A 66,508-nucleotide genomic window follows, 5' to 3' on the forward strand; every position below is an offset into this window, starting at 1 on the left:
GGTAAACCAGGAAAGGGGATAACATTTGAAATGTAAATAAAGAAAATATCTAATAAAAATAAAATTCTATCCTAATTCAAACAAAACAAAACAAAACAAAAGACAATCCCTAAAGAATTGGAATTTTCAGAGTCTGTTTTTGGAAAAAGGGAAAGACTTCCCAGTCTTGGTTCTTGCTAGAGGAAGGACTTGTCTCTTGGAACCCAGGTTTGACAGCTCATAGAGCACTTTGCATGACTGACAATCCTGGATCACTGATGGACAGGGCCACATCTTGACCCAGACTCCACCTCCTATTTAAATGAAACCCCACATTAGTGCTTTGAATATGGAAATGGGGAGGACGATCCCTAGACTTCTTTTGCTTCCCAGTGTGCCGGACACTGAATAAGTCTCTTTTATCTGCTTTTCGCTGTTACTTGTGACTTTGCTTGCCCTAAAAGTCTGTTTTCTTATAAGGAAGGTCTGAAAGTAAAGAAATACCTCCTGGATGTCTGTAGAAATAATGGCTTATTTTATTAGCAGTTGGGCATCATCCATGGGTTTACCTGAGTATCGTTAATTAAGCTCATATTTGTAAGCTGTTGTGGTGGTTTGAATACAAGTGGCTCCCATAGGCTCCCATATTTAAGCGCTTGGTCCTTTGCTGGTAGAACTGTTTTGGGAAGATTAGGCAAGGCCTTTGGAAAAGGTATTTCACTAGGGGTGAGAGATGAGGTTTCAAAAGCCCACACCAGGCTCATTCTCTTCCTCTTGCTAATAGAATATTTGTAAAAAAAGATTATGAAATATATTATAATTTCTTTATCACTCGCCCTGAATCTACCTACCTCTTCTCATTTCTTTCCACTGTGGCTTTAAGCATCACTGACTATGTGCATTCAGGCACATAGTATGCATTTCTAAACCCAATGGGACCTCCAATGTGTAATTTCTCCCTTCCATACCTGTCTCATCCTCATTCCGATGAATGAGAATGAGAAGAAAAGAAGACACATTCTTGCTGATGTTAGTCCAAGGTCCTAAATAAGAAACCAGAACTCTTGTATTTAAATAGTTTGGTAGGCATTTCTGATAGTTTACTAGTTAGTAGATTAACTGCAATTGAGTCTTATTTTTAGCTGACTGAGTTCCTTAGGACAAATTCAAATCTACTCCCATCTTCTGATACAAGCAACACTTGCAAGCATTCAAATTACCATCCAAAGACCGAGCAGTGATAAAACTTTTGTATTTGAACAGATAATTTTTAATGCACCCAGACCCAGTTTTACAGCTTCGAGTGTTACTATACCGCCCCCTACAGGAAGTCTAAAGTACATTTTTAGAAAATTCTCCAGTGAAAGGAATGACTGGTTGATTTCTTGCCTGAAAATTCAGTGCAAACCTAGTGTCACCTGCATTTCCCCTAGCCACTTCCACATTATCTTCAGCACGTGGATGCCAGGAATGGTGCTGTTGATGCTGATGTCAGGACAAGGGGGAGTTGAGTCTTCGGGAATGGGCGGCTCCTGAGCGGGGATGAACACAGACACCCGTGCAATGTTGGAGATTTCTGATTTCAGATTGGACTTATCCACAGCCTGGATAGCAATGAAGATATCTGTGCCATTTCCAAAAGTGTTGCCTCCCAGTTCAAACTCAAAGATTTCCTCAGAGCTGGCCTCTTTGGGGATAAGACCGGTAGTGTTCACTTGGAGTGAGGTGTTGAAGTGGTCCCTGAGATCAACGATACTGGTGCTCATTCGGATGATGTAGTTGGAAGCTTAAATAAAAAATAAAAATTAAAGTAGTGAGAGAGGATGTAATGATCAAGTCTTAACCTTTAAAAACTATTAGGAATTACATCATCTCAATGACGTTACAACAGATGAATGGAACTGAGTAACCGTATTTACAAGGGCTGTCACCTACTGTGCACACATGTTACTCTTAGCAAAGTTGGTTCAATGATGGCTCAAAGCCTCTGTCAAAGTATCTGAGCCTGGTGCTTGGCTGGGAAAGGAGGGTGCTCATTGCTTAGTACTCCTTTACTTGGAAGGGAGGTTGGTGCTAGTGTTTCTTGAACACTAACATGCTCAGAGGACCTTAAAACACAGCTTCTAATTTATAAGGTTCTTAAAACACAGATCCTAGTTCTTCAGGTCAGACAGCTGCCCATACATTTCATAAATGCGTTCTAGAAACAGAGGAGCGTAGGCTCTACCCCAGACCTAACTTTTATGTTTGAGAGTCAATGTCTAGCAAGTGGGGAAATTTCCTTCAAAGATATTTACTCTCTATTCTAGAGTCTTTTTCTAGGAACTCTAAAAAAACGTATTCGTCAGAAACAAACAAACAAACAGACAGACAAAAATGAAACACAAAATCCTGAAGTTTTCTTTTCCTACATAAAAACATCTTGTTACTTAAGAAGGTCGGCTTCTTAGATTTAAAAAACCGTGTGCCTTTAATTTCAGAAGCCATTTGAGATTCCCGCCTTCTGTCTTCTCCTCCTCCCAGCACAACCTCTGCTTGGTGGGTGAGCGCCTCTCTAGGGTCTGCGCATCAGTCTCACCTCTCCCGTGGTCGTAGTCATCCCCAGGAGCCGTCCACGTCAGATTCACCAGGTTCTGCCCTTGGATGCTGGCCTTCAGGTCAGTGATTTGACAGGGTGGAAAGAGGTCAGGAATGGGAGCTGCTGCGGGGACATTGGTGGCCACAAACGATCCCCCTGAAGATGTCCTGCTGAAGCACAGCTGCTTGTCTTGAACATAACTAGTTTCAGGACGTGGTGGGTTCATTCTTACTTCACCTGTGTTAAAATTTATTCAAAATATGAAAAACACCAGTAGTTTTCCCATTTTCTAGCCTTCCCATTTTCTCCTGGGCCTTCCTTCCAATTCTTCCTGCCTTCTGCCAACAAAACCCACTTTAAAGTCTGGTAACAAGACCCCAAATCGGGTTGTATCAGAAGACAATGGGCAAAGGGAGACCCTCCTGTCTTTACCTGACAGGCGTTTCCTGGTAATAGGGAAGCAAAACAAAACAAAACAAAACAAAACTTAGAAATTGTATTTCTTCTCTCATTGGTTGTCTTTAATTTAAAAGCTTATTTATTTAATTATTTATGCAGACGGGAAGCATATGGAGGTCAGAGGACAAATTACAGGAGTGGAGTCTCTCCTGCCACCATGTGGAGCCCAGGAATGGAACTCCAATAGTTAGGCTTAGCAGCAAGCACCTTTACCTACTGAGCCATCTCACTGGCCCGTTGCTTTCCTGTCTTCTACAATGCCCGTTTAGACTCTGTTTAAACATGATATCACTCAAAGAAGCCCCATGTCACTGTGATAATATTTTGAGTGGCATATTCTCCCATTTATTCAGTACTTGATCTCCTTGGCTTTTGAAGATTTCCTTGATTGTTTAATTTATGCAATTTTCACATTTTTCATATTTGTGCTTTGTCTTTCTTCCTTGATGGCAATTTAACATGAAATAGTTTACATTAAGAATTCCAATCCCAATGTCCTCTCTCTTATTTGGGGACAGTGTCTCAGTATGTAGCTCAGGTTGGTCTCAAACCTGTGATCTTCTTGCCTCCATCTCTGGATGCTGAGATTGAAGAGATGCACCACCCAATTGTCTCAGTCACTACCTGGGAATTTATTCAAGTAGCAATTGCAGACTTTGCTTCACACTTGTACAAAGCTAATTCTGTGCTTCAAACACTACTGTGGCTTGCTCAGCCAATTGCACTCTCAGAACCCATCTTCAATAAAGCCATTTTGATCACATTGCAGCGTTATTCAGAATTTACCTTCTCATAAATTCTACTTTAAAAACAATTTTTTTGCTAGTTATAATATCAAAGGCAAGTCGTAGAGTCATTAGACTCTGTTGCTCTCAATCCTGCTCTGATCCTGGGCAAATGTTTTAAATCCAGAGTGGCGTGGAACGTCTTGTTTCTTAAAGACATATTTCTCCCACTTGGTAACATGTGCATGGTGGGGAGGGGGCCTCACTCACCTCCAAGACAGTTCATTTCACAGTGGGACAAAAAGTGAATCACATGGAGATGTGATATTTTATCTTGTAGATGATGTGATTTGGAGCCCAAAGTGGTTAAAAGTTATGACCTGCCTAACTGGTTTTCACATGGAGTATTTTGCTGTCTCACGGGACAGCAGAGGATGGCCAGACAGGTTTCTGAATGTAGTAACTTGGGGGTGGGGCTGTCACTGGTACCTAGTGGTGGACTCCAATAATACAGCAGAATTCTCCAAGACCCAAGAGTGTGTACTCAGCACACAGGATCACTCGGTCACAAATGCCAAGAAGGAAGAGGAGAGACCCAGACATCAAGAGCTGTCTTGCATTCTTCTGCCTCACAGGCTTAACAGTTCTTCTAGACCCAAGCCGTTCAGTCTTCCCTTTAGATCACTTACCATCCTCAATCCAGCCATCTATGTACATGGCTCTGTTCTTCGGAGGTGCTGCTCTCTGTCTGTCTGAAGTGACTCCTCCCAGAGCCCATATTTTAACGCTGTATCTACCATTTGCATCAAAAGCTGTAAAAAACCTTGAGTAGACACCATCATTCTTGGTGGCATCGGCACCTTGATAAAGAGATGAAAGTACCCATGAACACCCTGGATATCTGTATTTCCAATCCATATGTGAGTTAGCATTTTATGGAGAAAATGAGCACTAGCTACAAGAGACCATGAGGCTTGATTATGTGTAGAATAAAGCCTGATGCTTATTTACACTGTATGTGCACATATATACATACTTATATGTAAATCGTCTCACCCTGAACTGTCCTTTTCTTTTGAAATCAGAGGTCCTTTCACACATCTCTGTCATGACTGATATCCTGAGCTATCGACTCACTGATTACCTGCCAAGCCAAATCAGATTGTTCTATGTACATGACTGGGGAAGAAGAATTCAAACTTTCTCCCCAGGGAATATTTAGGCATGAAATTCATGTATACGTTTCATTCCAATAAAGAGAGTTCTGTCACAGTAAACAGACACCTTCTACAGAAGAAATACAGAATTCATTACTTCCTTATAGCTTTCTTAAGTGCAAGAAAAGTGGGCAGAATTTTTCACTTGGGGAGCAAGCCTAGCCTACAGCCCACATGGATAGAGTAATCATCTTGACATGTGCTGGAATTCATCTCTGCTATTTGAAGATATGACAGTATCTCTTTGCCAGTAATGGAGAGATAGTAGTACCTAAAAAGTGTGGTGAACATAAAAATGAAGATGTCTGCCTGTGCATACTTTTTGAGGAGGTTGTGGACTTGACTGTTATATTTCTTCCTTTAGTTTGGAACGGATAACGTTCTGTGTAGTATCTAATCCTGTTGAGTTCAAAGCACTAATGCACTTTAGCTCTGTGGAGGCTAAGGTTGGGCCCTTCCTCACGTTTCTCAGCATTTTGAGATATGACATACATGAGCATGCAGAGAGCACTTTGGTCCCCAGTGCTAGGTTCCTTGCTGCCAACTGCCTGCACTACAGTTCCTGTTAGCCATCCCACAGTGGTGGTATCTTAGAAGAAGATCTAAGTTCAAGTTTCTTGAATGGTTACCTGCTCCGTTATCCAGTAATTCCAGGGTTACTGTTTTTCCATTCACAGATTCAATCAAGGCTGTGACGCTGGCCCTGAGAATAGGCGAGGCTCCTTGGCGAATGCTTGCATACACTGTTACAGGGCTGGGGAATTTCCCTGTGTTCTTATTCACTACCGGGGTCACTGTAATAGGAGGCAGTGTAGCACTTGCTGCACGGGAGGTGACAGTCAAGGTGAGAGTCTGTGAGCTCGCTTGAATGCTGTATTTCCAAAAGCCAACCTGTCCAGAAAAAATGCAGATATTTTCAGTGTGTGTCAAAGACCTAACTTCACTGCCACTTACAACAATGCCTCTGTGACTAAAGTGTGTGGCAAGCATGTCTGAGATGTGCATGTCCTTGATTCTCGGCCACCAAGGTAAACATGAGTGTGTTTGGACTGACTATGTGACTCCCATAGTCAAGACAAACTTAGTTAGGCATAATGAGGCTTGAGGCTGCATCCTCACTGATCACTGCCCAGAGTTTCCAAGGCATGGGATTTCAAGGGACAGGAGTTTTCGTCATCTCACAGCATCAAGGATCACTTGCTATCCCAACTGCTGTGCACTTCAATTGTTCCCTTTTATTTAGGGACATAAAATGACCTTTCTCTTTCTCTTGTCTTAACTGCCAGGCTGACTTCAATGAATGAAGAATTTTCATTGTTTTCTCCTGAAGTCAATAATCACTCCTTTTTTTTTAATGTACAATTATTTATAAAACAATTTTGTCTGGTGTGCAAGGAAGCTGACTCCATACCTTAGCCGTGCCTGGGACTTGGAGGTAGGCCACCTTAGTGGTTGTGTCTAGTATAAAACCATTTTGTTCCACTCCGCTGGGATCCCAGATAAATATTGTAGGAGGATGCGTTGTCCAGGTGATAAGAAACAAGGTGTCCTTGCCCACCGAGCTGTCCACGATCACTGAGCCATTCATCCATTGGTTATTCTGGAGATTAACTCCCCTGCTCTCCAGCTGTTGAGAAGATCAATGCTTTACTTCCTGGACAGTATAGAGTGCATCTCATAGTCTCACACCCTGTCCTGATTGCCAGGAGTCAATTCAAAGGCCAGAAGATATTCTTGGGTACTTTGGTGTTTAGGGTCACTTAGGATATAGTTCTAAATCCCTATTCCAGCTTCAGGTTGCCACGATATTGCTTTCTCCACTTAAAAGACCATCTCCCTATAAGGGTTTGTGACTTCCTGGCTTCATGCTCTTTGCTTCTTCCAGACATCATTCCTTCTCCCTGCTGGTCCAAGTCTACCAGTCCTCCAGAATTCAGTGCAAATGTTACTTTCTTCATAAAGCCTTCACTGATACCTATCTCTCAGGACATGTGAACCACCTTCCTGTGATCTTTGATGTCATTTTCTCCCTAGCTGTCCTTTGATGGCCAGCCCATTGTACTTGACTAGCATGTCTCTAACTGCACTAAATCCCAAGGACTGACTGTACTCATTTCTAACCCATGGAGAGATGATATAAATGACAAAGAATTACAAGTTCCTAAGTGAAGCATCATGGGAGTTCTTGGCATGGTGAATTAAATAAACTACCAGGCAGGAGATTGCCTGTTGGGATGGAATGGGATTGCTACAGAGGAGGCATAGAAATAGGAATGAGCTTCCATAGAAAACATGATTTTTGAGGTTGTCTCTTTCATAGTAATTCAGTCTCTCTAAGTTGATACCTATTAGAAGAGATAATGGACATGGAGCCAGGCTTTCTGGTCCCACTGGTAGATAATGAATGAGTCTAGATGTAAATGTCTCTTGTTCTCATGGTAGGTTAGGAAATGAGAACATCTCTCTCCCTGTTAGTTTTCTTAAATTAAAAAAAAAAAATCGTGGAATGCCTGGGAGATTTCAGCAGTGAACTGCTTTTCTGGGACACATTTGTTTCTTTGCAAAACAAGGCCCTTGAATTTTAAAATTTCCTGCATGAGAACCAACATAGAAGCTACTGCTGTCTCCGCAGATTGGAAGTACAGGGCATCAGCTGGCCCCAAATCCAGCTGATATTGTGTTGAACCCCGTCATCCAGGTTTGATGGCACTATTCCTCCAGGGCCACTCAGACTCTGACTGGGAAAGTCTGAGATTCACACTCTGCTAGTTGTTTCTTCTTTCCTCCTACTGAGTTGCCTTGTCTAGCCTTGGTGTAATGGTATGCACCGCACTGGTTCTTACTGGAGCCTGGTGTGCCAGTTCTTACTGTCCCTGGGAGGCATGCTCTTCCTAAGGGAAGGTAGGTGGTGGGTGGATCTGGTAGGAGAAGGGAGGTGAGCAAGATAAGAGAGCTTCTTGGCATTTTAGAACCAGACAAGCCCACAGCTTTCTGCTCCATACTTAGAGAGGCAAGGTTCTTTACTCAAGGTCAGTTAATGGTAGACTCAGGATCAAGATTTGAAAGTCTGAATGGACGACATGGGGTTTCCACAGTACAAAGTGCTGTCTCTCCGCTACAGGGAAGTCATAGCAAATCTTAGGAACAAAGGCAATGAAAAAACAGGGCACATGGTATCTGCACACTTGTCCTAGAAAATGTGTAGATTATCTAAGACAATGTGAACCAATCATATTACAAAGAGAGCTTGTCCGCAAACACTTATGAGAACTTATTAGAAATATTTACAAAATAATTAAATGCTGACTGCCTCAGTTAAACAAGGGAACTTACACTTGGAGAATAATGTTGGACATCAAGCTGAAGACTGGGATTTTCAATTAATACCCAAAGGAATGTAGAACTCAAAGCATCTGTCAGTCTAGACTGTGATTGTAAGTAAACATGAGAACCCTGACCTGGATGGAGTGCTGAGCGATCGCCGCATTTCCTGAGGAGAGTGCTGCGAAAGCATCAACAAGACCATTGTTCTGAACCTGATCCGAAGAGTATGTCTGCAGGCCTCCTAAAATGCAACCACATCATCAGAAGTTATATTTCCCGGAAGTGAGTATTTGCAACATTTTAGCTATAGCTAAGATAGCAGGATACACAATTCAGATCAATAGCAAATATATGTGCATATTAACTCCAAGTTGATACTAATAAATAAATATATATATATATGTATGTGTGTCTGTGTATAAATATATATGTGTGTATAAATATATAAATATATATATAGCAATGAATAGCTTCAGAAGTATCCATCACGAAGCTACGTAAACTGTCTGCACAAATTCCCAACCGCATCTACATTTAAAGGTCATGTGCTTCCATATGGGAGAATCTACTAAAGCATAGATCACAGTGCTTGGTTAACTCTTATTTAAATGTACTTCTAACAGACTGGGTTTTAAAGTTGTATCTCAAATCATGAAATCAAGAAAGATACATGTGTGACAACATCAAGAAATAACAGTGGACAAAGAGACTGTTACAGAAAATTGAGATGTATAGGACAAGAAAGACTAATATTCTAGGTATGGAAACTTGGGTATTGTGGTGCTTTGAATATGCTTGGCCTAGGGAGTGGCACTAGTAGGAGGTGTGGCCTTGTTAGAGGAGGTGTGTTGCTGTGGAGGTAGGCTTTGAGACCCTCATCCTAGCTGCCTGGAAGTTAGTCTTCTCCTGTTTGCCTTTGGAACAAGATGTTGAACTTTAGCTGCCTTTGCCCCATGCCTGCCTGGATGCTGCCATGCTCCCTCCTTGATGACAATGGACTGAACCTCTGAACCTATAAGAGAACCCCAATTAAATGTTGTCCTTATAAGAGCTCCCTCGGTCATGGTTCACAACAGTAAAACCCTAAATAAGACAGGTATTGAGAATAAGTGCAACTGAAGAAATAGATAGGAAGCCACTTCTAAGTACCTTTTATATTCATCAATGTGTGTGTGCATGTGTCATGGTGTGTGTGTATGAAGGGCAGAGGATGTTGGTTGGTAATTGCTCTCTCTTTATGGAGCATAGGTTCCAGGGATAGAACTCAGGTTGTGAGCTTGGCAGCAAGCACCTGTGACCACTGAGTCATCTTGGGTAGTCACTTTTAGACTGTTAGGGACAGTGTTTCTGTGGTTTTGCTGGTGTCCCGTGTGTCTCCAGGTGAGTGAAAGTCTGCTTCGCGCTAAGTGTTGGCCACTAATGACTAATGGCTGCCTCATTCTCCAGAGGATTGCCTTACCCAAAAGGGCCATCCTAAAGGGAAAAATGATTCTTATCTCTGCTATGCTCCACCAATAAGTGCCCATTGATTGTCGGATGCAGCAATACAAAAGGAAAGACCTTGTGTCTAAAGGGAGGACCAAGTTTGCATTGTATTTCTAGTCTAGAGGCCCCTCAACTAGAGGGAGGGTACAGTGTGTATTTGCTTCCACCCTGTGCTCTGTTTTCTGCTGTCTGTCCCCCATTTCTTTTCTTTTGAGAGCTCTTCTTCTACACTCACAGGTACCAAGTCCTTCATCTCAGGCCCTGCTTCTAAAGAACACGGGAAGATATATTAGCTCCAATAGAAAATGTTCACCGATTCTGCAAAAGAAGCCTGGGTCAGAGGAACCCGTCTGCACCATCTGTTAGTGTGTAAGAGTTAGACACAGCACACTGGTCTTTTGTGGAGAAACTTCCCATGCACTGCTTGATTGAAGTAGCCCCTGGTTGTTCACCAGTCTCTTTCCCTCTTCCCCTCTTCTCCTTCCTGTCTTTCTCAGGTAAAGCTAAATACTCATAAGGTGTCCAGGAAGGGTTCTCTGAGTTGTCACTAGGGTGTAGCACTGTTACTTCCTGCAAGCTGGCCTGGTCCTGGAACCAAGACCTTAAAGAGAATGGGTGGAGTCAGTTCTAATGGTCACATGGGAGAAGCATAGCTACTTGGCTGAGATGACTCCATCTCTCCGTAGCCCACTTTTCCTGGCTCCTCAGGTCACTAGAGCCTAGGTCCGTGGGTATGTTCCCAGCAGATCTTCTCTCACCTGTCATTTTGGACAGCTGCTCAAGCTCTTTAGCGGCAGCCGGTCCCAGGGCCACTGTATGGATGATGGCCCCGCTCTGCTTCACCAGGTCAAAGCAGCTGCTAATGGTGTTGTCCTCCCCATCGGTCAGCAGCACAATTTCAGATCCATCAGTTGGATACTTCTTCTTTATCACCTAAGAATGAGATTAAGAGCAGGGATTACCTGTGTGAGGTGGCCAGGGTGTTTATGGATACTGCCTTTACATGGGACAAGAAGGAACAATTGTAGAGGGACCAAGTAGATGTCTGGGAACGTTGGAGGAGCATCTGTCTAGTAGTGACACTGCATCATGGAATTCAACAGTGATCTCTTTGTGTTGTTAGCCTGCCCCAGAAGGGAGGGTGTGCAATGCATGGTACTCCAAGAGATAGGCGGTTCTGGGAGAGGACACAAGGGTTTTGAGTTTCCTTCTGGTCTCTCCCTGAGATGCTTTGAGAGGTTTCATGATACCTTCACAAATAGCAGGAACCAGGTGAGGGATAGTGCATCTACAGGAGATTTTTAACTTCAGTCTTTTGCTATCTGACAATATCGACTGTATAGACTCTTTCTGGACAGTGTTAACCAGATCACCGATGGTTAACCTTTTAATGTCCTTCTGATGAAAGCAAACATTTTGTTTCTTACACACACACACACACATACACACACACACACATTCACACACACACACTCACACTCTCAGACAAGCATGCACACAGGCATGCACACACAACTTTTGATGTTTGTTTTTTGAAACAGGATCCCTGTAGCCTACAAAGGCATCAAACTCCCTATGTAGACAAAGACCATGGTCTTCTGATTCTCCCACGCCTTTATCCAAAGTGCTTTTTACAAAATAGCTGTGTACATAGATACACTTAATAGAGTACAGAGGACAGTCCATCTGCCAATGCTAAATAAGATTATAATGGAAAGAAAATTACATAACAGGATACGCGATCTATTGAGGAAAATTGGACTCTACATGTCACTGCAAAGATAGAAAGAGACCAACATGCAGGGCAAGCAGTCCAGATTAAATCCCTCAGCCCACACTCTCTGGACAAAGAATGTATGGCCAGAAGACTGGAGAGGAAGGTGGAGGCACAGGGCATGTCTCTTGATGACTGCATTCTCTATTTGTGTGCCGACAGGAGATCACACGTCGGCCATGGTGCTATTAGAAGGGAGTGGACTAGAGGAAGAGACTATGGGCGTGGGAGAGAGTCCGTGCCCAGGAATCTGAGAGCTGTGGTCATGGCTCTGGTCTGACCAAGTGCTTCAGGGACTAGGAAGTAAGAGCTGTGGCCTGGTTTGGCTTCCTTTGCTTAATTTCTCATAATTGCTGTGTGTCATGAAATACCGGCTGCAGATTCCATGTGTCCCATAGGGACACAAAGTTGAGTCACCAGGTAAGCCTCAGAGACCCTGCCGTAGAAGGCACATCAGACATACTTGGAGTGCAGAGATGCACGCAGAATCCCTGAATGCCTAGGTGCAGAGGAGGAGAGAAGCATTAAGCAGGGGACTGGTGGGGGGGGGGGGAGGCTGTGAGGATGGGGGGGGGGAGATGTCCATAACTAGCTCTGAGGGCATAACTCTCTGTATCTCTATACCCTTCCATCACCTCGTTGTCCTGAGTCATATAATTCAATCTGACACCAGCCATGCGTGGAAACTCTGGAAATGAAAATTTCATAGGAGTAAAAGATCACAAACAGTTGCAAACCACAACAATGGAGCACGCCTTACTGTAAATGCTGTCCGAAGGCCAGAGCATATAGATGTCCCTCCTGCAGATACTGTGGGTAAGTGCTTGATCAGCAGATCTCTGTCAGCACCACTGTTTAACTGTTTGAGTTCGCTTTGTACATAGGCAGCACTGTCAAAGGTCACCATCCCGACCCAGGATCCCTGCTCCACAGTCTGCAGCAGGAAAAGCCGGCTTGCCTGATTCATTCGGTTAAGACGATCATCGTTCTGAAAGGGTAAGCAGATAAAGGCAGTCAAGTTGGCCCTTAAATAAACAGACTAACACCACCAGGTTAAGGAGTATTTAGAAGTGGCTGCCTCATAGTAAGTGTGGACTTAAGCCGTATCCTTTTATGGTAGATATTTTCCATTTATGCCTGGCATTTACTTTTGGGTAAAATTTTAGAGTTGTTACCTAAAGAGCAAAAGGCAAAAAGCTATCTTACATAATCCCTGCAATACAGTGCATTGGTAAGAGGTCTAAATAAGGCTTATATGGAAATCTAGGCCTAGTTATGGTAGCAAAACATGAACAACATTAAGTTTACATAATTAACCAGAACTTTGCTCATGAGTTGATGTTATTTTAATTTGACAAAGGGGACAGTTGATACTGAGTCTGTGGAATGACGTGATGTGAGCATCGTGTGTGTGTGTGTGTGTGTGTGTGTGTGTGTGTGTGTGTGTGTGTGTGTGTGTGTATGTGTGTGTGTGTGTGTTTCTCATCACTCAGAGCTGGCTGGTCAAAGAGCCACAGGGATTTGCCTGTCTCTACTTGCCCAGCACTGCTAGAATCACAGGTGAGTTTGGGGCCTTGAACTCATGTCCTTAGGCTTGCAAGGCAAGCACCTTACCTGCTGAGCTATCTCTCCAGCCCAAGATGGGCATTTCCAATGACAAAGCTATTGCTGGGTTTGACCCTCCTGTTGTGTTTGTTCTCTATCAAGTCCAAATTGTGGTCCTGGTCCAGATTGTATCATTCACACATCTATGATCCCCGTTTCAAAGATGAAGGCTCAGTGAACCTACCAGCATGCTCCCGGACTTATCAAGAACTAAGCACACAATTCTTTGTCCAATTTGCAGCAGTGAGAAGGTGGGTGCAGGTGGCTGGGCTGTCATGGGAGTGGTTTGCTTGAAGTCCTCAGATTCCTGGATGACTTCCCACGTGCTTCGGAGATTGCATCGTTGGTTTTGGTCATTTGGGGCTTCTTGATTGTGATTTTTTTCTGTACAGAATTCAACCACCTGAAATTGCCAATATAATGATACATATAACAGCAATCAATGTACTCATTAACACATCTATCAAACCAATCCCCCAGTCTCTGCACTCCCAGGCTTGTCTGCTGGCTTATAACCGTGGCGCAGCCTCGCAATGGTGCCTAGGGAGGCTGGGAAAATCTTAGTCTGCAGCCTGGCTCAAGCCTTGTCTTCAGCCTTATTGGACCTTTTGTGCTGTTCCACAGCGAAGGTCTGCCTGCTGTAAGGTTCTCTACCTGAGATGTCACCTTTCTTCACCCCGCACTCTTCAGTACGATCTTCTCTCTGCACCCTCACACCCACAAGCTCCGTTCCTGGACTTTCTGAACCCCATTAACCGACATGCTGCCTTCAACCTTAGACAGGCGTCATCCCAGGTCTCCCTAGAATTCATCGGTGGACCTGTTTTCTCACACCCCATGTCTCCATAACGATGCCATCATTTCCCCCTGCACGCTTCTTCATGTCCTTGCACATTTCCTATTTGATGCCAGCACTACACCCTTGGTCAAGAAACCAGGATGCTTCTGCTCTACTCCTCTACAAAACAACCAAGATCTAGACCTTTCTTCCTGCTTAGTTTGTAATCTCCTCCATCCCCCAATTTCAACAAGTCTCCATCATCCAAGAGCTTTCCTTCACGATGTAGTCATGACTTATCTGACCTTGCTGCTTGTCCAATTTGTTCTCCCTGCAGCTGTTTGGGAGCCCTTCCCTTTTACTTTACCATACAAGACTTTTTATATTTAGACCATATGTGGTGTTCTATGTGTGCTGTGTAGGCAGACGTGTGTGGATGTTCATGCAAGTGTGGTCGTGTGGAGCCTGAGGGGAAGGGTAGGTGTCTTTTCCAATCACTCGCCACCTCCAGTTTCTTGAGACAGGATTTCCCAGTGGATCTGAAATCCTTCTCTTTGGTGAAACTGGCTGGTATTGACCTTCAGTGATCCACCTATCTATTTCTCAGTGCTGGCACCCTTGGCTTGTGACATGAGTTCTGGGGATCTGAAGTCAGGTCCTCAGAGCTCAATCAGCAGGCACTTTATAGTGAGTCATATCCCCTTATTCCCTACAAGACCCTTTGTGTGTGTCCTGATTAACCAAACCCTGGAAGCCTTGCAGCTTTGCATAACAAAGGCAGTGACAAACTGCAGCTTTTCCTTCACGCCCCCCCACCTTACTCTGACTGTTAGTCTAAGTCTTTCATTTCTCTTTATCTTATTGGCTCTGAGACTTGTTCTCCCTTGGCTCAGGATTCCTTACGGGGAGTCCCTTCCCCTTCACCTGCTTTGTAAACCCGCCTTCATTCACTTCCCAAATGTTTTCTTCATTGTCTAGCCCTTTCCCAGAGAACGTCCCTTCAGTCCTCTTGGTCTTAGAGTACCTGGTACAATGTCAACAGACTCCTTTGTCATCCAACTGTACATTTGGGCTATAAACCTGACAGACACATTAAATTTTGCTTCCTCAAGATTTCACCCAGCGTGACTCAGAGCAAGAGATGGACATGTTTGCTCTCTGCAACCTAGCTTGCCACCCCGTCCCCCGCCATTTCCCCCTAAAGCTGTAGTATGTCTAAAACTCGTTCTTCCCTTAGAACACCTGGGCAAAACAAAAACCGAACCATCCTCACTGAATTTATGCAAGCGTGGGGGAAAGAAGAAGGCACTTACAGAATTGATATTTTGGTTAAACATGATGGAAGCCTTCTCGTTTTGGTGTGGATCTGGTACAAATACACAATTGTCTTTATACAGTCCCGTTACTCTGTCGATTACACACTTTCCGTTAGTGATACAACTGCCTCCCTGGCACCGACGAACTTGATTTTTACCGGTAATGGCTGCTGAACACCTGAAAAATACATGAAGGTTAAATGTGTGGGCAACGTAAAGGGTCTGCTACTCACCCGAACTTTCTGACTTCTGTTGGCCTTCTCTACGATTCTTTTTCATTAAACCAAGGAGAATATATATCTCCTCATATACCAACAGCACTACGTTTACATCAAAGTCATTTCTGTTGCCAGAAAGAACCAGAGGAGGTCCAACCATAGTACGAGAAGAGCGTGACTTAGTGTCGAAGTCCATAGGTGCTCCAATCCAAGCCCCTCCCCCATTCTAGGAAGCCAAGCCCCTCCCCCATTCTAGGAAGCCAGGAGTCCGCTTAGTTTCCCCACAAGACTTGCTGACATCACCGGTGTTTGTCCTAATTGTTTTTATTCCAAAGTCTTTTTGAACAGTGATTGTATGTTCATTGACATTTAAGTTTTTATGTTAGATGCTTATGGGTTTTTATCATGAGTGGAATCCTCTTCCCCATGTTTCCCTTTTAATCCACAGAACTGAGTCTATAAATAATAAAAACATCAAAGAATACTTGAAAACTCATGAAACGAAGAAAAAAAAGAAAAAAAAATGGTTCACCATCAGAAATAAACAATGTCTGGCTTGTTTTCTGTGTCAACATAACAGTGCTTTGTTTTCTGACTTAAAATAATGTATAAAAGTAGCATATTTAAAGTATTAACATATACACATGCAGCAATTCTTGCATAATGTGGTTTTAATGATTTTTATTTTTTGGTGTTATATAAGTCCATCCTAACTTACTAAATTTTCTTTTTCTTTTAATTTTTTTTGACACCTAACATAAACACGTGGCAAACACATCAAATACCACGTGGAAATTTGCCCGTGTTTTAAAAATCTGTTGCTAGGACTTGTCTATCATTTGCTTAAAATGGAGCTTTAAACATGAAATCGGTTGCTCGAGAAACAGGAGAAAATGGGAGAGCAGACTCACGTCGTTGTCTGTCTACAGAGTCCACTTTGATGGATGACTGTAAACTCCATCTCTGGCCCTGTCAGCTGCATGAAATAACCTTCAAAGGAGAGATGACCTGAACTTCTGAATTTCTAGTAAAAAAAGACCATTTCCTAGGCTTACTAGTTATTTTTTATTTTTTCCTTTGTGAATTATATCATCTTCTCTTTCCATACTTTTCTATGAGGATTTCACTTATTTTCAACTTTTTCTCTTTTCTTTCTGTTTCTTTCCCTTTTTTCTTGTATCCTACGCTTGCCCCACACTTGGTCTGTAGCTGACAATGGCTTTGAACCCTTACCCCTCCCCCAACTCCCCTAACCAACCCCCCTCCACTTCCACCTCCAGCAGGCTGTGATTACAAGTATCTGCCATCACAACTGACTTCAAATGTTCTTAGGGTGCCCAGTGAGTACTACCATCCTAAAAGCATGAATTGCTTTGTTTTTGTGAGCACATTTTCTTTTCTGACTCTTTTTCACCCTATTTAGTTCATGTAAAACAAAACAAAAATCCTTAATTTATGAACACTCACATTTTCCTCTTTCTCTTTCAGTTATGCCTTTCCTCTAGGGTTTTGTTTTGTTTTGTCTTGTTGTTTTGTTTTTTGAGACAGGGTCTTGCTATATAGCTCAGGCTAGCTTTGAATTCAAATCCTCTTGCCTCAGCTTCCTGAGTGTTGAAATTAGAGCCATGTGTCACTGCAATCTAGTTAATAAGTACATGGAAGAAACTTTCACTACACAGAGATCTGAACACACAGAAAGATTTTTTTCACTACATGTACAGTTGAGCTTAATATTTATTAATGTGATATGTATTAATGTTAATAATTCCAGTGCATAGACTTTAGTACACAGATATGTATAATTTGCATTGTGTGTGTGTGTGTCTGTGTGTACTGGCTGGTTTTGTGTATCAACTTGACAAAAGCTGGAGTTATCACAAAGAAAGGAGCCTCCTTTGAGGAAATGCTTCCATGAGACTCAGCTGTAATGCATTTTTGTAATTACTGATCAAGGGTGGGAGAGCCCATTGTGGGTGGTGCCGTCCCTGGGCTGGTGCCTGGGCTGATGGCCCTGGGTTCTATAAGAAAGGAAGCTGAGCAAGCCAGGGGAGCAAGCCAGTAAGCAGCATCCCTCCATGGCCTCTGCATCAGCTCCTGCCTCCAAGTTCCTGTCCTACATGAGTTCCTGTCCTGACTTCCTTTGGTGATAAACAGCAATGTGGAAGTGTAAGCTGAATAAACCCTTTCCTCCCCAACTTGCTTCTTGAGCATGATGTTTTGTGCAGGAGTACAAACCCTGACTCAGACAAACTGCTACCAGCATAGTGGGGTATTCCTGTGACATCCTGACCATGTTTTGGGGAGGACTGGGGAAAGACTTTGGAACTTTGAGTTAGAAGAGCCATTGGGAAGGCAAGAGCTCTGTGGGATGTTCTGTAGGAGCTTGGAAGATAATGTGGAGAACGATACAAACGATGGAGGCCTGGCTTGTGAAACTTCAGAGAGAAGTTTAAAGACTTATCAGGACCATTCCTGTTTTGATTGTGAAGATTCTGTGGTTTTGGTTAGCTGGGGCTGAAGAATCAGCTGTGATGAACAAGATATCAGAACTACTAAGGAGAAAACTTTGTATTACTGGGATAATTGAAGTTGGTTAGCTGGAGCTAAGAAATTAGTGGTGTTTAAGAAGAAAAGAAACCAGCATCACTAAGGTGAAATCTTCTGGGAAGTGTTTCCTGAGAGCACAGAGAAACTGTGTTCCTGATGTGGCCATGGCTATACCTCGTGTTGGCAGCCAGACTTGGTTATGTATCAGTCACCCAGGTGGTACTACTTGAAACATGAAGACATAGCAGCTGATACTTGGCATTGAGAGAGGCCAGGAGAGGCCATTGGTGAAGGTGCAGCCTCAGTGGCAGATGAAGGCCTAGGATTGAAGGGGTCATGCAGAGGAATTGAGGCTCAGCATCATGAAAATAGCCTATGAGAGGCTAATTGTGAAAGTGCAGTCCAGTTGCAGCAGAAGACAGCAAGTTTTGGAGATGCTATAAGATGACCAACAAGAACAGCAGCAGTAATGGAGTAGAGACAGCTGGAGCCTAGGTGTGTGCTTCAAAGGGCAGATCTGGAGAAGTGACCTAAGTCCTTGGAAGGGCACAGAGGATCATGAGTGGATCTCACACATTGGATGATTAGAGTTTGATTTTGCTTTTGATTGTGACTGTGCCCTGATATTTTTTCCTCTTGAAGTAAGAAAGTATTTTAGTGGAATGCATGGTTCAGAGACTTTGAATTATAAAAAGACTTTGAATTTCAAAAGATTCAGTATTTTAAAGGGATTAAAATTTTAATATGTAAGAATTTGTAAAGACTGTGGGATTTTTAAAGTTATTTAGATCTTGGGTATGAATAAGAAAGTAAGAGTTGGGGCTTAATAGTTATGTATTTGTGTGTCAAGCTGACAAGGGGTCAGTTGTACTGGCTGGTTTTGTGTGTCAACTTGACACAAGCTGAAGATATCACAGAGAAAGGAGCCTCCCATGAGGAAATGCCTCCATGAGCTCAAGCTGTAAGGCATTTTCTTCAGAGAAAGTCACTGCTGGTTTATCAGACTCAGAGGGATTAATTTCCTCATGTGAAAAAGAGGCATTATTTCAAGGGGTGGGGCAGAGGGCACTACTTCCTCAGGTGGGGCAAACCCTTGAGAATCTGAAGATTCAAAATTCTCAGCTTCAACAGGGTCTTCCCACACATCCTCATCCCAGGTTATAGGATCCCGTTCTTTGCCAATCAGTATCCCTACTTTAACTGTTGACACCCTCTGAGGCTGAGACTTGAATTTTTGCTGTAGTTCAGCCAACCTTACAATGAGGGCTTCAGTTTGACTTTCTGCAACTTGAGCTCAGTGGCTGCTGGAGAGAAGATGCTTTTCAAGGGCACATTTAGAAACCTTTAGATTGTTTATTTGCATCTGGAGCCAGTAAATTTTATCATACAACTCATTCTTTTCCTTCATCAATTTGTCCAGAGATACTAAGAGTAACAAGCCAGCAACATCATTTTCTGTTTATCCCCCAAAATTGTAGAAAATTTTGTACACTAGGTCACCTGATTCATTGCCAGTTACAATTGATAGATCATGATAACCAAAGGCATTAGCATCTTTAAGTTTGAAATCTGTTGGAATCTACTTCTACAGAAGACCAGCTGAAACAACCAACCTCATGGGACTGAGCAACTAGAGTCTCGGACTTCCCGCTCACAGCTATCCATTGTTAGGTTCGTTGGACTACAGACTGTGAGTCATCACAATAAATTCCCTCAATATAGAGAGACATTCCATAAGTTCTGTTACTCTAGAGCACCCTGACTAATACATTGTGTGTGTTTTTTTAATTTGACAAGTTTATCCAATTGGGAGATATTCTATTATTTTTCCATAGTGAAAATTTTTCTTTATATTTTAGGAAAACTTATCTCTCTTCATAGATTTATTATCCAAACTCTGTGAAATTATTTTGTATATAAATTACTGTTAATATATGTTATTTTTTAATTCAGTCTTGAAATATATTTTAAAAATGACAAGTAAAGTCCATTTTATTATGCTCCCTTCTCAGAAATAATCTTACTCAATGTGAAGATCTTTGAATGAGATACAAATGTATAATTTTACTAGAATTTCATAAAATTTGTAAATCAACTTGATTTTATACATTCCATGTATAGAAATCCCCCCTGCCTTGGTTTTCTTTTAAACCATCCTGAATTATTTTCTAATTTTCTTTAAATTTACCTTCTATATTTCTTACTGTGTTTTCCATTGAATTGTTGCCTTGAGTTTTCCACTAAATGTTTGAATGATTTATTGCTAATATATGGAAAGCACCTGTAATATCCCCTTGTGTCATGTCCCTTTGTCCCTTTCCCTTGACAGTTTGGCCTTCCCTTTATGATCTTTGGTTTTCTGGATGGAGCTCTCGTCTGTGTAAGCGTCACTTTCTCTCTTCCCCTCTGGTGTCATGTTTTGCCCTGCCTCAGTTTAATGTGTGACTGAATTGGATATGACTTCCTCAAATAAACAGAGACAGCTGTGACTACACTCTTGTCTTCTTGCTACCACTGTCCCTATTAAACTGTCCCTAGCATTTCTCTATTAAATATGACACAGACTGTTGGCTCACATAGATATTATGTAACATATGACAAGAGTAACTTCTGGGCTTACAAATACTTAAAAGGTTTGTTTGTAAGACAAGGGACTATGGATATTGTTAATATGTTTTGATGAGTTTTCCCTTTAAGGGGGCATTGCAGTCATGTTGTCTAACATGCTCCCCAGATGTGGAAGGGGGAACAAACTGATAGATGTTTCTAGATCTTGAAAGCCCTGAGTACAAAACAACTTCGCTCTTAAGCAAGGATCTGGTATCTAATGGAAGGGAAGCTCAGAAAAGACAAGCAGGAAATATAGACAATGCGGGGTTGGAATGATGCCGCTGGCTGAGATTTGAAAAAATCAAAGCAACATGTGCTCATGTCAGCAAAGTGACTCTGGGATGTGATCTGTGTGACCTAGAGATACAGGCAGAAATGCCTGGCAGGCTGTGCCTGGCAGTGACTTACCAAGTAGGAAACTCAGTTAACAGAACCACTTGTAAGAAAAATTGGTCATTTTGTAGAAACATAAAGAGTGTCTTGGAGATCAAAAAATGAGACAGAAAACTAGTATTTTAAAAGCAATTCCAGGAAAGTTTGGTTGCATTTTGGAATCGTTTTGGTGATACAAAGTCAGAAGATGCATACCTCACTGCTTGGGGTTTTCCTTTGGATAAGTAGAACTTCTCGTCGTTGTTGTATTCATTAAACACTCCCCATCGGAAGTGAGCCCACTCATGGACAAAGGTCCTGTCTGGGAGACAAAAGTCAAAGAGCTGAAGATAATAAACGGGAAATAGCCCCACACAAGAAAGAACCTTCCTCTAAATGCTTATTTTGCTTTGCTACATTATAGTTTCTAAATAATAAAATTGGAAGCTTGATTTCCTGAGGGTGACCTAACATGACAAGTACACAGTTCTGTACAATACACATATCTGTTTTGACTTATCATGTGTCCCTGGCATGATCTGTGAGAGCGAGGGAATTATTCATACCCTGGTCAGGCAGCTGACCTACAACACACTGCTTGGTCTTGTTGAGGACATGCAGGATCAAAGAACTGCCTTGCAGCACAAGGGTTAATTACAACTCCTTAGAACAGCTTGTGGGTGCCTGAGCACTTCACCTTGGCCTGCTCCCTGCTCTTCACCTTGGGCTCTATCATCACAGCAAATTTCTCAGGATTTTGCTGTAGGCCAGTCAGACTCTCTACGCCTCTGGCTCTTCTTTTCACAGGCTTTTTCTTGCTGGCGTCTCTCACTGTCTCTACAGTGGTAATTACTGTTCTTCTCTCAAAACCAAGCTTCTATCTAGGACTGGTGGCCAGGGTCTGTAATCCCAGCTATACAAGAGGCTAAAGTAGAAGGATCATTATTAGTTTAAGGCTAGACTTAGCAACTCTTTGAGATTCCGTCTCCAAAGCATTAGGGGAAAAAATTCAGCCTTGATTCATTCAACTGACATCCTAACATGCTCAGATCAGACTAGGCACTCCTTCTTTGCAGTTCCATTATACCCCATTATTTGATGCTTTGCATCTTATGCTGTCATCGAAGCTTATCTCTGTGAAGAGAGGCAATACAATTTATCTCCTGTCATATCTGGGCACATCATATCTAGAGATTATTAGGCACACATTATGTATGTTATATTTGAGTGACTCTTAGTGACTTACATGTATCTTTTTTTTCTTTTTTTTATTACATAATTTCCTCAATTACATTTCCAATGCTATCCCAAAAGTCCCCCATACCCTCCCCCCCTACTTCCCTACCCACCCATTCCCATATTTTTGGCCCTGGTGGTGTTCCCCTGTACTGGGGTATATAAAGTTTGCGTGTCCAATGGGCCTCTCTTTCCAGTGATGGCTGACTAGGCCATCTTTTGATACATATGCAGCTAGAGTCAAGAGCTCCGGGGTACTGGTTAGTTCATAATGTGACTTACATGTATCTTACTGTTTGAATTATAACTCAAGGTGGGCTGAGTTTAGATATCTAGGTGAGAGGACGACTCGGAGGCTCAACTCCGATCTCCTGCTATGCTCCTAGGTTTTGCACTGAAATTTCCTTCAAGTTCTGAAAAGGGAACGACTGTCTGATAAAGGTAATGGAAGTCTTTGAGGGCAAAGGACTGGGGTTATGGTATATAAAGGAATCATTTAAGGGAATGGTATGATACCCAGCTGTGGTGGCTAGAGTGAGGTCAGGACGGAAAAGCACAGTTAGATCAATTAACTCAACACATACTTATTGAATCATAGGTCAGGAATCTTCTGTTCTAGTTATAAAAATGAAATGGAATATTATAGAACAAAGAGACATGGTTCAGACCATTCTAATCAGTGATAATAATTTTGGGGTTGGGCACACAGAACCAGGACCTGCCTTTTCCTCATTCTGGAGCAGTCTAATCTTTTTTAGCCATTATTCTTTCAACACTAGTAATTCAGTGACTAACCACATTTGTGTGTATATATAAAGCACATATGTGGATTTTGAATACTTCTTTTGAAAATTGCTCTATATAGCTCATATTGACATGATAGTTTATTTTTGTAAGAATTGAACTTAAGGGTCTCCCTGTGCAGTTCAGGTTGATCTCATTCTCAGGATCCTTCTGCCTCAGCTGTATTAGGATGACTGGTGTGTACCACCACCACCACCACCACCACCACCACCACCACCACCCATCCTGCACACACACAGAGGGAGAGAGGGAGAGAGGGAGAGAGGGAGAGAGGGAGAGAGGGAGAGAGGGAGAGAGAGGGAAGAGAGGGAAGAGAGGGAAGAGAAGGAGAGAGGGAGGGAGAGAGAGGGAGAGATGGAAGAGAGGGAGGGAGGGAGGGAGGGAGGGAGGGAGAGAGAGAGAGAGAGAGAGAGAGAGAGAGAGAGGCACACACACACACAGAGGGAGAAACAAAGACAAGCTTTGGGATCTAACCACAAGGTGACTCTGCCTGCTCTGCAGAGACTGGCGTACAGTGCAGCACAATCTGGAAACTTGTTAAGAAGTGAAGAACCTGAGCCTCTCCTGAATTTTATGAAAGCAGGAATCAAATCCTGCTGAATCAGGAACTCAGATCCGGTGAGCCCAAGCACACTGTCGCCATCTGGTGGCTATCATATGAACTGCAGGAAGTCAATCTAATTTAGTCAGGTGAGGCCCATAGATCAATCCATAGAAGTCTAATGCTTCAGGCCAAACAGTTTTACTGCAATTGCCTGGCACTATAGTATTTCATAAATCCAAAATTCAGGCACACAAACAAATGTTAAATTATAGTTCAGAAATACATGTCTCTGATTCTTTGCTTTAAATGAAAAGCTATGTTTAATTTCTAGTTTGTCATCTTCAGGCTTGCTTAGAAAGAGAATACAGTATTTAAATACAGTTGATGTGCTGACTCCATACCTTGTGGCCCATACTGAGTCAGCTTCTTTCCTGCTAAGAAGTCAGGAGTCAGGTGAATCCTGATCCCCTTTTCTCCACATGCTCCTATATGTTCGGTGTAGGGCTCATCATTGCCTAGAGGGCTGGTTGTTGATACAAGGACATCAGCCTGAAATACAATAAAATATGATCATACCATTTCAGCAAACAAATTGGCCTTACTCACAATTGGCAGATTTTGCCACAATTTCATTTCGTTCTTCACTATTTCCCCTAAAACAACCAACCAACCAACCAACCAACCAACCAACCAACTGAACAACCAAGCAACTGAGCAATTGACCAAACAAACAAACACACACACAACTGATCAACTAACGAAATGACCAACCAACCAAACCACCAATCAACCAAATCACCAACCAACCAAACAACCAACCAAACAACCAACTGAACAACCAACAGAACAACCAAACAACCAAATGACCAACCAAACAAGCCAGCAACCAACAAACCAAACAACAGACCAAACAAACAACCAGTAGATCACAGAAGATGTAATAGATGTAAAAAAAAAAAAAAACAACTTGTTCTCACGTTTTTGAAGGTTTCAAGTTTTGGCCTCGTATATTCAGGCTTTGCCTTCCAGCTCTCGGGAATCAAAATGGCAACATTTTTGAAGTAAAATCTTTTTCCTGTAGCTTCAAACAGGTATGGAGAGGCCTGAGTCACCATGTCCTGAGAGGAAAGAACACGCTTAACAACATCACTGAGGACAGATTGAGTTACGATGAATCATTTCAAGATGCATCTGTATTTTCCTTTCAAAAGCCTAGCTAGGCAGGGGACATGGCTTCCTTAATAACAGCAAGCAATCTTTCTGAGTGTTGATCACACCACAGAGCAATGGTGAGCAACACAGACTCTGAAGGCAGATGCTAATCCTGGCTTAAGCTCTTGAGAGCATTAGACACTTTCCAGTTATAAGCTCGGATTTCACCACTTATAGCCTGGGAAATGTCATGACTACTTCACAAACGACATCACACAAGTGACCCTAGGAAGAATGCTTTCTTAGCACTAGTTCTTACTGTCATCTGGTGCCTTCATTGCATTTGATCCTTTGGCCATAAATAAAACTTAGAGAAACTGAGAACTGGGGATATAATTCTCCAAGCCTTAGCACACAATCAATGGTGGAGAGAATATGAGACCTTTACCTGCTGAATCTCATAACAGTTAAGGCAAATCGAATGTTACATGTTAAAGTAACATTCATTTTAGTATAGTATTAAGAGTTAGACTTAAGGAAACAGCATCATTACGTATTTGCAAATTGTGCATAGCTATATTTCTCAGAAATGAAGGAACACCAGTAGCAGGTGCCCCTGCAGGCTCATTGTGACCAGTGTACAGATGATGCTGTAGAAAGAAGGCATTGTGCCAGCCAGGATTGAGACTTAGCATTGACAAGAAAAGAAAAGAACCCTGGTGCTCTGAGATGGCCAGGGGATGAGCCTCAATGCAAAGAAAGGAGAACAGAAGTGACAGGATTAAGGCCAGGAAGTGTCTCTTGCCATGTGCGAGACTGGGTGAGGCAAGTCTGCAGAATGGAGACAGCAGTGTTGTGGGGAGTGGAGTCAGGATAGCAAGAGGCGAGAAACTGGAGTCCGTGACCACAGATGCCAGGTTAAGAAATGCTCATTTAAGTTAAAATGGAATGGGGACATAGGCATGAGGTCTGTCTGTTCGAACAGGAACTATTCCATTATGTAGCTGCTACTGGGAAAAAAATAACAGAAAAACGGGGTCCCTGCAGGAGCAGAGTCCTGGCTGCCGCAAACCTCATGTGGATACTGTGTTCAGTGGAAGAAGGCATGGAGGAGGACTGCCTATCTTGGTTTGGGGAGGTAATACTCAACTACCGATGCAAATCTGAGTCTTGCTCCTGCCCTTCTCCGTGGCTAAATTTGGGGAATTTATTCATGTTCTCCATGCCTACCCTCCCCCTCCATTTCAAATAATGGCAATAAGGAATCCCTTTCTAACTTAGCATACTTAGTGCTTTGCATGTCTGTCCCCCAAAGTCCAGATTTGAACAGTCACTGGGAGAATTTAACATGCTATCTTTCTTCCAAAAATTATTATTTTTTAATTAAAATCAGCAAATGCTTGATGGTTGGGTATAAACCTGACTGTGTTTGAATACCTGAGTAAAATTCCACCCACGAAGCATGACTATTTGATGCTTGCCAAGATGAAGTGCAAGCATGAAGTAAATACTCTTGTCTACATAGTTTAATAGAGGCATGTGCCATCTGCTCTGAGTTCTGAGAGTGTGACATCATATCCACACAGGCGTTTAAACTCTGGCTGAGAGAAGGGCATGTGTGTGGTGTTGTTGATTACCGGATGGGCCCAGTTTTTCCTAGGGACAAGCATAGAATATTGCTGACTCCTGGATCCCTGCACCTGATATAATGTAGTTGCTTGGCAAATATTTGCTATGTAAATCAATGAAAGGCTCATTGACTGACTGAGCAAATTATTGATGAGTCAAAGTGAGACACTAGCACCAAGCCAGCTAGGACCTAGACTCTGTGCATTGAAGAGACACCACTGAAGATTCCCATTGTTATGTGTGTTCTGGACATGCAGGAGGGTGTGGGGTGAGGAGGGAAGGAGAAGTGAGGCAGAGAGAGACAGACAGTGAAAGGAACAGAGACAGAGAGATAGAGGGACAGAGAGAGACAGAGACAGACAGTGAAATGGATACACACACACACAGACAGAGACAGAGAGAAACAGAGAAAGGCAGTGAAACAGAGACAGAGACAGAAACAGAGAGGTTGAGAGACAGAGAGAGAAATAAAGAGAGAGAGAAATTCATCTGTGGGATGTCCTCCCAAGGTTTCTGCATGGAACAGTAGCAGTGTTGATGAGGGCCCGGAGTGGTGGACAGAGCCACTATAGCACCTACCCCTGCACCACATCCGCAGGTGGGAGACCCCAGAACTCTGTCCTGCTGATTCAGGAGCTCTGTCCTAACAAGGGCTCAAGGCAGAGAATCTCTCCTCAAAAGGAAGGTTATTGAAGCAGAGACTGAAGAGGAGAGCAGCAGCTGCAGTCGTGGTGGAAGTCTCTAAAGTCTTCAGATCTGGACATCAAACAGGAGGAGCTGCCTCTTACTAAGCAGGGGCCCTCAGGATACCGTTATAGTAAACTGTGTTCTTGTTGCTCAGAAGGAAGTAGGAAAATCCAACTTAGCTCACACAATTGAGTCATTGCTCATTTTAGAACGTTAATTTAATAACTGTGTTAAGAAATAATTTTTTTCAGGAGGAAACCCACCAAGTAGTGAGGGCAAGTGCTCTGAAGCTCACCAAACTCCCAAGTTGCTGTTATTAAAGATAATGTGCCATGCTCTCCTGGCGCATCCCTGAAACACATCAGCTGGAGACAGAAACAAACCAGCCACATTTCTCCTCCTTCTACACCTTCTTTCTTTCTCCGGGTATCTATTTTATTCTTGCTGTGGCAATCAAAAACTCACTCTAGGTTTCAGATAAATGATCAATTTCAGGCATGAATGAACTTCCCTGGACTGAAGATGGTCTCGTGGCCTTTTGGCAAGGTATGAGGGTTTCCTAGGAAACAGCATCATCCTCGCAACCTCCACACCCTACCCCTGCTTGAGTAATAGTCTAGATAGGAACCCCTGACAGACAAGACGGCTTTTTACCCAAACTCCACTTTCTGGACTTTGCTTCATGAGGCATCGTTGGGAGAATCTTCTGGACTTTTGTTCTAGGAACTTGCTTTCAGAAGGGATAAGAAGATGACCAATGGAGGAGAGGTTCAGGGGGCCCTAACCCTCAGTGCCCAAGTGTTTGCTAGATAGATTCTGAAAGAGAGAGAGAGACGGAGAGAGACAGAAAGAGACAGAGCAAACAGTCATTGCCTTTATTCTTGTGTCCACTGGTAACCTCACCGAGGTCCCATGAATAATTCCCATCCATTTGTCACATAGATTGCCACTAAACAGGACTAAAAGTCATGAACCCAGGAAAGAGGCTATGAGATGTGAGAGGATGCTGATGGAAATGGGAGAGAAGGCAGTGTGTGTGTGTGTGTGTGTGTGTGTGTGTGTGTGTGTGTGTGTGCACGCACGTGCGCACTACTAATCAGAATGCATTATATACATTATGAAATTGTCAAAGAAGGAAACTAATTTTTAAAATGATAACGAAGCTAGTGATAACGTTGCCTAATAATGAAATGTATAAACTAATACATGAAAAAATAACAAATAAAACCCTAAGAAATTGAAAATACAATAAATTAAAACCATTGCTCAAGTGCACCAGGAACACAAACAGAAGGTCATGGACGCAGGGACAGCAGCTACAGTCCATTCGACTTGGACTGTGTCCTAGGTGCTGCCGTGCGTTTTTCATATGCTGCTCACAAAGCTCTGTAGAAGAGTAGTTATCAACCCTTTTTATAGAGCAGGACACTCTCTCCTTACACATTGCTGACCCTGGATGTGCTATGGACAGACTGGGGACTCTGAGTGGTCTGTTAGAAGGTGCTTCCATCTCGTTTTTAGCTCTTGGTTTTCGTTCTGAAAGACCTCCTCTCACCCTCTACCTGATGACCTTTTGAATGACTCTTCCAGCTCTCCCCAGAAAAGGAGACAAGGTGAACCACTCCTCCACCTCTCACTCCCACCTCCCACCCTCACCTGCACTAGCCCCGAGCTGACTCTCTGCTTCCAGGTTAGAAAGATGAAGAGTCTCTGCCCACTGGACCGGTCTTTTTAAAGCTAGAACCTTAAGTTAGGAACCCCAGGGTCCTATTTAACATCACACGTTAGTTATAAGTAGAATAAAAACAGGGTCTAATGTGTGTTGGTGGTAACATCCTGCAAAGAATTACATGCTGTGCAGTTACCCATATCTGCTGAATCCAGCTGAATTTGCTTTTCTATGGAGCAAAGTAGATTTCAGTGACAACCTTCAGTCAGTCAGTACACCTGTCATTTGTTAAGTGCCAACAACACATCTAAGTAACTCAGAGTTACGTGCATTATACTCGCCTTTTTATTTCTCATAAAAATTCTAAAGAGTTCTCATGTTCTTTTTCTTGATAAGGAATCTGAGAGTCAGACATAAAAATATCTTGCCAGCCAAGCAACTGAAGCAAGACGAATCATGTTCTCTTTATCACAATATTATGCCTATTGAGGATTGAATTAGTATTAGCAAATTAGGACTTGCCAAAGCATAGGTAATTGCCACTGGCATGTACCTTTATGTGTTGAATGAGGGCTTCATCTTCCGGCACGTCGTGGTCTATGGCGATGACGATGCCCTCATAGCCGTTGTTGTTCAGTTGGATGAGGGACTCACTCAGAACTCCTTCCAGAAGGTGGAGGATCAAGAGGAAGACAGGACTCTTCAAAGATTCCATCCTGCAGCTTTCCCTCTGGAAAGGGCTGGGTGTAGAAGTGTCTTTACTCCAATATATATACACATACACACACACACACACACACACACACACACACACACACACACACACAAGGTAGATGTGGTTTTCTCAACTTACTGGAGGTGATTTATTATAGGCCTTTAACCTCTTGACCCTAAATGGTTCTTTACCACATTTGCCTACAATATAAGAGGAAGTGTTGTTTAAAAACCAAACTGTACTTTTAAGTGTTTCTAATTAAAAGGAATGTTGGGTTTGCCCCTGGCTGCACCAGGTGTTTGAGCAAGGGTGGGAGATCCTAATCTGGTTCCTCAGAAACACTCATCCAGGGAAAGCAGGTTGTCCATTGGAGTATCTGTTTACTTACAAATATTTGTCTAGTCAGGGACACTGACCCACCCATCTCCACCCCTGAACCCCACCTTTCCAGCTTGACATTGATGCATTTAAGGAAGCTTTAGTTTCCTGTAAGGAATCTTGCCCAGTTTCTCTCTTGGTGAACTCCACATTTCTCCTCAGCATCTCTGGGATGCTCTTTCCATTCCATACACACTCAAAGCATCAGCGAGTAATTCAGATGTCACTAAGTAGTCCCCAGTGGAGAGGAGCGGTAAAACTTTCATTGTATTTTGCAAAGCAAACTTCCCCCAGTTCCCTCAACCCCACTTTGCTTCTCTACCCCACAGCTTCTATCAGTCAGTAAAGTTTAAACCAACAACATGAAATCTTTTGCTGAAATTATGCCACTCTGAAACATAAATTAAGGTGGCTCTGCTACCCCATAAATTCTTTCAAGCTTACAAAACTTTAGAAGAAAGCCCAAAGTGGTCTGCCATTGCTGCTGATTTCAAATTGCTTGGAAGTCATTTTCATCCTTTTGGTCTTCAGATAGACAAAGGCATTCATCTTACCTTGTCTGTCCATTCTCTTTGACATTCAGCTCATAACAACTGAATTAGTATTTTCCAAATGAAACAATTGCAGATGAAGTATTTAAAAAGAGGTTTAAATCCTTATCTAGCTGATTCAAAGTACACGTTCATATAAAAAATGGATACATTTATCATACATACAAATACAAAGTTGAGATTTTGGGTCGGAGAGATGACTGTGTGTATAAAGAAAGGCATTTGATGTCAAGGCTACAGTCTGCCTTTGTTCCTTGGAACACTCATGGCGATAGAACAAAAAAGACTCCTAGAAGTTGTCTTCTGAATTTTAAATGCATGTTTTGGCACATGTACACTCACGTATATTCTCTCTCTCTCTCTCTCTCTCTCTCTCTCTCTCTCTCTCTCTCTCTCTCTCTCTCTTTCACACACACACACACAGTTGATTATATATACTACCCCACACACAGAGATTCTAAAATATGTCTCCAAACTATAGGTTTGCCTATATCACCAAGAAAACAGGCCCACAGTTAAGTTGAGGGTCTATCTGAGACTTTATCACATATAAGTAGAGGAAGGGCAACAGTCATGGAGGAATGGAAGCAATGGAAGAAGCTACAGAATTGGCCACTGCCATCCAGTGGGAGACCAGGCAAGCCAGGTTGCAGCAGTCCCTGCCCCTTGGTGACATGTCCTATAAGGAGCTAGACTAAGAAGCCTTCCCTGTAATGAACCACTCATTGGAGTCAGGGTAAGTGTTTGGTTCCTTCTCATCTCTAACATCTTGCCCCCTGGCTTGCCGGTGGTGTCCAGTGCTTCCAGCAATGCTGTGAAGAGAATGCCAAGCCTTTCAAGCCTTCCTGTGGCTTAAGAAGTCAATGATTGCAAAAGGTATCACATTGCCCTGTGGTGGTGGGAACACTTGAGTCTATAAGTAGTGGATAATGACTGAGGTAAGCATGTGACCAAGGGTCTAGCAAGGAGATGGAACCAGAAAACCTGAAGATCCACAAAAATGAATCTGCTGTCTTCTCTAGGTGGAACCATTTTTAAACTGCTCAGATTCACTCTCAGTATATTCTGTTGCTAGTGTGTGTGTGTGTGTGTGTGTGTGTGTGTGTATGTTCATGTGTGTATAAGCTGAGGACAAGGGCAAGTTCAGTAATTCATAGAATCTCAAGTCAATGACTAATCTCAATTGCCTAAAACATGCCAAGTAAGAGAATTATAGTGAGTGTGCTATCAAAACCGTAGACAGATACATCTGTGTCAGTCTGAAATGTCAACAGTTACTCCATAGAATTAGATTGACAGGCTACATCAGTTCTACCAGATATAGTTTATCAAGTTGTCCGGAGTTTTCTTGAGACAATGGCTACTAACAATCACAAATTTTGTAATGTTGATCTTAATTACTAATTTTAGCTCTGAGATCATATGCTGAATTTCACATAGTTTTATATATATATATATATATATATATATATATATATATATATATATATATATATATCTACAGCTATGTATTTCAGAATGGCCATCAAGTGTTTACAGAGATCACGCAGAGAACAAAACAGTTATCACTCAAGGCAGAGTTGGAGAGGTGCTATAGAGTAAGTCACTGAAGATGCTTAGACAGGATGCTAACAAACCCCAGCAAAGAACTGTAGACACTGAGGCAATGGAACATAAGACATTCAAGGTGAGTGACAGGACCAGGTCTATGTGCACAAGCAGATGGACAGATTGTATGTATGTATGCACATATGTATGTATGCATGCATGTATGGACAGATAGCAATTAAAGTGAGTATTGTCAAATAATAGGGATTGCAAAGTTGAGGGCCATTGGGAACTGCCAGGAGTTCTGCCGAGGGCCATGAAGGAGAAACAACAAATGGCTTTAGTACTCCTGGAATGCGGCCCATGTCTTACCACAGTCACATGGGTGGGCCTTAGTGTGGCGTGGTCCTGAGAACTGTGTGTCCTGAGGACTGTGTGTTGTCAGGGAGGGCTCTGCTTGCTGTCCTCACATCCCTCTTAATCTAAGAATTAAATGAAAACTTTAAGGAGGTTTCCAGGCCCTTGCTGGACATTATCTCTGGCATTCATAATATTAATGCTTGCTCTCTTTCAGACATTGCTGCTGGAGCAGATTATAATTCTATCACCACCTTAGAGAAGAACTTAGAGATGTAGACTGTCAGCAGTGACCTTAGAAAACATTTAGAAAAATAAAGTTGTTAGTGAAGATAGGTTGAGATGTAAAAAGTCTGATGGAAATATGAAGTTCAGAAAGGTACACTCTTATTAGTAAAGATAGGGACCCTTTATGGTCAGGGAACAAGAACAATGGCAGCACTGGCTGACCTGGCTCTCACTGAGGCTGGACTGGTGATGAGTGGGGTTTTTTTTTTTTTTATACCCATTTTTGCCCTTAGCTTCCTGATATGATTTGTTAAGAATTGCTGATGAGTAAATATGCATTCTGAGGATCTAAGGTAGATAAAACTGTTTTTTTTTTATATATAAAAGTTTAGGTTTGTGATTCTTTTAAGAGTCTTAAAAGATTGCTTTTAAGGATAAATAATAAAATAATTACTCCTTTCTTGTAAGCACAAATTGCTGCCTGCCAGTAAGAGAAATTGGCTGAGAAAACTACCTTCCTTTCTTACACTTTGTTAATATCAAACAAGTCACTTCGTTATGAGTGTGTGTGGGTTTTGTAGAATAATTTGTTTTCTTTACTTGTAGTGTGCAATGTTATATCTCTATGAAGATACTGGGGAACACACTTTTTTCATAATCATTCAATAGAAGAGAACTAAAATGTAATCACACTGTAGTTGTATACTGCTTGGAAGGGTTTGCTGGGATATATAAGGGATGGAAGAAAGAATAAAAGACAGTGTGGCTGGACCATTGTCTCTCCATCCATCGACTGTGTGCATGTGTAACGTCTGTGTGAATGGGGGCTGGAGCATTGCTCCTTCCACCCACCAGTCGTGTGTACTAATGTATGTATGAGTGGAAGACTGGAGCCTGCTTGCTGGAGCTTTGCTCTAATCATTCTATGTGTGAATATGTATATGTCTGTCTGTAGGTCTGTATGCATGTATTTGTGTGTATGTATTTATGCATGTGTATCTGTGTGTGTGAAGTTATTGGACTCTTCCTTTTGTTTTGTCCATTCAGTGTGTTTGTGTGTGTGCACGTGCGCGTACATGTGAATTTTTCTCTCTTTCCTTCTTTTTCTTACTGGTCCCCAGGAGTTAAGAGTTCATAGTTTTTCTGCTGGCCACAGAGAGCACCAGCCCCAGTAAATTAAGCTTTCTTCCCTTAGAAAACGTCTGCCGAGCAGCTTCTCTTATCGCTGGCTGCCTTTGGCCACAGTCCCTGTGGGTATCTGGATCTAAATGATCAGCAGCCCTAAGCACTGATCCCCAACTGCTGCCTGCCTCAGTTTACCCACCACATGGATGCCAAAGCCAGTCATTGGCATCTGGTGCCCTTACAGGGACCTGAGGAGGTAAGTCCCCCATTGTTTTGAGTAGAGCAAGATAAGGAACTTGAGTATTTGGAGTTGAGTTCACCTAGGCCTCGCTGTAGGTGGAGGCTCCCTGTCAGCTGAGAAGGCTGACCCCATGAAGTTCCTGCCAGCGCGGGTGGAGTGGGTGGAGGCCCCCATCGACTGGGAAGGCCGATCACGAGTATTGCCTGTCTCGCTTTGGGTGGAAGCTGCCTCCTGCTAAGCATTGACTCCACCAAAATGGAACAAGGTAAGGACAAAAGGTTTGTCTCTGGCGTTATTAAACATACACTTAGGAAAAAGGAAATGAGGGCTAGCACTAGTCAGCTGATTGGGTTTCTCCAGCTTGTACAGTCAGCTAGCCCTTGGTTTCCAAGACCAAGGAACTTTAGATATTGAAACACGAGAAACAGCAGAAATAGATGTTAAGAACTGGTTACAGAGAATGGAGGGAACGACGCGCCTCTCATTGCACTTGCCTTTTGGAATATGCTTAAGCAGACATCGGCAGATGACAAAGCGCTCTGGTCCACTGTGGGGGGGTGGGGGTGGGGGGGCTGTGTATCCCCTCACGAAGGGACTTCCTTATTGATGTCTGGTTGAGGATCTAAGAACAACGTTTATTTCTTGATGGAAAAGAATAAGAAAGATAGCTCAGGAGAAGACAGTAATGAATGAGAGGAGGAGAACTTGACCTTGGAGAGGGACTTGATTTGAAGGGTGTGGCAACAAAACACTGTCAACCTGAATGGCCCCAACTGCAATACCCAACCTTAGGCCTTCCCTCAAGGCCTCCAGATTAACGTAAAAACCAACTAAAGCCATCTACGGGATTCGCTGCTGCTGTGCGGGGCTGTCAAGCTTGACAAAAGTATCTTTCATTAAGATGATTTATTATTTAAAAAAATCTAAATGAGTCTCAAAAACTTCTATAAAAATATCACTTGGATTTGTCTTCCCTTAAAAATAATTACAAAAATTGAAATCATTGTTTGATATTCTCAGCCTAGATGCTGCCCCATAGTCATGAGGAAAGCTGACTTCTTCTCCAGTTAAAGTTTTATTGACCATTTTAGAGCCAGATTAGCCCCATTGCCCAGACACTAATGTTTACCTGTGGCTCCTTCTCAGACACACTGCCTTCATTATTGATGCTCACACAAAACCTTTCCCCACAGGAAAAACTTCCACACAACAAAGGGTGCTAATAATAATTACTGCTTTTAGAAGACTAGAGGACCAGCCCTTTAACGTGTATATTAACTCTTTATAGATAGTCAAGTGATTTTCCCCATGTTAAATAAATGCTTCACTGCCTTCTGGATGCTTCGCTATCCTAGCCGGGCTTTTAGAGTTACACACATGGCTTCCTTCAATTTAGACTTTCCCCTTTCTTTATGGGACACGCTTGAGTTCATTCTATGCTTCCTGGTCCTGTGTATAAAGGTAAAGATAACGTGATTCCCTGACAAAGACTGCTGCTTTCGCTACAGAGGCTACTCAAGAGAGTTGTACATCATCAAAACACTGCTGCCCTCTGCTCTCAAAAGCAGTTGATGCCATCTTGCAGAACTACTTGGCATATCCCACCCCATGCATGTTCTCCCCATGGTAATTAACCCACAGGGCTCATGTATGCCTTACATTCTATGATACTTAGTCTTATGTTATTTGTGCTTCTGGGAGGCTTTCAACGAGGTGATAAAACATTTGTTTTACTGTTTTACAATCTTGGGAATGCCAAGGGCTTTACAAACGGACAGTGCTCCTAGGTCTGTGGCTTTTGAACATTCCACTGACACTCCCCATAATCTCTAAGAACAGGAGACTGTGGAGAGAACAGATTAAGCTCTAAAGACTCAAATGTTGAAGTTATGAAATGGAGATTATAAATGCCCATCTCCTTATCATATATTGCAAAACAAATGATAAGTCCCTTTTAAAACTTTTTGATATAAAATTTACTCCATACCTCTAAAAAGATAAAAAGACCCACTAACTGGAGGATAAGGACCAGACGCTTCATTGCAGGGGAAGTTTTGTTTTCCTAGGATGCTGCTTCACGGATGCCAGGACCCCCCCCCCCCTTTACTGACAAGAAGACAGATACTCCCACCCCTGTCCCCTCCTCCATGCCCAGCTCAGCCATCAACATCTCCAGCTCTTCACCTTTAACAGATACCCCATCAAAGGAAGACACTGAGGAGGTGACTTCTGATGCACCTGGAGGACTGTAACCCTGTGTGATTTCATTTTTGCTGTTCTATAATACCCAAGGCATAGAAGGGATATAAAACCACTAACAATGGATGTCTGTATAACATTTCACATAAAGATGCTGTTTGACTAATTACATTAATTCCACTATGAGCCCTAATATTTTTCTCATTATGTGTTACCCTCCTTATTCTTTGTCTACCTGTTAATCTTCCCCTGTCTTAAAATGAGGATTTTGCTGTATTTGCATTGAAATGGGCTGCTAGTGCTTCTCACAGCCTGAGATTCACTGTTGCACTCATTTTGTATGGTGGGACTTATGTCAGCCTTAACTGCTACTTTGATAGGAGAGGTGCACATTACTCATCCTGTAAATCCTTTAACTCAAAATTGTTTTTGACATTAATTATTCATAAAAATAAAGGATTGAACAATTCAGTCAATGCTCTAGAGGAGGCTATTCTTTATATGAATATAAACTCCCAAACTCAAAATATTAAGACTCACCTGACCACCTCCTGACTTTAACTTATTTTTATTAATTGACTTTAATTGGATTCATGTTATATCTCTGCCTTATAATGGTTCAAAAATATTTTGAGACCAGGTTCAGACTGTCTTGAGAGATGTATAAAATACTTTTCTGCGTTCAGTCAATATAGATACTCTTCATTCACAGGTTAGTGCCATTGGTCATGTTCAATTCTAAGTTTGTTCAGCTGAGGAAATACCCAGTTCTCTTATTACTTCAATTAGAAACTTTGTTAGAGATAATTTTTCTTGGAGCTTCTTATTCATTTAGAAATTACTATTGAAATAATTGTTTTTTTAAATTTTTTATTAGGTATTTAGCTCATTTACATTTCCAATGCTATACCAAAAGTCCCCCATACCCACCCACCCCCACTCCCCTACCCACCCACTCCCCCTTTTTGGCCCTGGCGTTCCCCTGTACTGGGGCATATAAATTTTGCGTGTCCAATGGGCCTCTCTTTCCAGTGATGGCCGACTAGGCCATCTTTTGATACATATGCAGCTAGAGTCAAGAGCTCCGGGGTACTGGTTAGTTCATAATGTTGTTCCACCTATAGGGTTGCAGATCCCTTTAGCTCCTTGGGTACTTTCTCTAGCTCCTCCATTGGGAGCCCTGTGATCCATCCATTAGCTGACTGTGAGCATCCACTTCTGTGTTTGCTAGGCCCCGGTATAGTCTCACAAGAGACAGCTACATCTGGGTCCATTCGATAAAATCTTGCTAGTGTATGCAATGGTGTCAGCATTTGGATGCTGATTATGGGGTGGATCCCTGGATATGGCAGTCTCTACATGGTCCATCCTTTCATCTCAGCTCCAAACTTTGTCTCTGTAACTCCTTCCAAGGGTGTTTTGTTCCCACTTCTAAGGAGGGGCATAGTGTCCACACTTCAGTCTTCATTCTTCTTGAGTTTCATATGTTTAGGAAATTGTATCTTATATCTTGGGTATCCTAGGTTTTGGGCTAATATCCACTTATCAGTGAGTACATATTGTGTGAGTTCCTTTGTGAATGTGTTACCTCACTCAGGATGATGCCCTCCAGGTCCATCCATTTGGCTAGGAATTTCATAAATTCATTCTTTTTAATAGCTGAGTAGTACTCCATTGTGTAGATGTACCACATTTTCTGTATCCATTCCTCTGTTGAGGGGCATCTGGGTTCTTTCCAGCTTCTGGCTATTATAAATAAGGCTGCTATGAACATAGTGGAGCATGTGTCATTCTTACCGGTTGGGACATCTTCTGGATATATGCCCAGGAGAGGTATTGCTGGATCCTCCGGTAGTACTATGTCCAATTTTCTGAGGAACCGCCAGACTGATTTCCAGAGTGGTTGTACAAGCCTGCAATCCCACCAACAATGGAGGAGTGTCCCTCTTTCTCCACATCCACGCCAGCATCTGCTGTCACCTGAATTTTTGATCTTAGCCATTCTGACTGGTGTGAGGTAGAATCTCAGGGTTGTTTTGATTTGCATTTCCCTGATGATTAAGGATGTTGAACATTTTTTCAGGTGCTTCTCTGCCATTCGGTATTCCTCAGGTGAGAATTCTTTGTTCAGTTCTGAGCCCCATTTTTAATGGGGTTATTTGATTTTCTGAAGTCCACCTTCTTGAGTTCTTTATATATGTTGGATATTAGTCCCCTATCTGATTTAGGATAGGTAAAGATCCTTTCCCAATCTGTTGGTGGTCTTTTTGTCTTATTGACGGTGTCTTTTGCCTTGCAGAAACTTTGGAGTTTCATTAGGTCCCATTTGTCAATTCTCGATCTTACAGCACAAGCCATTGATGTTCTGTTCAGGAATTTTTCCCCTGTGCCCATATCGTCAAGGCTTTTCCCCACTTTCTCCTCTATAAGTTTCAGTGTCTCTGGTTTTAAGTGAAGTTCCTTGATCCACTTAGATTTGACCTTAGTACAAGGAGATAAGTATGGATCAATTCGCATTCTTCTACATGATAACAACCAGTTGTGCCAGCACCAATTGTTGAAAATGCTGTCTTTCTTCCACTGGATGGTTTTAGCTCCCTTGTCGAAGATCAAGTGACCATAGGTGTGTGGGTTCATTTCTGGGTCTTCAATTCTATTCCATTGGTCTACTTGTCTGTCTCTATACCAGTACCATGCAGTTTTTATCACAATTGCTCTGTAGTAAAGCTTTAGGTCAGGCATGGTGATTCCACCAGAGGTTCTTTTATCCTTGAGAAGAGTTTTTGCTATCCTAGGTTTTTTGTTATTCCAGATGAATTTGCAAATTGCTCCTTCTAATTCGTTGAAGAATTGAGTTGGAATTTTGATGGGGATTGCATTAAATCTGTAGATTGCTTTTGGCAAGATAGCCATTTTTACAATGTTGATCCTGCCAATCCATCAGCATGGGAGATCCTTCCATCTTCTGAGATCTTCTTTAATTTCTTTCTTCAGAGACTTGAAGTTTTTATCATACAGATCTTTTACTTCCTTAGTTAGAGTCACGCCGAGATATTTTATATTATTTGTGACTATTGAGAAGGGTGTTGTTTCCCTAATTTCTTTCTCAGCCTGTTTATTCTTTGTATAGAGAAAGGCCATTGACTTGTTTGAGTTAATTTTATATCCAGCTACTTCATTGAAGCTGTTTAACAGGTTTAGGAGTTCTCTGGTGGAATTTTTGGGGTCACTTATATATACTATCATATCATCTGCAAGAAGTGATATTTTGACTTCCTCTTTTCCAATTTGTATCCCCTTGATCTCCTTTTGTTGTCGAATTGCTCTGGCTAATACTTCAAGTACTATGTTGAAAAGGTAGGGAGAAAGTGGGCAGCCTTGTCTAGACCCTGATTTTAGTGGGATTGCTTCCAGCTTCTCTCCATTTACTTTGATGTTGGCTACTGGTTTGCTGTAGATTGCTTTTATCATGTTTAGGTATGGGCCTTGAATTCCTGATCTTTCCAAGACTTTTATCATGAATGGGTGTTGGATCTTGTCAAATGCTTTTTCTGCATCTAACGAGATGATCATGTGGTTTTTGTCTTTGAGTTTGTTTATATAATGGATTACATTGATGGATTTTCGTATATTAAACCATCCCTGCATCCCTGGAATAAAACCTACTTGGTCAGGATGGATGATTGCTTTAATGTGTTCTTGGATTCGGTTAGGGAGAATTTTATTGAGGATTTTTGCATCGATATTCATAAGAGAAATTGGTCTGAAGTTCTCTATCTTTGTTGGGTCTTTCTGTGGTTTAGGTATCAGAGTAATAGTGGCTTCATAAAATGAGTTGGGTAGAATACCTTCTACTTCTATCTTGTGAAAAAGTTTGTGCAGAACTGGAGTTAGATCTTCTTTGAAGGTCTGATAGAACTCTGCACTAAACCCGTCTGGTCCTGGGCTTTTTTTGGCTGGGAGACTATTAATAACTGCTTCTATTTCTTTAGGGGATATGGGACTGTTTAGAAGGTCAACTTGATCCTGATTCAACTTTGGTACCTGGTATCTGTCCAGAAATTTGTCCATTTCGTCCAGGTTTTCCAGTTTTGTTGAGTATAGCCTTTTGTAGAAGGATCTGATGGTGTTTTGGATTTCTTCAGGATCTGTTGTTATGTCTCCCTTTTCATTTCTGATTTTGTTAATTAGGATTTTGTCCCTGTGCCCTCTAGTGAGTCTAGCTAAGGGTTTATCTATCTTGTTGATTTTCTCAAAGAACCAACTCCTCGTTTGGTTAGTTCTTTGAATAGTTCTTCTTGTTTCCACTTGGTTGATTTCACCCCTGAGTTTGATTATTTTCTTCCGTCTACTCCTCTTGGGTGAATTTGCTTCTTTTTTTTCTAGAGCTTTTAGATGTGTTGTCAAGCAGCTAGTATGTGCTCTCTCCCGTTTCTTCTTGGAGGCACTCAGAGCTATGAGTTTCCCTCTTAGAAATGCTTTCATTGTGTCCCAAAGGTTTGGGTACGTTGTGGCTTCATTTTCATTAAACTCTAAAAAGTCTTTAATTTCTTTCTTTATTCCTTCCTTGACCAAGGTATCATTGAGAAGAGTGTTGTTCAGTTTCCACGTGAGTGTTGGCTTTCTATTATTTTTTTTTGTTATTGAAGATCAGCCTTAGTCCATGGTGATCTGATAGGATACATGGGACAATTTCAATATTTTTGAATCTGTTGAGGCCTGTTTTGTGACCTATTATGTGGTCAATTTTGGAGAAGGTACCATGAGGTGCTGAGAAGAAGGTATATCCTTTTGTTTTAGGATAAAATGTTCTGTAGATATCTGTCAGATCCATTTGTTTCATCACTTCTGTTAGTTTCAGTGTGTCCCTGTTTAGTTTCTGTTTCCATGATCTGTCCATTGGTGAAAGTGGTGTGTTGAAGTCTCCCACTATTATTGTGTGAGGTGCAATGTGTGCTTTGAGCTTTACTAAAGTTTCTTTAATGAATGTGGCTGCCCTTGTATTTGGAGCATAGATATTCAGAATTGAGAGTTCCTTTTGGAGGATTTTACCTTTGATGAGAACGAAGTGCCCCTCCTTGTCTTTTTTGATGACTTTGGGTTGGAAGTCAATCTTATCAGATATTAGGATGGCTACTCCAGCTTGTTTCTTCATACCATTTGCTTGGAAAATTGTTTTCCAGCCTTTCACTCTGAGGTAGTGTCTATCTTTTTCTCTGAGATGTGTTTCCTGTAAGCAGCAAAATATTGGGTCTTGTTTGTGTAGCCAGTTTGTTAGTCTATGTCTTTTTATTGGGGAGTTGAGACCATTGATGTTAAGAGATATTAAGGAAAAGTAATTGTTGCTTCCTGTTATTTTTGTTGTTAAAGTTGGCATTCTGTTCTTGTGGCTGTCTTCTTTTAGGTTTGTTGAGGGATTACCTTCCTGTTTTTTCGAGTGCGTTGTTCCCGTTCTTGTATTGGTTTTTTTCTGTTATTATCCTTTGAAGGGCTGGATTCGTGGAGAGATAATGTGTGAATTTGGTTTTGTCGTGAAATACTTTGGTTTCTCCATCTATGGTAATTGAGAGTTTGGCTGGGTATAGTAGCCTGGGCTGGAATTTGTGTTCTCTTAGTGTCTGTATAACATCTGTCCAGGCTCTTCTGGCTTTCATAGTCTCTGGTGAAAAATCTGGTGTAATTCTGATAGGCTTGCCTTTATATGTTACTTGACCTTTTTCCCTTACTGCTTTTAGTATTCTATCTTTATTTAGTGCATTTGTTGTTCTGATTATTATGTGTCGGGAGGGATTTCTTTTCTGGTCCAGTCTATTTGGAGTTCTGTAGGATTCTTGTATGTTCATGGCAATCTCTTTCTTTAGATTTGGGAAGTTTTCTTCAATAATTTTGTTGAAGATGTTTGCTGGTCCTTTGAGTTGAAAATCTTCATTCTCATCCACTCCTATTATCCGTAGATTTGGTCTTCTCATTGTGTCCTGGATTTCCTGGATATTTTGAGTTAGGATCTTTTTGCATTTTCCATTTTCTTTGATTGTTGTGCCGATGTTCTCTATGGAATCTTCTGCACCTGAGATTCTCTCTTCCATCTCTTGTATTCTGTTGCTGATGCTCAAATCTATGGTTCCAGATTTCTTTCCTAGGGTTTCTATCTCCAGTGTTGCCTCACTTTGAGTTTTCTTTATTGTGTCTACTTCCCTTTTTAGGTCTAGTATGGTTTTGTTCATTTCCATCACCTGTTTGTATGTTTTTTCCTCTTTTTCTGTAAGGACTTCTACCTGTTTGATTGTGTTTTCCTGTTTTTCTTTAAGGACTTGTAACTCTTTAGCAGTGTTCTCCTGTATTTCTTTAAGTGATTTATTAAAGTCCTTCTTGATGTCCTCTACCATCATCATGAGATATGCTTTTAAATCTAGGTCTACGTTTTCGGGTGTGTTGGGGTGTCCTGGACTGGACGAAGTGGGAGTGCTGGGTTCTGATGATGGTGAGTGGTCTTGGTTCCTGTTAGTAAGATTCCTACGTTTACCTTTCGCCATCTGGTAATCTCTGGAGTTAGTAGTTATAGTTGACTCTGTTTAGAGATTGTTCTTTTGGTGATTTTGTTACCGTCTATCAGCAGACCTGGGAGACAGATTCTCTCCTCTGAGTTTCAGTGCTCAGAGCACTCTCTGCTGGCAAGCTCTCTTACAGGGAAGGTGCGTAGATATCTTGTTTTTGGACCTCCTCCTGGCCGAAGAAGAAGGCCCAAAACAGGGCCTTTCTCAGAAGCTGTGTTGCTTTGGCAGTTCCCAGAAGCTGTCAGCTTCTGTGGTGTAGACTCTCACCTGTGCAGACTAAATTCCTAAGTTCCAGGGAGTCCTGGAACCAAGATGGCGACCGCTGCTCCTGAGGCTGAGGCCGCCTCCCAAGCCAGTCGGACACCTGTCCTCTGGTCCGGACGGTAGCCGGCTGTCTGCGGCCCGCCAAGGGTGCTGCCTCAGCGGCTCTGTGCTTCCGCCTGTCCCAGAAGCTGTCCGGTTCTCTGGCGCACCCTCTCACCTGTTCAGACTAATTTCCTAAGTTCTGCTGATTCCCGGAACCAAGATGGCGACCCGAAATAATTGTTTTAAATCTATTTCTGCTTCCAGTCATTTTCAGGTATTTAGGAGCTGCCATCCATTTTACCCAGAAAAAAAAAAAAAATCCATACTCTTTATTTTAACAAATTGAAAAGGGGGAGATGGTGAAAGCCATGCAGGGAATGAGAAATGGTGTTAGAACTCATGGAATGCAGCCCACGGCTTAACACCGCCACATGGTGGGCCTTGGTGTGGCATGGCCTGAGGACTGTGTGTCCTGAGGACTTTATGCTGTTATGGAGCTCTGCTCTGCTTGCTGCCCTCACATCCCTCGTAATCTAAGAACTGTATGAAACCTTTAAGGGGGCTTCCAGTCCCTTGCTGGGCAGTATCTTTGGCACTCACAGTACTAATGCTTGATCTCTCAGGCATTGCTGCTGGAGCAGGTTATGATTCTATCACCGCCCTAGAGAAGAACTTAGAGATGGAGATTGTTAGCAATGACTGCCACTCTTAGAAAACATTTGGGAAAATAAAGCTGTTAGTCAAGCTAGGTGGAGATGATTTTACTACTGACTCGGATGTAAAAAAAAATAGTGGAACAATATGAAGTTCAGCTTATTAGTTAAGCTAGGGACCCTTTATGGTCAGGGAACAAGAACAATGGCAGCACTGGCTGACCTGGCTCTCACTGACGCTGGACTGGTGATGAGTGATTTCTTACACCCATTTTTTTTTTTTTTTTGCTCTTAGCTTCCTGATATGACTTATTAAAACTTGCTGATGAGGAGATATGCATTCTGAGGATTTGAGGTAGATATGACAAATTTCTATATAAAAGTTTAGACTTTTGATTCTTTTAAGGATAAATAATAAAATAATTACTCCTTTCTTTGTAAGCACAAATTGCTGCCTGCCAGTAAGAGAAATTGGCTGAGAAAACTACCTTCCTTGCTTACACTTTGTTAATATCAAACAAGTCACTTCGTTATGAGTGTGTGTGGGTTTTGTAGAATAATTTGTTTTCTTTACTTGTAGTGTGTAATGTTATATCTCTGTGAAGATACTGGGGAACACACTTTTTTCATGATCATTTACCAAAAGAAAACTAAAACGTAATTACATTGTAGTTGTATACTGCTTGGAAGGTTTTGCTGGGATATATAAGCAATGGAAGAAAGAATAAAAGATGGTGTGGCTGGACCATTGTCTCTCCATCCATCGACTGTGTGCATGTGTAACGTCTGTGTGAATGGGGGCTGGAGCATTGCTCCTTCCACCCACCAGTCGTGTGTACTAATGTATGTATGTATGAGTGGAATACTGGAGCCTGCTTGCTGGAGCTTTGCTCTAACCATTCTATGTGTGACTATGTATATGTCTGTCTGAATGCATGTATGTGTGTGTGTGTGTATACATGTATGTTTATTTGTGTGTATGAAGTTATTGGACCCTGCCTCTTGTTTTATTTAAGTGTGTGTGTGTGTGTGTGTGTGTGTGTGTGTGTGTGTGTGTGTATACATGTGTGAATTTTCTCTTTCCTTCTCTTTCTCACTGTCCCCAAGGACTTAAAAGAGTTCATAGTTTTTCTGCTGGCCACAGAGAGTTCCTGCCCCAGTAAATTAAGCTTTGTTCCCTTAGGAAATAATCTACTGAGCAGCTTCTCCGATTGCTGGCTGCCTTTGGCCGCAGCCCCTGTGAGTATTTGTATCCACCCTGGTCAGAGGCTCTAAGCACTCCCATCTGCTGCCGGCCTCATTTTACCTACCACATGGATGCCAAAGCCAGTCATTGGCAGAGTTCCCTCCCTCTCTGTCCCTGGATACATGCCTCGGATGATCAAATGACAGGACAATAGTTACATCACCACTGCAATGTGAGGTGTCCCTCTTTTCATGGGTACCATGTGAGATGTTGTGTCTTGTTCATTTGACTGCCCTTGATAAAGTCATGGACCTGATTTTTCTCCTATGGTTTTGAATGTCCACATGCCCATGTGTTCTTAGTTGCTTCTGTGTGTTCTTAAGTAGTATTTTATTACTTGTACAAAGAAGTTATTTATTAGCCCATGCCTTGTGGTTCATGCTAGACCAATGGCAGTGTCCACATGTACAAACAAGATGCAGATTCAGTCTGCCTCAACCTTTGCACTCAGAATGGAAGCAAAGTGGACCAGACTTTGCTGCACGGTCCTTGCTGCATGCTGGTGACGGTGGCTTCTTTGAGATGGCCTCCCTCTCAGTATGCGCCTTCACAGATTGACTTGGCCTTCCATGACACAGCAGGCTCTGCTAAGCTTCCCCCAGCTAAATGGCCTGACTTAGTGTGGCCACTGTGGCGGCTATAGCTGCTCTTCTGCTCTCTGTGCTACCCATGAGTGGCCTGTTGCATTCATAGAGGCCTTGGCTCAGATAGAGAGCTACAACATAGCAGCTGGGATCTGTCTTTCCAAGCCAGCTCTATGGGTCAAACAACACAGATCTCAAATGCAGAAAATTAACATTCTAAGGGACAACCTTTTCCCAAAGATGGAACATTTGCAGCCTCTTAGGACTCCTCTTTCTGAGGCATAATCACCCGGACAATAATCACTATCTGACCATTGGTTAACTTTGCCTGGGTTTGACCTGCTCATGAGCATGAGTTCACATTATAAAGTTTTGTGGCTGGCTACTGTGACACAGCATGTTCATGTGAAATTCAGCCTTGTTTCAGGTGGTAGTGATATGTTCTCTTTCCACCGTATTCTTTGTAAAAGCATGCCCTAGTACATTTTCCATCTGTTGTTACAGAACTTTTGTATTGTTTCTAGCTGGAGCTAATGTGACTGAAGTTGTCATGGATAGAACCATTGGTGTCCGTTGCATAAATTTTTAAAATTGGAACTGCTGTGTTGTAAAGTAAAATATCTCTCTCTGTCTCTGTCTCTGTGTCTGTCTCTGCCTCTGTCTCTGTGTCTGTCTCTGTCTCTGTCTCTGTGTCTTGTCTGTCTCTGTCTTTGTATCTTGTCTGTCTCTGTCTGTCTCTGTGTCTGTGTCTGTCTCTGTCTCTGTCTCTGTCTCTGTGTCTGTCTCTATGTCTGTCTCTGTGTCTGTGTCTGTCTCTGTCTCTGTGTCTGTCTTTGTCTCTGTCTCTGTGTCTGTCTCTCTCTCTGTGTGTCTGTCTCTGTGTCTGTGTCTGTCTCTGTGCCTGTCTCTGTGTCTGTTTCTGTCTCTGTCTCTGTGTCTGTCTTTGTGTCTGTGTCTGTCTCTGTGTCTGTGTCTGTCTCTGTGTCTGTCTCTGTCTCTGTCTCTGTCTCTGTCTCTGTCTCTGTCTCTGTGTCTGTGTCTGTGTCTGTGTCTGTCTCTGTCTCTGTGTCTGTCTCTGTCTCTGTGTCTACCTCTATCTCTGTCTCCTTTGACCAACACCCTAGTCTGAATCTTAAGTCTTTGTGATGAGGGGTTCCTTCCTTGTAGGATCTTGTTTGAACTTGAACTCTGCTAGGATAGGTGAGGGGAAATCCCATGCTTGGCATGTGGTTAGCCTCAATATCTTATCTCCCTGTCCAGGCTTCTGCAATAATCCTGTCAGTTCAGTTTACACAGAAATTCCTTATCTCTTATGCTTGCTCTTAGTCGGTGCTCATCCACTGAGCTCAGTCTGGTTCTTGGGTTTAAATCTCTCCTTGTTCTCATTGGAGAGGAGAGTTAAGGATCATGATCTTCCTCAGGCAGAGGGAGGGACTCCACCGCAGTGGTGGCTACACGAATTACCACAGCCCCTCACAGCCTCATAAATGTTTATTTCCAGGATGCCTCTGTGGGAGAGAAATGCGAGGGATATTTTTATCATTTCATTTTATAATTGCTTATTTGTGCTATGTAATAATATAATCAATTTTATATATTGATCTCAGTGTCCTTGATAAGTTCACTTGTTTCTAGCAATTTATGGATCTGCTGTGGGTATTTATGTGTATTACCATGCCATTTGTGAGTGGTGACATGTTTAGTCGTTTTGACATTTCATTTTCATGCACGAGCAAGGACCTCTAGTGAGAAAGGATGGATATTCTTTTTGTTGTGCCCAGTCTCAGGGTGAGAATTCAGGAAACAACAACCCTATATCATCATGAAGCACATACCTACACCTGATTAAGGAAGTATCCTTCAAGTCTAGCATAGTTGGACACAGTAGTTCATGCCTTTTATCCCAACACTTGGTAGGCTGAAGAAGCAAGACTGCCACGTGCTCAAGGCCAGACACAATGAGTTCCAAGATAGCCTGAGCTACAGTGTGAGAACTTGTCATAACCAACCAAGAAAACAGGGTTATGAATAAGTCCTGGAAGATATCAGATTTTTTTTATCTCTAACTAAGATTATGACGTCATCTTCCTCTTTATTCTGACTAGACAGAGTCGCAATGATTGGGTGTGCAGAATTAAATCACTCTTCCATCTTAGAATATATTCTACTTGATTGCAATGTAAGTAGGATTCTCTTTAATGTACTAATATTTTATTAAGAGACTTTGCACTTGATCTGAGGTGAGAGACTGGAATGTGCTTCTCCCTTCTTATAATAAATATCTTGGCCAACCAGTAATATCAAGCTCACTCCCACCCCACCCATATCCTTGAGATGTCATGATCCTTCATATATTCAGTAAAATAGTGTGAATAACTATTTCTAGTTCATTAAGTTCCACTTACACTATTCTTGTACCTACTATCATCTATGTTAGGAAATCACTTATTTTAGTTATCATTTAATTCAAAATATTTCCTAGCTTAAAATTTGAATTCTTTTTAGCTTACCAATTAAACGGAGGTCTGCTGCTTAATTTTCAGGCATTTACGAATTTTTAAATTGATCCTTTGTTGAGTTGTAATTTAATTTCATTGTAGTTGGAAACCATGCTCAGAGATTTATTTTTTAATTTATTCATCAATGTGTGTGTGTGTGTGTGAGAGAGAGAGAGAGAGACCTGTGTATGTTCATGTGTATATGGATGTCAGAGGGGGACACCCAGTGTCTTCCTTGATTTTGGACCACTTGGTTCTTGGAGCCAGGGTCTCTTTCTGAATTAGAAGCTTACAAATTAGGTTAGATTTGATGGACAGCAAACTCCCATGATCCTTCTGTTCCTCCCATGATCCTCCTGTTCCTCCAACATACACATATAGTGCTGGAGTTAGAAGCATGACCCACTATGGTGCTAGGTAAGAATGCTGACTCTGTCCTCATGTCGGCACGGTGAGCATTTTACTGATTACATTGTTCCCTCTATGCTACCACATCCTAAGATTGAACTCTTTTAAAATGGTCTATTTTGGTAAAATACTCCATATCCATTTGAGAAAGTATATATTCTGCAATTGCTGGATATATATATATATATATATATATATATATATCAGTTAACCCAGAGTAATTAACCATACAAGTCAAATATTCCCTGTTTTATTAGTTTATTGTCTTGGGTTTTTTTATTTGTTTTTTTTTTTTGTTTTTTGTTTGTTTGTTTGTTTGTTTGTTTGAGACAGGGTTTCTCTGTGTAGCCCTGGCTGTCCTGGAACTCACTCTGTAGACCAGGCTGGCCTCAAACTCAGAAATCCACCTGCCTCTGCCTCCCAAGTGCTAGGACTAAAGGCGTGCACCACCACTGCCTGGCATGTTGTCTTGTTATTTTACTTACTGGGAGAGAAGTATTGAAAAATAAAAACCAACTTATAATCAAAGATTCCCTCTCTCCTTTATTTGAGGTTTTGTTTTAAATCTATTCCAAGCTATGTTATTTGTTGCATACAAACTTAATAACATTACATAATTATCTCCACAATATATCTTTTTTTATTTCCAATAACTCTATTTCCATCATGACCATATATATATATATATATATATATATATATATATATATATATATACACTACATTGTTGTTTTTAATACTTAAAGATATAAAATAAAAACAAATATAGCATATCTAACACAATGCCTGGCACCTTTAACTAATTCAATAAAAATTATCTTTATACCATTCATTTTCTTCTATTTAGCCATTACTTGGTTTTGGAAAAGTAGATGTCAAAGTAGCCAACAGGTTGAAGCTAGGGATTCATATCAGACACTATTAAGAAAGAATACAGCTGGGCATGGTGGCGCACGCCTTTAATCCCAGCACTCCGGAGGCAGAGGCAGGCAGATTTCTGAGTTCGAGGCCAGCCTGGTCTACAGAGTGAGTTCCAGGACAGCCAGAGCTAGACAGAGAAACCCTGACTCAAAAAACCAAAAAGAAAGAAAGAAAGGAAGGAAGGAAGAAAACCCATGGATTTACAGAAAGATATCAATGTAACTCTTTAGTTAATTCGGGAGCCGGGTTTGGTGTCACACGCCTTTAAAACCCAGCACTTGGGAAGCAGAGGCAGGCAGATTTCTGAGTTCAAGGCCAGCCTGGTCTACAATGTGAGTTCCAGGACAGCCAGGGCTACACAGAGAAACTCTTGTCTCGAAAAACCAAAAAAAAAAAAAAAAAAAAGAGTTAATTCGGTTCTCTTTGTCGCACAAAGCCTCGATTTGACTCCTGCCTCCACCTCCCTCATTTCAGTATTTCCTGGTAATGCCAATTAATTTCTCAGAAGAAAGCACCAATATATTAACAATGGGGAAAACATGCAAATGTTTTGAAAGACCCCAAGAGGAGCTCCTCCCTCAGGCCTCAGGATAACAGCGGACCCCCCAAAACTCATGAGAGACCAAGCTTGATGCAAACCACATGAGGCTTTATTCGGGGAAAGCCAGAGCTCTGGGGACGACTCATATCCCACGCAGGGGTGAAGAGTCGACCTCGAAGGGAAAGGGGTCCCAGTTTTTATAGGCCCTCAGGGGGGAATGGAGAAGGGGGGAGTAGGGGATTTCCAGATCTCTATTCTCAAGAAATGGGTATGGGAGGGGTACAAGGAAAAAGTCTGGTGCAGTTGTAGCAACTCCGGATTGGTCCTGACTGTGGTTGCTGGGGAGATTTTCTGACTCTTCCCCAGCAACCAATATCACAAACACCTGGCAGTGAGGTGCAGCAGTGGGCACACACCTGGGTTCAAGGAACGGTCAGAGAATTGGCAGACACACGGGTTCAAGGAGCTGCCAGAGCATTGTACACCTCTATTTATCTAAATCAGTGAAGCTAGTTCTGCTAATAATGAAATCTATTTTGCCAATTTCAGGGCTTCTGTGACTTTTTATATTTTGTCAGGATCTTTCAGTTTCAAAGTGTACTGGTCATCAAAATTTAAGTGTGTCGTTTTAACATAGCTATTCCACTTCTCTGTGTGTAGCTTATAAACACACTAGGTTAACAACTTTTCATATATGAGAGACAAATTCACCTAAACTTATAAAAGTGTATGTATAAGGATGTCTCACAAAGTCTTTTTTTATATTAGAAACTGAATGAATCAAATGTCTATTAATAAAGTAAATACTCTTATTTAATATTTACTTTGTTACATCTTATTTATTTATTTGAAGTATTTATAATAAATATCCTTTTAATAATTGAAGCAAAGTATGAGTAAAAAGTACTGGATTGGAAACCATTTTGAAATCCTAACATGTTAAGGTAAGACTGATAATCATGTCTTCTTTATTGATGCTCTATTCTGTGTTTCTCTATTTTGACACCCCATTTCCTCATCCATCATCTTTTTCATGCTCTTCTTCCCAGGGAGAATTATGCTTATGTCAATTTACACATTATTACTTTTGGAATTTTGTTTGTTCATATTCCATCTGCTTCACAAAACCAGGAAGACAAAAAGTGACTTCCTACTATACTGACTACCATGTTAGGTTCTGTGCTTGTGGGTCAATTGTTCTCCCAAAGTAGTCTTGATAAGACACAACAGACTGTAGCTGGAAGAGTGAAATAAAATTAGCTACCATCTGGGTCCCTCTCCACCCAACCCAGGAAACATCTCGCTGATAAGAGCATTCCAACCTAAGATAATGAAAGATTAGTGGAGAAGGAATTTAATTTGGTTCCTAGGGACAAACTGGAGTCTCCTTCCTGCATATGTGTGTAGGTTCTGAGAGCCTCAGTGTTATTGTTTACTTTGTGACCTGTGCCCCTAACTCTTTTATTTCTTTTCTGTCTTCGTGTCTGATTTGTATGCTTCAGTTTCCTAAACATACACAGGAAGATTCTCTCAGCGCTTACCAGTCTCTGATTTCACATCCACCTTCATTCCCTGTGTAGACCCAAGCATGTTTTTAAAGTCCAAGGTTGAAAACAGGATTATTGAACTTATAAAATACTGAATATGGTTAAAAATCCGTAATATCTATAACAAAATGTTAACTTAAGACTCATAACTCTAGGTTAGTAACTGAAAGTTTGTGCTTAATAATCTTAGACCATGTAACATGATTCCATCCTGGGATATAAACAACACATGGCTGGCTGCCATCTTTGCTAGGGCGGAAGAAGATGGAAGTCATGGCTTCACCACCATCTTGACTAAGGGCAGCAACACGTGGCATGAGCTGACCAAGGAAACAGGTCTCCAAAGATACTTTTAAATTGGGATAAGATTTTTATATGATCCCAGTCTTGTCTTAAAAACAAGGGTTTTTAAGGTTAATAAAAGATAAGATTTTTAAACAATGTGTGTTTATGAGATATTAAAACTGCATCCCCTGCCTTCATATACAAGAATGTACCTTGCTGACAGCCAAGCCTTGTAAAAATGATAGTAACCTAGTCAGTGTTAATTTTAGAGACATTAAATTGTTTACTCAGTTATTAGAACTCTATTTTGCCTCCTAAAAATTATGGTGGTGCTCTATGTCTTTCTCTTAAAAAATAAAAGTACTGTACTTTAATATTACAAAAGCACAATGAGAGCTTTTAAACTTCTTCTTCTTTTTTTTTTTTTTTTTTTTTGTATTTAAAAGTAAGAACTTTATTGAGTGTACTTTTACAAAGGAAACACTTATGTTCCAGGCTCTGTACTAGATGCTTTGTGAGATTTACTTCTTTGGTCTTTAATGTCTTTCATCTCGGGAAAACACGTATTTCTATGGATGTTGATAGTACTCTGATACATCGAGTAGAGCTTTCCCACAGTCCTTTTTTTTTTTTCTGATTTTTTTTTCTTTTTTCTTTTTTTCTTTTTTTTCCATTTTTTATTAGGTATTTAGCTCATTTACATTTCCAATGCTATACCAAAAGTCCCCCATACCCACCCACCCCCACTCCCCTACCCACACACTCCCCCTTTTTGGCCCTGGCGTTCCCCTGTACTGGGGCATATAAAGTTTGCGTATCCAATGGGCCTCTCTTTCCAGTGATGGCCGACTAGGCCATCTTTTGATACATATGCAGCTAGAGTCAAGAGCTCCGGGGTACTGGTTACTTCATAATGTTGTTCCACCTATAGGGATGCAGATCCCTTTAGCTCCTTGGGTACTTTCTCTAGCTCCTCCATTGGGAGCCCTGTGATCCATCCATTAGCTGACTGTGAGCATCCACTTCTGTGTTTGCTAGGCCCCGGCATAGTCTCACAAGAGACAGCTACATCTGGGTCCTTTCGATAAAATCTTGCTAGTATATGCAATGGTGTCAGCGTTTGGATGCTGATTATGGGGTGGATCCCTGGATATGGCAGTCTCTACATGGTCCATCCATTCATCTCAGCTCCAAACTTTGTCTTTGTAACTCCTTCCATGGGTGTTTTGTTCCCAATTCTAAGGAGGGGCATAGTGTCCACACTTCAGTCTTCATTCTTCTTGAGTTTCATGTGTTTAGCAAATTGTATCTTATATCTTGGGTATCCTAGGTTTGGGGCTAATATCCACTTATCAGTGAGTACATATTGTGTGAGTTCCTTTGTGAATGTGTTACCTCACTCAGGATGATGCCCTCCAGGTCCATCCATTTGCCTAGGAATTTCATAAATTCATTCTTTTTAATAGCTGAGTAGTACTCCATTGTGTAGATGTACCACATTTTCTGTATCCATTCCTCTGTTGAGGGGCATCTGGGTTCTTTCCAGCTTCTGGCTATTATAAATAAGGCTGCTATGAACATAGTGGAGCATGTGTCCTTCTTACCAGTTGGGGCATCTTCTGGGTATATGCCCAGGAGAGGTATTGCTGGATCCTCCGGTAGTACTATGTCCAATTTTCTGAGGAACTGCCAGACTGATTTCCAGAGTGGTTGTACAAGCCTGCAATCCCACCAACAATGGAGGAGTGTTCCTCTTTCTCCACATCCTCGCCAGCATCTGCTGTCACCTGAATTTTTGATCTTAGCCATTCTGACTGGTGTGAGGTGGAATCTCAGGGTTGTTTTGATTTGCATTTCCCTGATGATTAAGGATGTTGAACATTTTTTTTCAGGTGCTTCTCTGTATTCGGTATTCCTCAGGTGAGAATTCTTTGTTCAGTTCTGAGCCCCATTTTTAATGGGGTCATTTGATTTTCTGAAGTCCACCTTCTTGAGTTCTTTATATATGTTGGATATTAGTCCCCTATCTGATTTAGGATAGGTAAAGATCCTTTCCCAATCTGTTGGTGGTCTTTTTGTCTTATTGACGGTGTCTTTTGCCTTGCAGAAACTTTGGAGTTTCATTAGGTCCCATTTGTCAATTCTCGATCTTACAGCACAAGCCATTGCTGTTCTGTTCAGGAATTTTTCCCCTGTGCCCATATCTTCAAGGCTTTTCCCCACTTTCTCCTCTATAAGTTTCAGTGTCTCTGGTTTTAAGTGAAGTTCCTTGATCCACTTAGATTTGACCTTAGTATAAGGAGATAAGTATGGATCGATTCACATTCTTCTACACGATAACAACCAGTTGTGCCAGCACCAATTGTTGAAAATGCTGTCTTTCTTCCACTGGATGGTTTTAGCTCCCTTGTCGAAGATCAAGTGACCATAGGTGTGTGGGTTCATTTCTGGGTCTTCAATTCTATTCCATTGGTCTACTTGTCTGTCTCTATACCAGTACCATGCAGTTTTTATCACAATTGCTCTGTAGTAAAGCTTTAGGTCTGGCATGGTGATTCCACCAGAGGTTCTTTTATCCTTGAGAAGAGTTTTTGCTATCCTAGGTTTTTTGTTATTCCAGACGAATTTGCAAATTGCTCCTTCCAATTCGTTGAAGAATTGAGTTGGAATTTTGATGGGGATTGCATTGAATCTGTAGATTGCTTTTGGCAAGATAGCCATTTTTACAATGTTGATCCTGCCAATCCATGAGCATGGGAGATCTTTCCATCTTCTGAGATCTTCCTTAATTTCTTTCTTCAGAGATTTGAAGTTTTTATCATACAGATCTTTCACTTCCTTAGTTAGAGTCACGCCAAGATATTTTATATTATTTGTGACTATTGAGAAGGGTGTTGTTTCCCTAATTTCTTTCTCAGCCTGTTTATTCTTTGTATAGAGAAAGGCCATTGACTTGTTTGAGTTAATTTTATATCCAGCTAGTTCATTGAAGCTGTTTATCAGGTTTAGGAGTTCTCTGGTGGAATTTTTGGGGTCACTTATATATACTATCATATCATCTGCAAAAAGTGATATTTTGACTTCCTCTTTTCCAATTTGTATCCCCTTGATCTCCTTTTGTTGTCGAATTGCTCTGGCTAATACTTCAAGTACTATGTTGAAAAGGTAGGGAGAAAGTGGGCAGCCTTGTCTAGTCCCTGATTTTAGTGGGATTGCTTCCAGCTTCTCTCCATTTACTTTGATGTTGGCTACTGGTTTGCTGTAGATTGCTTTTATCATGTTTAGGTATGGGCCTTGAATTCCTGATCTTTCCAAGACTTTTATCATGAATGGGTGTTGGATCTTGTCAAATGCTTTTTCTGCATCTAACGAGATGATCATGTGGTTTTTGTCTTTGAGTTTGTTTATATAATGGATTACATTGATGGATTTTCGTATATTAAACCATCCCTGCATCCCTGGAATAAAACCTACTTGGTCAGGATGGATGATTGCTTTAATGTGTTCTTGGATTCGGTTAGCGAGAATTTTATTGAGGATTTTTGCATCGATATTCATAAGAGAAATTGGTCTGAAGTTCTCTATCTTTGTTGGATCTTTCTGTGGTTTAGGTATCAGAGTAATAGTGGCTTCATAAAATGAGTTGGGTAGAGTACCTTCTACTTCTATTTTGTGAAAAAGTTTGTGCAGAACTGGAATTAGATCTTCTTTTAAGGTCTGATAGAACTCTGCACTAAACCCGTCTGGTCCTGGGCTTTTTTTGGCTGGGAGACTATTAATAACTGCTTCTATTTCTTTAGCTGATATGGGACTGTTTAGATGGTCAACTTGATCCTGACTCAACTTTGGTACCTGGTATCTGTCCAGAAATTTGTCCATTTCATCCAGGTTTTCCAGTTTTGTTGAGTATAGCCTTTTGTAGAATGATCTGATGGTGTTTTGGATTTCTTCAGGATCTGTTGTTATGTCTCCCTTTTCATTTCTGATTTTGTTAATTAGGATTTTGTCCCTGTGCCCTTTAGTGAGTCTAGCTAAGGGTTTATCTATCTTGTTGATTTTCTCAAAGAACCAACTCCTCGTTTGGTTAATTCTTTGAATAGTTCTTCTTGTTTCCACTTGGTTGATTTCACCCCTGAGTTTGATTATTTTCTTCCGTCTACTCCTCTTGGGTGAATTTGCTTCCTTTTTTTCTAGGGCTTTTAGATGTGTTGTCAAGCTGCTAGTATGTGCTCTCTCCCGTTTCTTCTTGGAGGCACTCAGAGCTATGAGTTTCCCTCTTAGAAATGCTTTCATTGTGTCCCATAGGTTTGGGTACGTTGTGGCTTCATTTTCATTAGACTCTAAATAGTCTTTAATTTCTTTCTTTATTCCTTCCTTGACCAAGGTATCATTGAGAAGAGTGTTATTCAGTTTCCAGGTGAATGTTGGCTTTCCATTATTTATGTTGTTATTGAAGATCAGTCTTAGGTCATGGTGGTCTGATAGGATACATGGGACAATTTCAATATTTTTGTATCTGTTGAGGCCTGTTTTGTGACCAATTATACGGTCAATTTTGGAGAAGGTCCCGTGAGGTGCTGAGAAGAAGGTATATCCTTTTGTTTTAGGATAAAATGTTCTGTAGATATCTGTCAGGTCCATTTGTTTCATAACTTCTGTTAGTTTCACTGTGTCCCTGTTTAGTTTCTGTTTCCACGATCTGTCCATTGAAGAAAGTGGTGTGTTGAAGTCTCCCACTATTATTGTGTGAGGTGCAATGTGTGCTTTGAGCTTTACTAAAGTGTCTTTAATGAATGTGGCTGCCCTTGCATTTGGAGCGTAGATATTCAGAATTGAGAGTTCCTCTTGGAGGATTTTACCTTTGATGAGTATGCAGTGTCCCTCCTTGTCTTTTTTGATAACTTTGGGTTAAAAGTCGATTTTATCCGATATTAAAATGGCTACTTCAGCTTGTTTCTTCAGTCCATTTGCTTGGAAAATTGTTTTCCAGCCTTTCACTCTGAGGTAGTGTCTGTCTTTTTCCCTGAGATGGGTTTCCTGTAAGCAGCAGAATGTTGGGTCCTGTTTGTGTAGCCAGTCTGTTAGTCTATGTCTTTTTATTGGGGAATTGAGTCCATTGATATTAAGAGATATTAAGGAAAAGTAATTGTTGCTTCCTTTTATTTTTGTTGTTAGAGTTGGCATTCTGTTCTTGTGGCTGTCTTCTTTTTGGTTTGTTAAGTGATTACTTTCTTGCTTGTTCTAGGGCGTGATTTTCGTCCTTGTATTGCTTCTTTTCTGTTATTATCCTTTGAAGGGCTGGATTCGTGGAAAGATATTGTGTGAATTTGGTTTTGTTGTGGAATACTTTGGTTTCTCCATCTATGGTAATTGAGAGTTTGGCTGGGTATAGTAGCCTGGGCTGGCATTTGTGTTCTCTTAGTGTCTGTATAACATCTGTCCAGGCTCTTCTGGCTTTCATAGTCTCTGGTGAAAAGTCTGGTGTAATTCTGATAGGCCTTCCTTTATATGTTACTTGACCTTTCTCCCGTACTGCTTTTAATATTCTATCTTTATTTAGTGCATTTGTTGTTCTGATTATTATGTGTCGGGAGGAATTTCTTTTCTGGTCCAGTCTATTTGGAGTTCTGTAGGCTTCTTGTATGATCATGGGCATCTCTTTCTTTATGTTTGGGAAGTTTTCTTCTATTATTTTGTTGAAGATAAAAGATAGCTGGCCCTTTAAGTTGAAAATCTTCATTCTCATCCATTCCTATTATCCGTAGGTTTGGTCTTCTCATTGTGTCCTGGATTTCCTGGATGTTTTGAGTTAGGATCCTTTTGCATTTTGTATTTTCTTTGACTGTTGTGTCGATGTTCTCTATGGAATCTTCTGCACCTGAGATTCTCTCTTCCATTTCTTGTATTCTGTTGCTGATGCTCGCATCTATGGTTCCAGATCTCTTTCCTAGGGTTTCTATCTCCAGCGTTGCCTCGATTTGGGTTTTCTTTATTGTGTCTACTTCCCTTTTTAGTTCTAGTATGGTTTTGTTCATTTCCATTACCTGTTTGGATGTGTTTTCCTGTTTTTCTTTAATGATTTCTACCTGTTTGGCTGTGTTTTCCTGCTTTTCTTTAAGGGCCTGTAACTCTTTAGCAGTGCTCTCCTGTAATTCTTTAAGTGACTTATGAAAGTCCTTCTTGATGTCCTCTATCATCATCATGAGAAATGTTTTTAAATCTGTGTCTAGATTTTCGGTTGTGTTGGGGTGCCCAGGACTAGGTGGGGTGGGAGTGCTGCGTTCTTATGATGGTGAGTGGTCTTGATTTCTGTTAGTAGGATTCTTACATTTGCCTTTCGTCATCTGGTAATCTCTGAAGCTAGCTGTTTTAGTTGTCACTGTTAAGAGCTTGTTCTTCAGGTGACTCTGTTAGCCTCTATAAGCAGACCTGGAGGGTAGCACTCTCCTTAGTTTCAGTGGGCAGAGTATTCTCTGCAGGCAAGCTCTCTTCTTGCAGGGAAGGTACCCAGATATCTGGTGTTCGAACCAGACTCCTGGAAGAAGTTGTGTTCCACTCACCAGAGGTCTTAGGATCCCGTGGGGAGTCCTGTGTGGGTCCTTGCAGGTGTTGGGTGAGACTCTGCTGGCAAGGTAGCCCAGGGCTCGAGTGGAGTGGAAGGGGCTTGTGCCCCAGATCAGGCCCGGGTAGCCTGCTTCCCTATGTACCGCAGTCTCAGGTTCAGCGCGATTGGATTGGGGCAGGCGCTGTGTTCCACTCATCAGAGGTCTTAGGATCCCGTGGGGAATCCTGTGTGGGCCCTTGCGGGTGTCAGGCGACTCTGCTGGCAAGGTAGCCCGGGGCTCAAGTCGCTTTTAAACTTCTTTTAAAAATTTGTAGGTTTACAACATTAAGAAGGTTTAAAAAAAAAAAAAAACCACTGCCTTAAAATATGTTTAACCTTGTTTCTCCTTGTTTAAACATTCTTCTAGTGCTTAGCTAAAAAGAAGCTGTGGAGTTTTTATAAACAAAATCATATGGGAAACTATTATGTTCTATAGTAATGCACCATATAAAGTTCAGAAAAGTTCTCAGTCTAGTTATGGACTATGTTTGAGGATTAAAATGTTTCATTTTGACACGGAAGAAACTCTAATTTAAAATTGTCACTTTAAATTTCAACATAAGATGCTTAAAACATAAATTCCTAGTCTTATGAAAGCTATTAAATTATTATAAACTATTAAGGATAATAAAAAATTCTGTAAGTTGTATGTTCAGAACTATATCCAATATAGTTAATTATAGGATTAAGCCTCGTTTAGCCTTCTGTTTTATGTTTGCAAGGTATAGTTTAAAGCAAATAACTAAAAACAGATAAAAATTGTTTGACTCAGATATGCTTGGTAGTGACTAGCCCTCAAACCTGCTGAATATGGCATGTAAGATGTTTAAACGTACCACCACAGACAGAGACTCCCAAATCCTAACAGGGATCCCCCAAGGTCTCCAAAAAGATAATGGGCACAAGCACAAAGGACTCCTCCTGGATTATGGTGTGCTAACCTCTGGAAATGACTGCCCTAATACTTCCCCTGCTGCTGGAGCCCAGCCTGAAGTGTGGACAAACAGGACACCAGAGAGTTAATTGCCCCACTTTGCCTAAGAGAAGGTGAAGTCTATCTCTCCCATGTTCCTCCTCCACAGAATAAGCCTCTGATCTTTTGGCCTTGATGACCAAGGACTGCCTCTCCCCATGATGCTATGGAGACCACAGGAACCTGGGACAACTGTCTAGGGAATGAAATATGGACTAGTCTCTGTCATTTTAATTGATACATTGGCCATTAACATTATAATGTATATTCTCAGGTCTCTGATAATATTGCTGGCTGATCTAGCTGTAGATTGATAGCTAGAGAACAACAGGCCACTACCTCCTTACCCCAAGGTAATCCACCATCATGTTAGTTCATTAGTCAGTACATTAGTTAGTTAAAAATACTTGGTCTCTTATTTAAAAATGGAAACAGGTTTGCCTTTGACTAGACTTGTTAGGCCTCATGTAGCATAGCACTATGAAAATAGTTCTTATATACTATGTATTGGGATAGCAAGAAAAAAGCTAGAATATGTTCTGGCTACTATTTGATGAATTATGTTGAATAGAAGGGATAAATGTGGAAAACTTTATCTTTTCAGACAGAAGACTAAGCCTTCAACTGCTTCAATAGAATGAAGCTGTGTATTTGTCAAGTGAGGCTTTTATTATATTAAAATACATTCTGTGTTTAATTTGTTGAGATATTTTGCTATGGAGGAAGAGTTTTATCACACACCCCCTATATGCATTCTTGGGTGATCATTTGCTTTACCCTTACTTAGTATAATTGATCACATTTATTGATTTGGTCATATTCATACATTTTCATATTCTTCTTGTAAGCCTAACTGAATCATAGTGAATGATCTTTTTATGTGTTAAATTTAATTTGCTATTTTTTTTCTTAAGAAACGTTGTGTCTATATGCTTTAAAGGTATTGGCCTGCAGATTTCTTCTCTGTTGTGCGTTTTCTGGTTTGTACCCCTCAGAAGTACCCATATCATAAATGTGTTTGGAAATATATATTCTGTTCAATTTTTGAAAACCTAGAGAAAAACTAGCATGGATTCTTTATTTGTATAGAATTCGGGAATGTAATTTTGAAATAGTTGGAGAGAAAGGGAATATGGAGTCTTCATGTTTGGGAGTAGAATTTAAAAAGGAAAAAAAAATCATCCAGTATTATACCTTTCTTTGATGCGACTTTTTAAAATTATTGACTCAATTTCTTTGTTTACTATTAGTCTGTTCAGATTTCCTATTTCCTCATTATTTGATTATAGAAGAGAATTTATGCAGCCCTTCCTTCCTTCCTTCCTTCCTTCCTTCCTTCCTTCCTTCCTTCCTTCTTTCCTTCCTTCCTTCCTTTTTTGAGATTTTAATTACTTACTTTAAGTCATCATTAGTGTCAACAATATCCACATTAATTTACAGAGGCATCAATATACTATATACACACACAAACTCAGATACACGAGTTTGTATTGTGAACATTTAGAAGTATTTGAGATCATCTCTAACACAGGAGATGTTTCTATGTTTATGTTCCTCCACATGCCTGTACATTATCTATCTATCTATCTATCTATCTATCTATCTATCTATCTATCTATCTATCTATCTATCACCTATGTATGTATGTATGTATGTATATATGTATGTATCTATCTGCCATCTATCTATATCTATCTATGTATCTATCTATGTATCTACATATGTATGTATGTATGTATCTATCTATCTATCTGCCATCTATGTATGTATGTATGTATGTATCTATCTATCTATCTATCTATCATCTATCTGTCTATTTCCCCTTTTATTGAAAATAGATTTTTTTCCTCATTTAATATATTCTGATCACAGTTTCCCTTTCCTCTGCTCCTTCCAGTCCTTCCCCACCCCCACTCTCATCTGTATCTACTCCCTTTCTGTCTCTCATCAGAAAAGAACAGACTTCTAAGCGAGAATGACCAAACATAACAAAAATAAAAGATAAAACGAAAACCATGACATTGAAGCTGGACAAAGCAAACCAACAGAAAGGAAAGAGCCCAAGCAAAGGCACAAGAATCAGACACCCTCTTGTTGTCATACTCAGGGGTATCATAAAAGCACAAAGCTGGAAGTCCTATTCTATATGTGGAGAGCCTGGTGCAGAGCTGGGCGGGCCCTGTGCTCTCTGTGAATTCATATGAGCTTTGCTCCGTTGATTTAGGGGGTGTTGTTTTCCTTGTGGCTCTTACACTTTCTGCCTCCTCTTCCACGGGGTTCACTGAGCTCTGAGGGGACAGATTTGGTGGAGACACACCATTGAGAGCTGTGTGTTCTATGTCCCCCTCCCCCTCACTTTTGCTGTGGGTCTCTGTGTTTGTCCCCATCTGCTTGCTGTCAGAAGAAACTTCTCTGATGATGGCTGATAAGGCACTGGTATATGAATATAACAAAATATTACTGGGAGTCATTATTAGCACAGGTTTTCAAGAAAGGGGGGAGGTATTTGGTTTTACCCTAAGTCTCTAGACTATCTAATCTCTGGTTCTTGGTCCCCCAGGTAGTGTTGGGTATGGGTTCTATCATGTGGAATGGCCCTTATGTCAAACCAAATGTTGGTTGGTTAATCCCACAAGCTTTATGCCCTAGCATATTTTGCAGGCATGACAGCACTGTAGATCATAGGATATACGACTGGGTTGGTGTTTCCGTTTCTATTTTGGTAGCCTGCAGAGTATCTTCCTGCATCTAAGACACTAGAATGTAGGGATGAAGGTTTGATGTAGGCACTAGCTAGATTTTCCACGTTCCATGAATTGTGTGGGTGTTGTCTTCAGCAATGGCAGCCTGCTGCCATTTTGTGGGGAGCAACATATTGCCTTGGCAAGAGCTCAGGTTGTTTGAGAATTTCCATGGGATCCCTTCTGCCAACAACTCAATTGGATATAACTCAGTCCTGGTATTGGAAGCTTCATTTGGTGACAAGACATGACCAATTAGGACTCTGTCTCCTTCCTTTGGATCACCTTTGTATATTTTAGGAAGTTTTCATTGCACCAGGTTTTCATAGCACCCTTCAAATACCCCTCAAATTTAGTTGTCTCTCCTCAGTTTCCTCACCCAACCTCATCTTCTATTCTGCTCCCCACCTAATCCTCCCATCCCATCCTCTCCTGGATTCCACTCCACCCAGAAAATCTGTCCTATTTCCTCTCTCAGGGATATCCTTTCTTCTATAGCTAACCTGTCTGGAGTTACAAACTGTAGCTTGGTTATCAAATACTAATATCCATATGTAAGTGAACACACGCAGTATTTATCTTTCTGGGTCTGGATTAAATCACTCAGAATGATTTTTTTCTCTAGTTCTATCCATTTGCCTGAGATTTCATGATGCCATTAAAAAAAAAAAATCAAGCAATATTCTATTGTGTAAATGTACCACTTTTTTTTTTTCAGTCTTCTGTTTAGGGACATCTAGGTTGTTTCCAATTTCTGGCTTTTATGAATAGAATAGCAATGAGTTTGGTTGGCAAGCATCTCTGTGGTAAGATGAAGCATCCTTTGGGTATATGCCCAAGAGTAGTATGAGAGACCAAATATTTAAGTTCAGACTCCATTTTAGAGAACTTGAACTCAGGTAAACAAACAGGCCAGTACCTAGCATTAGTTTCCATGTTAACCCTCAACAAAACCTGAGCCTAGCTCCAGTTTCTAGGCTAGCCTCCAATGAGACCAGCATCTCCAGGTTAACTTCCTCCAACAAATTCAGCGTTTCCAAGTTAATTCCCAACAAGCCCACTCCCTGACCAATGACCACCAATGCAGAGGGGAGCAGAAGTTAAGTTTATGGTTTGACTCCCCGCAGCAGCCAATTATGCTAAAGACCATAGTAGCTTTCTCAGTAGATGCTTGCCAGGCTAGAAATGCTCACCACACCCTGCTTGTTGCTTTTTATAAAGCCTTACCCCAATAGATGTTCAGGGCTCCTTTCCACCAACTCTTCTGCATGTCAGCAGTGAGCTGAGGGCCCTGAGCTAGCTCAAATAAAGACCCTGTTGTGATTTGCATGAGTTGACTCCTGTCTGTTTCTTGAGGTTTGCTAACACTTCCCTGGCAGTACAGTATAGCTAGATCTTGAGGTAGATTGATTCATATCTTTCTGAGGAACTGTCATACTGATTTCCATAGTGGATGTACAAGTTTGCACTCCCACCAATAATATATGAGTATGTCCCTTATTCCATATCCATGCCAGGGTGAGCTGCTACTTCTCTTAGCTGTTCTGACAGGTATAAGATGGAATCTCAAGATAGTTTTCACTTGAGTTTCCCTAAAGGCTAAGAACGCTGGACATTTCTGCCACTGTTTCCCAGCCATTTGCATTTCCTCTATTGACAATTCTGTTTTGACTTGCACTCTGTTTTTAAATTGGAATTTTTTTGATATGTAGTTTCTTGAGTTCTTTATTTGTTTTGGATACTAATTCTCTATTGGATGTAGGTTTGGTAAAAAAAAAAATCCTATTCTGTAGGCTTCAGCTTTCTCTAAATGATGCTCTTTGCCTTACAGAAGATTTTCAGTTTCATTAGATTCCATTTATTAATTGTTGGTCATAGCATTTGTGTTGTGTTCTGTTCAGAAAGTCATCTCCTGTGCCAATACGTTCAAAACTACTCCCCACTTGCTTTTTTATCAGGTTCAGTTTATCTGGCTTTATGTTGAGGTCTTTGATCCACTAGGACTTGAGTTTTGTGCAGGATGATAGGTATGGATTTATTTACATTCTTATACATGCAGACATCCAGTTTGACCAGCAACATTTTTTTTTAAATGCTATTTTTTCCCCAGTGTGTATTTCTGGCTTCTTTAGCAAAATAAGATGTCCATAGGTGTGTGGATTTATGTCCAGGTCTTCAATTTGATTCCATTGATAAATGTCTCTGTTTTTACTATTATTGTAAGACCCCCTTTTGGGGACCCCCACTCTAGTCTCAGGAGTGAGAGAGCACCCAAAGAAACACAAGAATCCATTGCTGTAATCACATGAGGCAGTTTAATGACGGAGCTCCGGACCGACATGCATCCCACACAGGAGATAACGGATGTTGGCTATAAGGCTAGAAAGCTAGGGGTTTTTATGGGGTTAGGGGTTTAGGGGTGTGGAATTCAGCACAGCGACACACTATTGGCTTATTCAAACATCAGCAGAAAAATTATATGTACGTGCAGGGTGTCAGAGTTCTGTGAGTTGTTGACTCAGTTCAGATAGCCCTGTTATGTCCTCACATTCCTCCTTATCTTTTTGGTCAAATGTTCCCAGGATTGTTTTAACTATGGGGCATAACCAGGTTTGTTTTTCTTTTTTCTCAGCCCCAGGCAGCCTCTAGGCTCACAAACAACCAGCAATTTCTGAGTACTTTATATGACTTACAGGTCTTGGAATTTCATCTTTCTTTCACTATAACTCTATAGAACAACTTGAAATCAGAAATGGTGAGACCTCCTACAGTTCTTTATTGTTCCAGATTGCTTTAGCTATTCTAATTTTGTCTTGTTGTTGTTGTTCGTGGTGGTGGTGGTGGTAGTGTGTGTGTGTGTCTGTGTGTGTGTGATGTGTTTCCATGTGAAGCTCAGAATTGTCCCTTGAGATCTGTGAAGGATTGCGTTGGAATTTTTATAAGGATTGCACTGAAACTATAGATTGCTTTTGGTAGAGTGACCATTTTTGCTGTGTAAATCTTATGGATCAATAATCATGAGAGATCTTTATATTTGCTAATATCTTTTATTCTTTGTTTATCTCTTTTAAAAATTTATTTTATTTATATGAGTACATTGTGGCTGTCTTTAGACACACCAGAAGAGGGCATGATGAATCCCATTACAGATGGTTGTGAACCACCATGTGGTTGCTGGGAATTGAACTCAGGACCTCTGGAAGAGCAGTCAGTGCTCATAACCACTGAGCCATCTCTCCAGTCCCTTTCTCTATCGTTTTTTCTTTCAGCATTTTGTTTGTTTGTTTGTTTGTTTTGAGATAGGTTTTCTCTGAGTAGCAGCTGGCTCTACTGCTTATGTTAGGGTCCTGTGTCTTTTCAAATCTTGTTTCATATTTTGTCTACAGGTTTAATCGTTACCAGCAAGAAAATTAGTTCAAAAGAAACAACTTCACTTATTAGTGCCATTGGATCTAAATTTGGAATAAATGATATTGCAGGTTCAGTGCTTCTTAGAATAAGTAGATTTTAACAGCCGACAAGCAAAAGCAGATGAATCTTGGTGGAGTGGGTGGATTTTTCTGATATTAGCATGCAGGTGTGATGGTGCCTGCTCAGCACTAGCCTTCTCGGTCGCTCAGCACATGCTGTCTGTGGTCTATAAAATGCTGTCATCTACTACTTTTGTCTGTCTTTCATTGAAATTTAATCTTCCTTTGCTAGCACTAAAAACTGGGCAAAACATGGGAAGGCTTTGCTCTCCAGATCACAGTCCCATCTACTGTATAGGCATTTCCATTCTGGTGTTTACTGCTAGGGTGTTTGCCTGTATTACTTTCATTTCCCACATCTCCCTGCCCACGTCAGTTAACTGGGTGTCTAGCTCATTTTCACCCCTTGTCTTATAATCTCAGGTCAACTCTGTGATGATGTCATCACTCACGTGGTACCTGACAGGCAAGTAACACTGCGTGCTTCCTTGGTCTCCCTGTCCCAATTTTCTGTTTCTATTTTTTAAAAAATTTACTAATGATCAACAGGAACTTTAGCACAACTCTGTTCTATTGGTTGCTGGGATCTCTAATTCACTGTTTCCCTGTATTTCCTATGTCATCATTGTTTCCTCTGCTTTTATCCTCGCCACTTGGTGAGATCATTCTACCGTGTATGTGTGTTGATTTTATGTCATTGATGTCAAGGACTTAGAAGTCTGTCTTCGAAGTGATTTCTAACTGAAGTCAAATCTGCTTTCACAAAATGGGAGGGAAAAACAAGAAAGCAGGGGAACTTCTTTTATTCTTTCTTTGTCTTGTATTTTAGTTTTCTGAGACGTATCCTGGCTATATAGTCCAGTCTGGCCTCAATTCTCTATCCTCCTACCATAGTCTCCTGAATGTTGGGATTCAAGCATGCAACAAACACTACAAGTGTCTCTCTCCTGCTAATGGATGGGGGAAGAGTTAAACATTCCTTGGTAGCCTCCATGCCTTCTTAAATAGCAGAGGGAATGGGTAGCTGATAACATGACTCCACATTTATACAGCTCTGTTACCCTCCAGCACAGAGCCTTGTATTCCACCCCATTCTCTGTCATTCAGTCTGTAAAATAAGAAAAGAT

General features: G+C 41.3%; 1 protein-coding gene across 2 annotated transcripts; it reads right to left on the reverse strand.

Annotated features, from left to right (window-relative positions):
* Positions 1 to 1,214: 1,214 nt before the first annotated feature.
* Positions 1,215 to 29,454, reverse strand: Clca1 (chloride channel accessory 1). 2 transcript variants are annotated; one of them, NM_017474.2, is made up of 14 exons: positions 29,262 to 29,454; positions 24,549 to 24,689; positions 23,973 to 24,120; positions 21,204 to 21,309; positions 15,238 to 15,418; positions 13,331 to 13,549; positions 12,302 to 12,529; positions 10,526 to 10,700; positions 8,417 to 8,523; positions 6,370 to 6,585; positions 5,588 to 5,849; positions 4,431 to 4,601; positions 2,558 to 2,794; positions 1,215 to 1,765 (listed from the first exon to the last, which is right to left on the reverse strand). In NM_017474.2, the coding sequence occupies exons 1-14, from the start codon at positions 29,421 to 29,423 to the stop codon at positions 1,377 to 1,379; spliced, it is 2,742 nt and encodes a 913-aa protein (NP_059502.1). In that variant the 5' UTR covers positions 29,424 to 29,454; the 3' UTR covers positions 1,215 to 1,376. The 2 variants fall into 2 exon arrangements, with proteins under 2 accessions (NP_059502.1, XP_006501507.1); XM_006501444.1 differs by lacking the exons at positions 15,238 to 15,418; positions 21,204 to 21,309; positions 23,973 to 24,120; positions 24,549 to 24,689; positions 29,262 to 29,454 and adding an exon at positions 15,474 to 15,951.
* Positions 29,455 to 66,508: the final 37,054 nt, after the last annotated feature.

The sequence above is a fragment of the Mus musculus genome, chromosome 3, assembly GCF_000001635.26.
Source record: "Mus musculus strain C57BL/6J chromosome 3, GRCm38.p6 C57BL/6J".
NCBI lineage: Eukaryota > Metazoa > Chordata > Mammalia > Rodentia > Muridae > Mus > Mus musculus.

Bases quoted from the DNA above. Each gene is read 5' to 3' on its own strand.
- Clca1 (NM_017474.2), bottom strand. From the start codon at position 29,423: ATGGAATCTTTGAAGAGTCCTGTCTTCCTCTTGATCCTCCACCTTCTG. The intron at 10,701-12,301 runs GTAAGGCGTGCT...TCTCATTCTTAG, and splicing joins GCCTTCGGACAGCATTTACA to GTGATAAAGAAGAAGTATCC. The intron at 5,850-6,369 runs GTATGGAGTCAG...TTTTCTGGACAG, and splicing joins AAGTCCCAGGCACGGCTAAG to GTTGGCTTTTGGAAATACAG.